Below are 72,089 nucleotides of genomic sequence, written 5' to 3' on the forward strand. Positions count from 1 at the left end.
TAGACTGTTATGTTATGGTTGATTAACAATTGAGATTTTACTGTAGGCTCAAGAAACAGATTTGCAATATTAATAGGTAGGTAACAGGTTGGTGTGCAGATACACACCTAAATATTTTCTCAAATTGGTTCATGGTCAGGGAAGATGGGAAAAAGACTTTAAAAATTATGCCATTTCTTCACCACCATAGATGATGTAATGAGATATGCTAATGAGATAAGGGTTTACATCACCATCTTTTATGTAAACTCTTTTTTAGGGTTGGTAAGGGAGTGTTACAGTTAGGCACTTCATAAAGGAAAACAAACAGAGCTCTATTTTTAGTCTTCTGAGAATATAATGCACAAATGCCATTTTTCCAGAGGTGATTCGTTGAGTTTCCACATTTCCGCTTATGGTCAGCAAAGCTTTTAAAGGAAACACCAATATGGATTTGCATCCTAAATTCAGGTGTTGTATCTGATACCTAACATAAAATTGATAGGTAGCTTCTTTTAATATGCATCTTTGAGAACTTCATCAAAACTCAATTAATTCCAACTAAGCATTTTGAAAACTGTTACCTACCATGAGACAAGTAACCAAACAAAACTCTGTTTTCTCTACTGCCTAAGCCTAAACCATGGTGAATATACCCCTCCAGTTCCTTTCCCTCAGATTTTTAGACTTTTTACTGGACACAATATTTACTGGATCTGTTATTGCTTGGGTGGTTTGTGTGTCTGTCCAGTCACCAGCCTACTATCACAGACACTACTTGGGTATTTTCATTGTACAGTAGTAAAAACCTCAGCAACTCTATACAAGATGTACCTATACAACATGAGTGGTTTCATTTTAGCACTACAACCAAACAAAACTGATTTTGATACTTTGGGGATTGAAAGCAGCCTTACTTGCCCAGGGAACTGCTCTCTGAAGTGTTGTTCCAGAACTCTTGTGGCCCCCCATCCCCCCCAAAAAAAGGATTTTAGACACACTGAAGCCAATTCAAAGTATTTAACATATTTTGCTGTCAAGGAAGCACTAACAGATTGAATCTCTGTTCTGCCACTAAAGCCCCAGTTCTTTGAACCATTGGTGTTACACATTCAAAGAAACTGTAAATGTAAGCGTAGGCTTGTGGGAGGATTTTCAAAACAAATCATTGTGGTCATTGTTGATGTTAACTTTTTCAAGGAAACATGAGAATAAGAATCACTATAATATTCTTTTTTTTTTTTTTTTTAAATGAAAGAGGTCATAACTATATACCGTGCAATGAAGGGTAGTAAGAATACCATCATGTACAAAATTAATTTGGTATTGAAAATAGTAACATCAGTCAGAAGGAACCACACTTCTGTCCCATAAAGATCCCATAAACTGGCCGCCGGTCACTAGGTACAGCACCTCATGCAACAGTTTGGGGTTTTTTTTGTACCTCCCGCGATTTGCTTGCTGGTAGTGGCTGCAGAACAGCTGTACAGACTCCCTGAGGAATGTGTTACCAACCTGTTTTGGCTGGTACTTTTGCAGGTTTTCACTTTGTGTGTGTCAACACAAGGTGTACCGGTTGTCATTTCTTGATACCAAAAGTTATACACCCATGTTTGGAGACAGGTATCGTGCTCCACCTGTATACAGGAAAGGTATTCTGCTGCGTGAGTAGACTGATGTGGTGACTTTAAAATACACTGCCAATTCACTGGGTGATTTTGGTAAAATGCAATCCAATTCACTGGATGAATTTGGCTAAAGGAGATGCAAAAGGCACATGCTGAAGGCAACCACTGCGGGCACAGCTTCGTGCTACCAGAGACACCCAGCAGCAAGCGTCCCAGTCCCAGGAGCGTGATGACTTTGCAGGTGCTCAGAGTCTGTAAGGAGCTCTCCGGTGCGAGCAAAGGGCCAGCTCAGCCGGCCAGGTCACAAAAGCAGAAGGGATAGGTTTAGTAAAAGCACAGTTCCTTGCTGCATTAGCAAGCACATTGATGTATTGTGAACGGCCTACAACTCACTCACTGCCCTTGAAAGGGTAGCAGGTCCAGTTGCAACTGTTGCCGCTTTCATCTTTCACGCTCAGTGTACAAAGAAATGAAGTTCGAAGCTTACGTTTTTTCTCCCTTATTTCCTCTGTCCCTAGAGGGGTATTACTCAAGACTTTGATTTCCTCCAAAGCACCTAAAGTAAAATCGAGTGAATTTGGTGGTAGCAGCTTGCCACGAAACTGCCGTCAGGTTTTGCTGGTCTTGGCTAAAAGCAGCATTGCATAAAATTCCTCTGCTAATAAGCATTTCCCATCCTACCTGGAAGTTACGGACCTGAAGCTGACTTACCAATCTCACTAATTAGGGTGCTATACCTCTGAGATGAGAGACATGGTGGCTGAATTTTACAGCGATCTTGCAGCCAGCAGTATTGTGGAGCCATGGGGCGGCTGTTTCAGGATGGTGGGGGGAGGCAGCGAAGCTGGGGGCACCCCGAGTTCGCTCCTGCACTGGAGGGTGTCATGGTGCTTCCCAGCTCAGCAGCAAGGGCAAGCACTGGCCCCAGTTTTCTGGGAAACAGCTGGTGCTGGGGGCCTTGCAAAGGACAGCACGATGGAACCACCTGGTAGGGCTTTTGCTCGCTCCCCTTGACAGTCCTCCCTCACTTCTGCTATGGCACACCATCGGGGAGGGTCACCGAGCAAGCTGATGAGCTGTGAGCCCATCTCTGTAGCACAAATGCCAAGGCTAAAGGTGGGGGGACCCCCCCCCCCAAACAAACCCAAACCACGTTTCTGATCTGCCTTTTTGGTGGTATCACTGGGTTTCGCTCAGCTTCTGTATCCTGAGAAGGAACCTGAGATTAGATAGCTACAAGTGTTGGGCAACATCTGCCTGCTACAAAATGTGGTGGTTTGCACCCAAACTGGGAAGCACAGGATGTATGCACAGACCCTGACAAGCAGGTTGGCAGGAAGAGCAGAGCCCAGGTCTCCTGAGTGGTAATCCTGCCTGTTGGGCATATTCCCTTCCCCATAGCCTCTGGGCCATGCAGAACTCATGTTAAAGCTTGCACAGGTTATATTTTTCATGTTCAGTAAAATTTGACTCAATTTGTGCCAAAAACTTTCAGGATTCTCCCTCCCCTGTCCCCCATGAGTTATGTTTCCTTGAAAAACCACAACCCTCTCTAAGTACCTTAGAAATGCACCATAAGCATTAAGCCAATGCTAGACAATAATAAATGAGGCAAAATTATATGCCAGGATGTGCTGGTGATAATGTTTTCCACTGAAGACAGGAGCAGTGAAATTTTCCAGCATAACAACAGAGGCACTGTTCCCCTCGCCCCGCGCAATACGCAAGTGAACTCTACCTTACCACCCCGCTCCTGTGCAGCCCTGCAAACCTTCACCCATCTGATAATGTCCCATAGGTGACACATGAAGCTGCCTGCATAGTGCACCGAGGTTGGCCAGCTCAGTGATGGCTGACCTTTAAATCCATCTTGTCTTGTCTGCGTGCCCAAGAGGAAATCACATGTGTGGCACGAGCCTGACCCAGAAATATTGCAGGGAGTAGGATATTTTGTGCGAATAAGGAAGGGCAGGGTCTGCAAGATGAATCACCGAAACAATAATTATCCTGAGGAAAAACCTTGGAGGGTGGATTAACTGTGATAACTGCCCTTTCAAGGTAACAACAATGTGAGCCGTCAGCTCTTCTCAACTGTGAGGAACAGAAAATGCTTTAGCACAAACCATAAAAATAAAAATTATGGAAGTTCGTAAGAAGAGATTGGCCAAGGAGGCATCCTTCACTTCCCAACTGCTCTGACTTCAGCCTGCAATTGTTATACAATCTGCCACAAGAATTGCTCCAAAAATTATTTTTAGCATACCAGTAGCTTTCAGTGAAAATAAATAAAGGGACAGACAGTTGCTATAAAGACAGGAAATAAACTTTAGAAACTCTTTAGCTTTTGGCTAAGCAGGGCAACTGAATTACACAGTTCCTGAGCATGATAGTCTCAGATAAGATGAACTCCAAATGATAGTTTCTTTTCTTTCCTCTGATCAGCTCAGTTATAACGTAACGGTCAGCGCTTTGTGATTGCTCCACACCTGGAGTGAACACCAAAGCCAGGAATCTCGGGGTGCTGCAGTCTCTGGTACACACTTCCCATGGTCTTATCAAATATGACCGTGATGTGCAGACATAGGGTTCGCAGCCGGCAGCTCCCTTAACAGTCTCTGTATGGCTATGCCTATTCCCTGTCCCCGGAGGCAGCCCCTCCTGGCCATAGCAGGTCCCCAGAGCCGTGTCCCCCTCCTTCCCCACCCAGGCCTGCTGGTGTGCCCACCCTGCTGCTTGGCTCAGGCATAGGAGCATCAGTGCCTCCTGAAGGAGTCGGATACTCGGCTTGCATGGCACTTAAACTGCTCAGAGGAGCTTCAAGCATCCCAGATACAGTCGGAGCCGTGATGGCAGCGAGGGAGACAGGACACGACCTTCCACCGGAGATGGGGAGAGGCTGCAGCACCTCCAGCCGCCGCAGAGCCACAGTGCGGGCAGCAGGGGCAGGCAGATAATGCCTGCCCAGGCAAACCATTGGTAATAACGATCTGCTGCTAATCAAACATTCGCTGCACTGAAGGAGGAAAAAGTAAAGCCTAATTTTGTCTCCCGAGTGAAACAATATTCAGATTTTTGTTAATGAGCCAACCTTGTGTTCAGCCTTGGCTACCTGAGCTAAAAGTTCCTAGCTACCATGTTGTCAAACAGAGCTGATCTCCCAGAGGAGAAAATATTTTGCTGCCTTTCAGTTTTTCAACCAGTTATCCCCCTCAAGTCTGCCTTGAATCAGAGCTGCCACAGCCCTTGTCTGTGCTTCGCCCTCATCCACCTCCTGGGCTGGCGAAAGCAGTGGCATTACTTCTGCAAACATTGCCCGGCAGGCACGTCTCGGGGCGAGGGCTGGCGCAAAAAACCCATCTGGGGTCACTCAAGCTCTGCACTGCACCTGAACAGAAAAGCTCATTGCAGTGACACCATTTGGGGTAAATAAACCAGAATTTGGAAGGCGAAACCACAGGCAATCTGTACTCTGCTTCAGAGGCAAAGGTTGCTGTATACGGAGCACGAGGCCTCATCTGCCCGTGCACGTTCCTCACCAGACACAGCAGAGGTTCTACCTTGCACGCAATCTGTGCTTACGAGGAATGCGCTGTCAAACTCACACCAGCCTACGCTGAGGAAAGGCTCTTCCTGCTCTTCTCTGAGACCAGCTGAATGGCTGCCAGCAGCAAACGAGGAGAGCCACGGAAAGCGAAACCGCACCGCCGAGGAGGAGAGAAAACCTGGAGAAGGTGCTTCTCAGGCACTGCTCTTCCACTCAGGTATTAAGGGCTCAGGCTTACAGTTACCACAAAATTCTTGCGCCGTTTGCAACAGAAAGCAAATTTGTGGAATAATTTTAATAATAAAATAAATAAAAGCATTTCCCTGTTCCAGTGTTATGTGGATGCCTTTCCATCTCACTGCTCCTGAACTATGAGAAAGAGTAAATACGGTGGTTGCAACTTACCATTACTAAAACTGTTAACAGTTTTATATACTTCTGCCACAACTTCCTTCTGAACTAGACAGCCAGCATCCTCTCATTGCTCCCCACAAGCCTTCCCTGAACATCTTGGATGTCTGTTGTCTGGACATGGGTCCATCAGCACTTAAAGGGTGGTCTGGGGGTAAGGTGAGGTCAAATTACTTAAACATCCTACTACTTTATTTGCTTGTTTAGCTGTACATGGAGTTCCCTTCTGACCACAGTAACATCCCTCCCCTCTGTTTTTAATTTAAGGTTTAACAAAATGATTTTCATATTTTTATGTCCCCGAAGCATAAAAAAACCCATCTTCAGCCACAGCCCTTCAGCTTGGACTCAGTCATTCCTCACTTAGTGACAGAATGAGAGTAAAACACGTTATCAATCTGAACAGATCAGTTTCCTTTCTGGTGGAGTTGTTTTCGGTGCACTGTGATGTGTATTACAAAAGCCACAGATATAAATGATCAACTGGAAGCTTGAATTAATTTTTCCTCATGTCTAAATTAGGAGAGTGAGTAATTGCTGCAGTAATCGCAAGCAGCCTGTTTATCAATGCCAGTGAATAATTGGCTATTAAACAATAGTGCACTTTGCCTTTGAAAATTCACAACACTCTAACAGGAAGCACACTGCCAGTTTTATATTAGCTTGATGATTGATGAGAGGAGTGGCAGGATTACAAACGCAGTTTGGGGAAAAGCTTTCTGACATGTCCCCCCCAAAAGCATCCCTATGCCTAAAGAGTTATCCTTGCTGCAAGGATAAGCACACAGTGGTCTTAGATTACAGCATCTGAAGTCACAGGGCCAAAATAGCACAAGCCTAATTCTGTAATCAATCACTTCTGATTGCAGGCAGCCAAAGAGTGTACCTAGAAACCACAGGCAGGAGCTGCCTGTTGTTTTCTGTTTTTGTACATGTGTCCGTCTGCCACCCGGCCATTGCTCTGACCTCACCCTTTGTTCATAGCTGCATCTGGCCCTGTTATCTTCCTTATGCCCTCCCATTTTCCATGCCAAGCCTATCCTCTTCCCACCATGCTCCTCATCCCTTCCTTTAACAGCTCTGGATCGAGTCCCTGTCCTCCCAGCATACCACCCTCTCCACCCAGCTGCACTGACCCCTCACCTCCACCTGCTTTTCAGTGCCACCACTGCATTTCTTTCCCCCCCCGGCTGTTGCGGGGCTAGGCGTGCTCATCCCAGGCACCCACAGCTCCTCCAGCTCTCAGGACCTCACCTGTGCTCTCTTCCTCTTCTGGGCATCTTCCTTTCTCTGAGCTTCCTGGATCAGGAGCAGACATGGTGCAAATGGTTGGGGATCCTGCCTGTTCATGCTGCTTCCAAAGCTCTTTCTCCTCCTCCCAGATTCCCACATCCACTCTTGGTTGTGTCAGGTTCTGACGTGACAACCCAACCAGTTTCTTGCATTGGCATCTCTGTATCCTTGTGCCTTCAGTTGATCTCCAGCTCTTGTTTGACTCTCTCAGTCACTCTGAAATAGTTAATCTGCTATGTTTTTCACCTAGCACTGCTCTTCCTCACCTCTCCAGTGTGCAAATTCCCCCTCTGGTCACTGCTCATCCAGATAATTCAATTAGTTTTTCTTTCCTCCTCTGTTTGCAGACCTCTCCTCCCTGTCCTTTTCTCAATTTGAAAATTGCTCATTTGCTTTCAAGCTTCATTTCAGTCCAGTCTAGACTGCCTTCCCAGAGTCTGGCCTACTGACTTCATTTCACTCCCCGCCTCCCCCCCCCCCAAAGCTATTAACACAGCAGCAAATTCATTCTCTCTACCTCTTCGTACCAACTAAGCAGCTGTAAGATCCAGCTGAACCTGAAGAAGTGTATCTGCAACTCTGGCTGATGCAACTTCTCACTTCTCAACCACTTTCTTCTCCTGGCTTCCCTGTTCTCCCAGGAAATATGAGCTGGCTGGTTTTCCTCATCTCTGTGGTAGGGCACTGGTCTGTTCTCCCTTCCAACAGCATGTCCATGCCATCTCAGTTTCTTTCATCACTTTTAATTCTAATTATCCTTAAGTCTCCCCATTTAACCTTGAATTCTGCAATTTCCTCTTCACTAACATCCTTCAGCATCCCCTTTCTTTAAGATGTACCAGAAGGTCCTTGATTTCCCTCTTGTCCTTCCAGACACTATTCCATCCTATAACTCATTAGTGTTTATAGTATCCTCCAACAGTTTCTGCGCCTCACATCTTACTAAAACTTCTCTGGTTGAGGTCTCTCGTATCTTCTTCTTACCAAGATTTCAGTCAGACTCTTCCTCTTTATCTTTCTTCATTTACTTTTAGCACTGTCGATGACAGTCTTCTTGAGATCTTGTTCTCTGGATTCAGCACCCCTCATTCTCTGCCTTCCTTCACTCATTCAGCATGTTTGCCAAGTAGTCGTCTTCACCAGCCTTGAACAGGTCTTGGTTTCTTTTCTCCTACCATCTCATTTCCAGGAGAAAAACACCCACAAACCAAAACAAAATACCCAGACTCATCTCCATGCACAAACTCAGTGACCACCTCTGCAGAGATACCTCCTGTTTTACTGCTCAGCTCCAGACCTGTCCCTTCTCTCCAAATATAAAGTAAATAATAAAAATAAAAGATCTTTCTGTAAGGTGATCTCTTATTTAGATATACTTTTAACTCAGGTTCTTCCTGGCTAAAGCAAAGCTCCTGCCCGTGCCTCCATATAACCCCACTTTCCTTCATTACTGACAGTATGACTACGTGTGTCAGTCACCCAGCAACTCATCATGGCCTCTGATCTCTCTCCTAATGCCCAGTTTATGAATCCTCTCCTCCAAATGAGGTTTAATTCTCTTGATGTTTTCCTGCATTGGTTTCTAAGAACTGACAGCCTTTCCCAATGATCCCCTCATTTGAACACTCACCATCTGACATCGTGATTAGACTGCCAGTTTTACTCTTGCCTTGCTCACAGCAATCCAGCACTCTGCTGCAGAGTTAGTTTGTCATTGGCATTTTGACATATACTTCTCCTTTTGCATCCCTCTTCTGACACCTCCTCTTTAGCATCAGGCATAAGTCACTTGACTTTGCTTTCAAGGCCCTTCACAACATACTGTCGTTCACTAATAAGAAGCCGCTTTATGGCTGGTCCACTGCAATGGTCTTTATCCCTCACTATTGTATTTCTAAGGAAGCATCTTTCTTCTTCCTGGGTGCTGAATTCCTGCTTAGATCTCCCTATGAATACTTGCAAAAGCACTTCACTCTTCTCCTACAGCCACAGCAGCCGCTCAGCAGGCTGATGAGCATGGTTTCCTTTTCACTCTCGTGTCTTCCACCCTCATCTTCTACATACATAATAATGTTTTTTGGAGATGGGAACCTTTTTCTTCTGCATTTGTAGATGATCCTGCAGAAGGGCAACCTACTGAATAGATAGGTCTATATCACTATCAAGAAGCCCTGGCTTGCAAAGCACAACAATTGGTGGATGATGGAATTATCAGTGTCTTCTCCTACCACACCTGCATTATCAAACATACAAATCCTCCCAGGGATCCTTTCAGTCTGTGCCCTCTGCTCAGTTCGAGTACAATGCTGACACCTTTCAAATGGCCCTTACTCTCTGGTCAACAAGAAAATAATTGCACAGGAGCACAGACTTCCGAGATGTCTAAAGGGTTTGTGTGTGCACTTACATACCCCATGGCCATGGCTCCCAATGCTTCCCAGGAATACTCCAGGAAAGGCTGAATTTCTTGCTGTCTTTCCCTTCTGGTGAGCGGCACAGCAAACTCCCTTACTGACAAGAGCACTCAGTGAAACCAGACCAGCTAGAACATGGCTGGAAAGCCATTTTAACCTGAACCACACGTTAAAGTTCATGTCTGAAAGTCCCTCCTGGCTCAGAGAGCAGACACCACGTATCTATCTCGCTTATCCTCTGTGACTATATGACAGTCTTGGACCAACACATGAAGCTTATTAGAAAAATTAACAATTTTGGCAGATGGACACTGGAACCAATAATTAAACCGCTGAGTGTCCTCACCTGGCCGTCAGAGCTATGACCTCACCTCTAGTTCCAGCCTCGGTGACATCGGAGTGGCCGCACAGGAGCTGCGGCAGGAGGGCAGGGCAGCGTTGCTAATGCAGCGTAAAGAAACTTTAGTTTCCTAATGCCGAGTCTGTTCATCTGGCTTAAGCCAGCAAACTCTGCTGAAGCCAGTGAGGCCAGAACACCCCACGACCACCAAAACCCTGGCCCAGACCCCCCCCAGACAATCCCTAGACCTTGTGGCCTGGTACTGATTTGCCTCCATGTTACATCTTCTCAACTGTACAAAGTACATGCTAGGACTCGATCACATCGTCTTCTGTATTGCTAGACCCCCAACAGTTTACAACTATATGTTTAATACCTTTAATTTATTAACTCCACAACTGCTGCTTGGAAATGTATGACTGGAGGGCTGTGTGGCTCACTCTGAAGACATTACCAGGCCCATGGTAAACAGATGTGCTTTAAGTGTCTGTACAAGCAACCTTTCCAAAAACATGAATTATCTTAGTCAAGCGTTTTCCATGAACGCATTTTTGACAGATCAGTTAATATTGTTTACATAATTTTAAACTAAATATTGACTGCAAGCCTATTTTGCCTTACATCTTGACATAAAATATATCTCTGTGTAGGTAGATAGGGAAAAGTTCCTGGCTTTGCAAGCAGATAGGAAATTATTTATAAGAGCCCTGATATCTGCAATCCAATACCCTTTCCTAGGGTTCACAGAATTCCCCCAAAGCTCTCCTATTAGCAAAGGCTGTTTGAACAAACTTGGCTGGAAACCAAAATCTAGTTCAGTACTTTTCCTTTTTTTTTTTTTTTTTTTTTTTTTTTTTACCTGCTGTGCTATTTTAAGACCAGTTTTATGGTTACAGTTTAGGCAATGGCTAAAATGGAAGGGAAAAAAAAGACAATATTTCATAAAGTCTATGTGCCTTGCTCATAACTCTCACACCATGGCATTACTGTGGCCTTATGCATTTCTAGTGACACCACGACATCAGCCTTGTAAAAGTGTGTCTCAAATCTTTGTATAGAGGAAAAAAGGGAAGCTTCATTTTGGAAAAAGGCAGGTTTGGAGTTCTATCCTTTTAACTCTAGCTGTAATTTTAGTGATATTAATCTTATCAATAGTAGTAATAGTCTCAAAATGACTTCTGCTGATTGTCATATTTGTAAATATGTGTTAGTCCAAGGTCAATCTTCATCAGAACAAAAAGTAGACCTGTGTCTTCCTGTGCCTTCCTCCCCATCATTCCACTTTCTCCACCCTTTCTCTCCTTCCTGCCATGAACATGAGTTTGCTTCCCCTGATCTCCACATGATTTCCTCATGCTATTTGTTACCCCTTCCCATACACAATTTTGTGACTCCGCCCTGCACACATTCAGGGAATAGACAACACCCTTGTTGTCCACGCTGCTGCTCTCCACCCAGCCACACAAGCTATCTGCTTTGCACATCACCACGCTCACAGTCAGTTTGTCCAACAAAGAGCTCGTGTTGCAGCGACCAGTGTCAAGCACAGCTCCGCTTCATCCTTCCCACTCACTGCCCCCGTGCTGCGAGCAACCGTCAAGAGTTCAGCATGTTCTGTGGCAAATCACTGGTACCCAGAATGTTGGTCACCAGAAGATACACCAGCAGGACTTCTGTATTCAAGACCAGCCGGCCACGGCTAGCGAAGACGCACGTTTCACATCCCGTTTTGCAACGCAGCTCTCTTTCCTCCATGCGTGCTATTGCCTACTCCATCTCTCTGTCGGTATGGGGAGAATCTGATGGCTTTGGAAATACCTTCTTTTAACAGCATCTCTAGCGCTCTGGTTCTTACACTGCCTGGAAGACTGTGTCATATTTGCTGGATCAGATCCATGGTGTTTAAGACCTTTCTTTGGCAACAAATAATCTGCTTTGACAGTTCATCTTTTCACCTCTGTGTCCATTAATAAATGCATAAAGGAAATGTCAGGGCTTGTTTTTTTGGTGTGGTTTTTTTTTTCCCCCCAAAAAAAGGCAAAAATAGTATTTGCCGAAGTGCATGTTGTGATAACTAAGGAATATTATTTTTTTCAAATGCAATGTATTCCCCAGTGTGTTTGTAACGAGTAACTTGTTATGGGGAAGAATCAGAAAAGTCTCCCAAAGAAACTCTGCAGGAAAAAAAAAAAGAAAAAAAAAACCTGGATGAGCAGCATCCCTGTGAACAAGTAGCTGTGTTTATACCAGTCAGAGGACAAAAGGTGAAAAGAGAAAAAAATGAGCCATTGTAGAACTGGAGGTCTCTATGTGATGTGCAGCGGGCACCTGGTGACACTTGCACATTGCTTGAGGGCATAGGAGATGCAGACTAGCGGGAATTCATGTACTTGGCTCAGAATGACTGACAAAAAGAGGTCTGTCTCTCCAAATCACCCAAACAGAGCAACTCTTTCCTTTCCCCAAATCCTCTACCAATTTCTGGTCATCCATCTCCCTCCTCATCTAGCTCCTATAACACTGAGCCCATCAGTTACTAATGAGATGAAGTTGCAGGTAATTACCTCCCCGATACTTGTGCTTGCCTAAACTACTTCTGCCTGCTGGCTTGCACTAATTGCTGAGGTCACCACCTGCCTGGCTTGGATGGGGCCCACCTGGAGCAGACCTCAGCGGGACCTGGGGGTCTGAGCTTCCCTCTCAAAGGGTGTAAAACCTCCTCGGGGTTCCTCAGACCCCTGCCCTGAGCTTGCCAGATACCTGTTCGCATCACCAAGCCATTTGATCACAAGGCGATTGACCACAACAAGGCACGTGTCGCCTTTTTATTGCCGCAAGGGTGCAAAACCAGGCCAGACTTGCTCTGGAGAGCTGCCGCGGTCCGGCGGCGCGGCCAGCCCCGTCAGGCAGGGAAGGCGGCTCTCGCCCTTCCTGAGCTCTGACCCACCGCAGCTCCTTACGTAATTCACTCCTTGCAGAGAGAAACCCTGCAGAGGGCTATTTATTGCTCGTTTCGCAGTCCCATGAATACATCTGTAAACTGAGAAGTTACTGTGGTTGCTGATGATATGCTGTATTGCAGGAGTGGGCCAAGAAGAGCCCAGGAAATTAACTGGCTTTGCGAATGTTGTTTGTTTATTTATTGTATTTTTTTAAGCACCCTTTTAGGAGGTAGGAGATTCTTAATACAGGGAGCATCGGTATATTAACCTCACATTTTTTGCTGCTGAAAGGGCTCTCTAGTCTGACTTCTACCAGGAGATGTTTTGACAACAAAACAGTGCGGCTATGATTAGTCTGATAAAAGGGAGCCAGAGTTGGAGTATTGATGGTATGTGCATCTAGGATCTAGTTACAAAATGGGCTTTTAACCACTCTCTCCCTTGTGAATTCATGTTATCAGAGGCCATCTTAAAAAAAAAAACCAACAAAAAAGACAGACAACCTTTCTTTTTCATCTTACGTGGGTACATTCTTGTATTTCTTTATGCTTATGAAAAATGAGACATTAATAACCTTGACCATCACCACACACTGAGCAGACAGGCACTGTGCAAACTTCCTTACTTAGCTTCACTAACCCATGCCAGTGCAGAAACCAGCAGTTTCGTAGGAGTGAATCTCCTACGAAAAGGAGAAGCAGCAGTGAATCTCTTGAACTGGAGGGAACTATTGGATCCAGTTGTGGTTTTGTGAGGGGAGTGCAGAAGGATTGTATTGAGACCAACAGACTTCTCAAGCTTCTTTTTTTGATCCAATTTATTTTGAGAGTACATTTTCAGAGCTGATTAGCCAGCGTACTAAATCATTGCACTGCCTAACCCCCAAAAGCAACCCTGACAAACAATTAACAATAGAAACACCATTGTGGCAACAAGTGATGGATGGCTCAAGGGTGTAGCTTGGGCCTACTCTTTGTTCAGAAGAAAGCTGCTGCTGCTAAATAAAGACATGGGTAGTAAAAGGTGAGAGCGAACAGATCATATCTGGAATAAAACTATTCGCTCTGCTTGAGGGTAAGTTTCCTCATAGCAGTGAGCATCTCAGGAGAGACAGGCAAGCGCCGTGGCTCAGAGCGGGCTACAAGTCAGAAACTGCCATGCACCAACCCTCCTTCTGCCATAGCCTGGGATGAAACAGTCTCTCAAGGGTTCTCCTCTTCCACTGTGGGCAAAATACGGCGTCTGCTGGCCTGCAGGCTGGGCGGTGGGGTGGGCTGACTGTTCTCTCCCAGGATACACACACGAGACTCGTACATAGGACCCTGTAATTTCAGGCCGGCGGAGACCCTCTGCCTCGCTCTGGCCTCCCACATTCTCCGGAGCTCCGCTGTGAATGCCCGGTGGGGTATCCCGGTCTGTCTGCCAGCCCGCGCCAAGCAAGAGCTGCATCCCGGTCCGGCCAGGCTGCCTGACGTCTGCTCGAAGGGCTGCTGACCACACACCGGGTGCGTTCCCCAGGAGCAGGGTGAGCCTGACTCTCCCAGCTGCCTCGGACTCTCTCTTGCAGAGTCAGACCAACGTGCCTGCCGCTTTCGGACGGTGCGGACCACTGCGCTTCACGAAGTAGCAAGACCTGCCTCGTAAGTTCCTGCAAAGAGACCGCAGAGTTCTTCCAAGTGAAGAATCCAGAGAGCTGTATTTCTACCTGCAGACATCTTCTTATGAACCAGGAGCTCTGGGATTTCTCTTTAACCCTTTTAAGACCATGGTTTCGAGTTCATTTCTATTGCCACGGGCAACCTCCCGATTCCTACTTTTCTGTCATTAATTTCTAATCGTTGTTCCACGTTTTGTGTTAATTTGCCAATTTGCCTAAAACTGATTGCTGTACTCTGTTAAGAGAAACAGAATAATTTATCATAATGCCTCATATTGATTTTATTATGCAGCAGATTAGAAAGTAATAAATACGTAGCGTAAAAAAGGAAGCTGGATATATATGCACTGTAAAACAGGTGGTAGGTAAAGATTACTTACTATAGACCACTGGAAAGACCACATGGTTGGAAGGACCATTTAAGGTCTACAACATTATTTTAAACGGTGATTAAAATGTTTGAGAAACTTTGCCAAACAAGACAAACCGCCCTTCTGTAATCTGCACAGGAATGTTATTTTATGTATGCTTCACATGCGCACGCACACATGCACACAGGCTCACATGTATCTAGGTCACAATTTTTTTAGGAACAGGGTAAGAGAAAGTCATTGATTGGTCCAGTAAATTATTTATCTTCATTTTCTGAGGAGGCTTTGCCATTTTCCGCTCTTACTGAACCCTGAGAAAACAATTTGCTCAGCCTTGACCTATCCCACCCCCCTGTGCTGTGTTTAAACGGATGACTTGCTGAGGTTGAATTAGGCAAAATATCTCTAGCTTCAGCATCAGAAATAAAAAAAAAAAGCACAAATGAAGCCTAAAGAGCTCCTAGACCATGCTTATGTGCCAGATCACCATAGCGGGCAACACGGACCGAAACTCTGAAGCAAATTTAAAATGCCCTCCCCATTATTTTAGTGTTCAGAGGTTCACTTTGGGGGTAGATTTGTTCTTTGGAAAGCGGGTTTAGTTTCAGGATGAGACTCCTGAGACTTTTTGCGCCCATTTCTTCTCAAGGGCTATTGAACCAGCGTGACCAATTGTACTAAGAGGAGCAAAAAAAGCAACAACCCCCACCTCCACCGTGTGTCCCCGAGTCCTCTTCAGCAGCAGCACTATTGCTCATCTGCAGTATTTTGGTGGCTGTTTTGGATGGCCCTAGCCCTTAGAAGCCCACGTGGTGGATCAGGACATCATTGTGCTGAGCTATATACAGACCAAAAAATAAAAACCTTCATTCACAAATCCGCACAGGCAAAATACATGCTTTAGTGACTGGCTGCAATGACAGGGCACGTTCTGACACTTGGAAAAATTCTGCTTGATGTGCGAAGAGGGCAGTGCGCTGAGCACATCCACATTTCCTCACAGAACTGATAAAACTTATGTTACACTACTGCTTCATGCAGGACCACGCCACCTTGCCTAAACCACTGGCCTGTATACCTCACAGGAGCTAGGTGAGCAGCTCTGTACGTGTTGCTGTAGGAGCGCGTTGTGTGCAGGGTACGCCAGTTCTCCAAAACCCTCTGGTGTCACACTCCTGTGCCCATCGCCGCCTCGCACACGCAGCCGGCACCGGTGCCGGTGCACAGCGCAAGGTGCCTGTCCCAGCAGGATAGCTGGGGCTGGGCTCACTTCTAGCATCAACACAGTACGTTTCTTGCCGATCTAAGGCGATGATAGACGAACACAAATTGGAATAATGCCTTTCTGCCTATCTCTTACTAGCGCTTTCCTTTTCTGGGGGGGTTTCCCTCCCTCCGAAAGAGGACGTGCGCTAAGCCTTGAACTTACTTCCCATTAAAATACGCTGCCTTATATTCGTACGGGCAGGCTGTGCGCTCTGGCCTGGGCGCGCTCCAAGGGCTAGGCGCCCGCTTTATTGCACTCGAGGCCGCAAAAACCTTGGGGCAGCAGCTCCCACCGCCCCAAAACGCCCCGCAGGTGCCGGGGCTGCCCGCCCTGCCCGCTCTGCCCGCCCCGCCCGCCCTGCCCGCTCTGCCCGCCCTGCCCGCTCTGCCCGCCCGCGCCGGGTTGCGTCTGCTGCCCCCGCCGCGGCCGCCAGGGGGCGCTCTGACAAAGAGTTTGCGGGCCGGGCCGGGCTCTGCCCGCGGGGCTCGGGGCGCCGATTCACCCCCCCCCCCCCGGCCCCGGCCCCCCCCCCAAATTTCGTGTCGTTCTCCACGCAGGGGCCTGGGCCCGGCCGGCCGGTCGCTGGCTCCGGCTGCCCGTGGGAAGGACGGCCCGGCCCGCCGTGGGAGGCTGCCGGGCGTAAAGGTGATGCGAAAGCATCCGCTGGACCGGGAAACACTGAGCGACGGAGAGGGTGGGGGGGCGGCGGGGGAGCCCCCTCCCTGCCCCGGGCACTCAGCAGGGACAGCCTTGGCGGGGCTGCCGCCCACCCGCGCTCGGACCCCCCCCCCCCCCCCCTTCTGGAGCGGTTCGGGGGAGCGGCGGGGCCGTGCGGGCGAGCCGGCGGGGTCGGGCCGCCGCTCCGCTGGCTGCCCCGCCGGAGGGGCTTCAAAACGGCTTCCAGGAGGGGTCCTGAGGTCCCGCCGCCGTTGTTTTGTTTGCAGAAGAACCCTATCAGCAGAACAATTCCCGCACCACACCCCTGTTATCATTTAGGTAACCTCCCTGTTTGAAATATTTTAAGTGGACAATAAAATAGTCACCATATCCGTGTAAATTCCCGCAACGAGAAGCCGGGATACTCCTCTCGGCCGGGCCGGCCCCCCCCCCGCCCCCCCCGCGGCAGGAAGGCGGCTCTGCGGAGCGCCCCGGCAGCCGCGGCTTCCCCCGTGGGCTCGGACCCGGCGCGACCAAGTCCCGCAGACACCTGATGTGAGCCCGCTGCCACGCAGGGGGCCCGGCGGGCCAGCCGGCTGCGAGTGGCTAAGCGTCCCTCTTTTTGTCGTTACAAGGATCAATCAAAAAAAAAAAAAAAGCGGAGAGGGCACTGCGGGTACACGGGCGGGGCGTTCGGGCTACACGGGGCTTTCTCTTTGCCCGCGGGTGGGTGGGGGGCGGCCACCCCTCCGTACCTGCCGGTACCGCCTAACCCGCCCCGGTGCGGGGCAGAGCGGCGCTCCCGGCCGCGCCGCCGGGGATGCTTTTGGGCTGCCCGGGGCTCGCCCCGCCGCGCCGGTTCATCTCGGCTCGGAAACCGGGAGGGAGAGTAGCAGCACGTTACACGCGGGGAGGCAGAGCGAGGGGAGGAGCGTCGGGGGGCCGGGGCGAACGCATAAAACCAGCCCCAGGTGCTCGGCAGCCCCGGCGAACGGGCGGCGATCGCGGAGTAAAAACTTCAGCCCCCCCCCCCCCCCGCCCCCGCCCCGACTCCCCGGTGCCGGCCGGCGCGGAGCAGCGCGGGGTGCGGGCCGAGCGCGGCGGCCCCATGCCGCCCGGCGGGCCGGGGCCAGCCCCGGGGGCGCCCCCCGGTGAGACCCCCCGGAGCCCCTGCCGCTTTCCCCCGGGCCGTGCCCGCAGGAGGAGCCGCGCTCTCCGCCCCAGGAGGATCGCTGTGAGCCTCCTTGCAGGCAGGTGATCCGTCTGCCATTTCTGGTTACCCTTCTTCCCACCTCCCCCGCCTTTCTTCCCCCCCCGGCTGGACAACTCCCTCCTTTGGAGAACACGCCCAAGTAGCTGAAGAAGAGAGAAAGGGAGGAAAAAAAAAAAAAGGAAAAAAAAAAAACAACCAACAAACGGGGGAGAGAGAGGGAGATAGCGAACATTGAACCTGGGGGGAGCGCCCGGAGCCTCTGGCGCTCAGGAGGATCCCGCAGCCCATACATTGCCGGCAATAAAGCGCTACGTGTGACAGGCATACAAATCCGGGATAGAGGGAAAAGAGAGCGAGAGGGGCAGACGGACAGCCAGAGCGGAGAGCCCCGGGAGAGGGACATGGTGAGTGCCTGCGGGGGCTCGCCAGCGCGCAGCGGCGGGCGGCGCGGGGCGCGGCGGGGGCTGCCCCTCTCGGCCGCGCTGCCGTGACCCGCGGCTGCTCCGCCAGAAACGGCCCCGGGCCGGGAGCGTGGCAGGCATCGTTTCGCACGTTGGGCTGAGACACGGCAAGCCAGGAATATGAACAGGAAAACAAGGCGCTGGATCTTCCACATCTTCCTGAGCCTGGGGATCGTGTATATCAAGATCGGGTAAGTAACTTTTTTTTTTTTTTTTTTTTTTTTGTGTCTTTCTTTTATAACAATTGCGCTCTCTCTCGCTCTCAGCCGAACCTGCCCAGACCTGTTACTATTTAACTCGGGAAGGCTCAAAAAAAAAGAAAAAAAAAAAAAGAAGATGATGGTGGTGGGTGATCACGATTATTTCTTAAGGGACAGGTAGAGCTGTCCCCACACCGTGGAGCGACCCTCGGGGGCGCAGCCTCCAGCGGGGCGAGGTGGCGGCCCCGGCGATGTCCGGAGCCGCGAAGGGCCGGGCGGCGGCCCCTGCCGCCGGGGGGCACCCGGGGGATCACCACCACCACCACCACCACCCCCCCCCCCCCCCGGGCAGCCGGCCCTTCTCCGCCCCCGGACCTGCGGTGCCCCGCCGGCAGTGCTCGCCCCCGCCCGGCTCCCGCAGCTACCTGCCGCCGCCTGCAGCTCGGGGCGGGCCTCCGCCTCCCCGCACGGCAATCCCTCGGCGGCTGCAGCCGGAGGAGACGCCGCCGCCCGCACCGAGCGGGGAAGAGGGCGGCGGGCGGCTCTCCGCTCCCGCAGCATCCCCGGCCCGGCCCGAGCCGCCGCGGCGCTGCCCGTCCAGGTGCGCCGGGCTGCGGGGGTGGGGGGGAGGCGGCGCAGCCCCGGGGCAGAGAGCTCGGGTTATCCCCCTTGCCTCCCTCCGAGTCTTCAACGGGAGAGGGAAAACCCTCCCGGGCCGCTGCCGTGCGTGGCCCGGACACGCAACGCCGCTGCATGCGCTTTAATTTACGAACGAGGAAGTCGGGTCCCGTTTCGGCAGGAGCCCACGTGTTCCTTATCTCTGCTTTGGCTCTGGAGAGAGGGAGAGGGAAGCGACGGGGGGAAAAGGCGTGTGTTTTCCGGGGGCACCTGCCAAAGCCGGGTCCCGCAGCGCGGGAAGGCGGCGGGGTGCTGCGTCCGCCCGCGGGACCAGCCTCCCCCCAGCCGCCCCGGTGTCTTGTCGTTGCAGGGGTTTTTCCTCTGTGGTGGCCCTGGGAGCCAGCATCATCTGCAACAAGATCCCGGGTCTCGCCCCCCGGCAGCGGGCGATCTGCCAGAGCAGGCCCGACGCTATTATCGTCATCGGGGAAGGGTCCCAGATGGGCATCAACGAGTGCCAGTTCCAGTTTCGCAACGGGCGCTGGAACTGCTCAGCCCTGGGAGAGAGGACCGTCTTCGGGAAGGAGCTGAAAGTGGGTACGTTGCCTCTCTGCTCGCTACTGACCGGCCCCCACCCGCACGACACCAAAGGGGGGGCACACGGGGAGTCTCACGGGGCAACCGCTGTTGGCGCTGAGAAAGACTGGCTAGCTTGCATAGCTTGTGCCGGCCAGGGCAGGACCGTCGCCTTCAGCGAGTTCACCTGGACGCTGTGGCTGCTGTAACCAACATGACTGGCATCCGTGCTTCCTCCTCGCAGGGTACCTGCCGTGGTCCTTGCCGCGTTCAGGAAAGCACTTCCCCGTGCGTTAGCTTCCACCGCAGTCCTGCTCCCACAAATCCTTTCTGAAAGGTTTTCCGTTTGTGTGCTCCGGACAGCAGACTTATTGGTGTACTTAAGGATGTGAAAAAGGTGTTTGGTTCTGGTTACAGGTAGTGATCAGAGACTGAATGCTGAGTGGGCTTAGAATGACGCTTCTGGGGTGCAGGCACCTAGTGATACTGGCCTGATGTTCGTACCCCTTGGGACTAAGATCCAGCAATCAGTCTCATTATTAGAGATTTCCACCACATAGAACAGTTAGTTATTCTAGAGCAACTACACCTAGTGCCCTCTCTCTCACCAGCAAGAATGGCTGTGTTCTGGTTTGAGATGTCAGAGCATTTACAAAAACCGTTCCCGTCAACAGGCAGAAGATCCCATTTCCAGTTTCCTTTTTTTTTCAGTTATCGCAACAGTACAAAACACATCAAAATTCTTAACTAAAGCAGCATTTATAATGACAAACACAAATACCTGGGGAAACAGAGCTGAGGTTAACCCTGTGCTGCAAAACACATTGTAGTGGAGCTTATTCAGTGTTTGTTGATTCCACAGCACTTAAGATACAAAGACTGAGGAAAAGTGTTTTCCAAATACAGGTATAGCCATTTTTAGAGCCATTACTGAAAGCTAATCACTCGCAGTACGGCAGTCCGCATCCAGAAGTTGAAGTTGGGATCTATGGTTTCCAGCCTTGAGGCCTTTGTGCCTCCTCCCCACCCAAAATGTAGATGCAAAAACTGAAAACCCATCAAACAATGCTTAGCGTGACAGAAAACATGGATATTTAATGAGAATGGAAGAAGTGACTGAGAACAGAAGCTAGAAGAGCCCCAAGCAGTCATACAGGAGCTGTGCCCTGGCTTCTAGCTTGCTGGGAAACCCTCTGGACTGGACTGGCTCCAGGCACCGTTTAGTCATATACGGACAGGATACGTCCCTAGTACCTCATTCCTTGCATTCTCATGAAACGCAGAGATACAGCCTTGCCACTCTGCTGTGGAACTCCTGAGAACGCCTGGCATTAACTGAACATATATTTTATCACATGTGTGCACGTCAATGTGCGTATTTTCCAAAACTTAGAGATATTTAAGGAAAGAACAGAAAGAGAACAAGACGACTAAATTTGAAAGCCCCGTGTGAGTTACCAATCCTTCAACACCTTTGATAATCAGAGTGAGTCAAGTAGGGAATGTAAAAATCATCCTGCACGACATTGTGAAACATCTGAAAATGGACCATTTATTCAGATTAGCTCATTGTTTCTATTCCTTGAGCTGAGCTGTTCCTGTCAGTGATCCATGCAAGTGTTTGCCACTTATGTCAGTGAAGAGTCCATTTGGATGGCTGACAGGTTTGGGCTCATTTAGTCTAAGAGTAACATTTCCTTAAACAGAAAATGTGAGAAGGATTTCTTCTTCTCCAACAAATCATAAAACTGCAGAGTTATTGTGGTCTATTGTATAAACATGCACTCAGTTCCTCCCCCCCTCCCAAAATTGAATTATTTAGCTAGCGGGTTATATTTAGGTCCTTTTAAAGAAAGTCAATATTAAAGGAAGTAGACTTTGATCTGTCTTTGAGGTGATAACTCTTAATACGTTCTATCTATCCATTACGAGGCTAAGATGGATAGGGCAAATTCATCGTTGGTTTCGGAACACAGTCAAGTGTTGAATGGCATCCAAATTATAAAACTCATTTAAAGAATAACCAAAAACTTCAAATTTAAACAGGTTATACATTTATAGTTGAAAATTAATTTGGATAAAAATTATGCAGGTTTGAAACCTGCAATGTTGAATTTTACTTGCACACAAGACATGCACGGTGTCTCAAGGATAAAAATACTTAGGCTCTCAAACACCATGAAATATTATAACGTAACCACTCCTGCTCAGGTTGTCTCCTTGTTCTTCCGCTTTTTCCCTATCAGCATGTATAGAAACCTAGAATATCTGACACAGCTCATCTTTCTACGGCTGTAAGGAAAAAGTATCTCTTCCCTACATTTCTCTCTCTTTCCCTAATATCTCTGTGTTGGGGTGTGCTCTAGGTTACCATTCAGAGAAATAAAGGCTAATATTTCGCTCTGGTTAAAAAGGGTAAAACCTTTTGCCATAAAGCCCTAAGTCAAATTTGGTGCCCACAGACAGGAGGAGATCAGGCCTGTGTGCCTTACCCTAAACAGGGAGGAGAGAGAGATGTGTGACACAAAGGACTGTATACCCTATAGGACGTTTTTTAAGGTTACTGTGCACAGGAACAATCCAGGTTAACATTAGGGCAAAGATACTGCACCCTTGTAGCTTTTTTAATTAGCAGCAACAGCTCTAGATTCTCAGTTCTTTGACATGGGGTGTATTACAAAATACTATTCCAACAGCGACTAGTACATTAGTACCTTTTATAGTATTCAAAGGCTGATTATATTTCTCGGCCAATTGCATCCTTAAAGTTATTACCTCAGAAGTACACGGGGCACCTTTGTCTTGCCGCTTGCAATAAAGTCAGTGGGCCACACATGACCTCATTCTGCTTTCTCGATTAGAGGCTTCGCTCTGCCTCTGGAGTGGCACTGATGTACTTGCTCTATGATTAGGATATGACTTCAGAATGACAGTAATGTGGCTCGCCTTGCCACTGCACTGCCGAACGTGTGCAGCGAGTGAAGTCTAATATCAATTTGGGAGGATGTGCTTAAGTAACTCTTATGCTAATAGGATTTGCGTGTGTTAGTCCATACAAATAAGTTCCCTTGGATACCACAGATTCTTGTGAACTATTTCCCAACCCATGGTTTTGATGGCACACCGAGCTAAATCTCTTCAAAACCAGGTTTCATTACTTTCACCTTTGCTGGGTAATCTGTTTTATGAATGTTATGCAAATGTACCCAGATTATTTAAATTCTTTTGTTGACACTGCAGGGTGATGCAGGAGGCCTAAGTTCTCCTCGTGGCTGTGCCGTTGTGTGGCTGAGGGACCGTGGCACTCTCCTCTGTGCTTCTCCTTTCCTATTTTTAAAATGGCAACAGGGATACTAGCCTTGGTGAAACACTTTGAAGTCAGTAGAAGGAAAGCATCAAACAAAATTTTCCTGTTCTGATCTGTAGCACGTGTGTACCTGTATTTTAACAAACTCGCATATAATCCGCCTTCTAGTGATAATTTAGTTGTAGAGTTATAGTAAGCAACCATTTAAATTCATCCATGCTTCATACGGTGTATTTGTGATCACAGGCTTGAGCTTCCAGCTTGTTATAGCGAGCTTCCAGCCAGTGCACAGCATATACTCGCCGTTTCTTGTGTCATTTTACCTAGTTTGTCCTTCAAAAGTGAGATTCTTCCCTACTGACATACTGTGGATATCTTTCCATGAGAGCTGGTGACAATAGTGCCAGTAACATGAAGCAAAATAACAGAGTACAAGTGACATCAGTTTACTCCAGCTGAGGACTTAGTCCACTTAAGACAGGAAATGATAAAGTCACAATCAAGATCAACACAAGGATTTTTTTCTAGACAATTCTGTAGACACTTTATTAATAATGTAAAGTCACAAAGAGAATTTTTAAAATAACCGTGGAGATGACGCAATGCTGCAATTATGGACACTTTTAAAAACAAACATACTTGTTTACAGTGGTCAGCAGTTCTGTTCCTGAAGACAGCCACAATCAAAACCAAGGTTTTAAAGCAGGATAGGCCAAAAAATTCCTGCCTCCCTCTCTTCAGGTGAAATGTGTCTCAGGCCTAAACATCTGAGCAGCCAGACATGTCTTTGATAGAATCTGAAAATCAGATTTGGGCTCTGATGGATCACAGAAAGAGCAAGTGCTATGGTGAAGGCTTTTCAACAGGTGCCCTAGTAGCCCATTTTGCAGTGTGCAACCTGACGAACAGGTAGTCAACAGTAACTTTGCTGTTTGTGATAATCACAAGCCAAGGAGTAACTAACTCCAATAACTGCCGTAGGATATGCGTACATTTCATGGTATCTGGAGGACAGCGCTATATTGGCATCGTAGGGCAAAAGCAAAAACCTTTGTCCTTTTGTCATAACTGAGCAGCATTGCCACTATTCAATGGGACTTGCCAAGTAAAAATCATACAAGCTGTTTGACTGCATCTCTACAAAGTGACACAGCAAAGTGGAAAACTCATTTCAGTGCAGATCTATGAAAAGAAAGGCACTACAACCTTGCAGAAGCTGTCATGGACCCTGCATGGGAGAGGATAGAGGGAATCAGCTGAGGGCTATGAAGACATGTAGTGGGTCTCCGAAGAGCATTACAGCAAAACTGGTTTCAACCAATTTTTCATCCTGGTCTTTCTAAAATGCATCAATTCTTTGGTTTCTTTTACACTGAAAAATATTTCAGTATAATCACGCCAATACCTTCATCCATCTGACATTACTTAAGTGAATAAGGAAAGCTGAAATCAAAACAAGAATCCACATGGACAAACCGGTCTTAAAACTTTTGAGCGTAGCGGGCCAACTCAGTACCTATGTACATTGTGCACAATGCCTTTGACTCAGGGATCATTACAGACGTACCTAGATGTACACATTAAAACAGGAGAGGCTGTTAGCTTTCCTTTATACAGTACACTGTTAGCTCTACACTGCCCATTGGACTGAATTTAGCAGTAATTTAGCTTCCATATATTAAAATACACTTTTCTTCTACAGCTTCAACAATGTAAAGGAAGAGGGGACATTCCCACTCTTGCCTATTGAAACAAATGACAACTATCTTACAAGCCAAACTCTTAACTTGCTTGTTCAGTAGCTATCAGGAACTATCTCTTTTGCTAGTATGCAAAAGAGAACAAGATCTAGCTCATTCTCCTAACTGGTCTGGTAGAGTTAAAAGAAAAATAATAGAGTAAAACTTGATTCTTGAATTACAAAATAACAGACCAAGTAAATAACCACTGGTAGATCATCATGAAAATGCTTGCTGTTTTTATATTGCATGGAAGATTACCTGCACAAGTCTGTGGGGAAACTAGGTTCTAAGTGCTGCTGCACTATTCAGTGTGGTCAATACTTAGAAGAAAGATTGATAAATACTCTGTTTTCTGAACCAGTGGTGTTGTGAACCCCCCGAGATATACAGAAAAGAAATATTGTAATTAACAGGAGTCTTGCTATCTACTCAAGCAAGGTCAGAATTTGCATTTCTGTGCTAAGTTTCCAGCCCTTACAACCAGTTTTTAATGTCAGTATCTTGCACGAGAACAGTTATTTGCAGGCAAAACGGAGGCCAGGCTGAAATATGGCCTGAACATCCAAAACCCAGCATGCTGTTTTATGCCAAAAAGTCAATCTTTCTCAGCAGGGACTGTCACAGTAAGATAAAACATTGCCCCAAGGTCACTGCAGTTGGAATTCCCATCAGAAGGTTTTCATACCTGCCTTCAGATGTGTCTTGTGAGTACATGTCTCAGAGAAACGAAAAGATTACATTTCATTAGAAAGGTAGAAGAGCTATCTTCTATCGCAGGGTCAGTACGTGGCATTTTCTAAAGGCAGTGGTGTGGAGGGATCAGAGTCATCTGAAAAGGGGAGACTGTTGTTTGAACTCCAAAATACCAGCTGTGGTTTTGGTAATGCACATGCTTTGAGTAGTAACTTTCTAAATTTCAAGAGGGTATTTTCAAAAATAATCACTGTACCTGGAGTGTTTCGTCTCCAAGAATTTCACGTGTTGATGAAACAAACTTTAGCTTGTGAAAGTGGGCAGTGAGTAAACCCCCCAAAGTCTCAAATGCTTCTTAGAGCAACTCTACTTATTTTATTTATTGGCACTAATCTTCACAAAGAACACAATGCTGACTTATAGGGAACTGCCTTTTTCATTTCAAGTCAGTACAATATTTTAAGGCACCAAACCCCTCAAAACTTTGAACCATTACAGAAGGGGGAAGAAAAATAGGAGGGGGATACTTAAATGATTTTTTTTTAGCTACCATTTTTATTAATCACACATGCTAGGCTAAAGAAAGATAAAAATAAAGAAACCTACAAGACCATACAAACAAAGTCTACCAAGGAAGGAGGAGGCACACCCCTAAGTAGGCAGAGGATGAGTTCTGTTCTTCATTTTTCCTAGCTATAAGTTATGACCTCTATAGAGAGATGTGAAGTAATGTTAGCTATGGCACATAATTGGCAAGGTACGTTGTATTTTCCATCTTTATATTTTCACAATCATATTTCAGCTCATGTCACTGCAGATAACTCCCTCTCTGACCCTTTGGCTTTAAATAGCAGAAAATACAACCCATGTTTTCCAGTGAGATAAATAGAAATTTGTCTTTTTTATTTCACAGCTTAGTCAATTTATGAGGTGGACTGGTAGGGCGGGCCAAGCTATTTAGAAACATACTTAGATCCTGAGAGGTACTGAACTGCTGAGCACCTACCGACTTCCTGCAAGTAAATCCACTCTGTATCTTGCAGGCTTAGGTCCTGTTTCCCATGCAACATCAAGGTATTGTGCTTCTTTTTAAAACCAAGTTCTCATTTCTAATCAGTGTGAACGAAGCTTTTTACAAACTGTTCAAATTTTAAGATTAAACTTCAGTTAGCTAAATTAAAACCAGAATGCAGACCACTCTTTGCAGCTGATACACAGGCAGGCTACTTGCTGATCAGCCATAGCCCAGTCTCAGGAATATTTATACACAAAAGCAAAGACATGCATGTGAGCGTTTGCAGGATTAATGCTCCAAGATGTGCATGAGTTGTATATAATTATGCTCAGTGTTAGGACAGCCACCCGTGCTGGTAATATTTATGTTTGCTCTTACCTGTGATAATCTTAGTGCTTCCCTTTATGACATCTGACACTCTGTGGTGGTGGTTGACTCTGCAGAGCTCAGAGACAAAGCTAAAGGCAGCTTGGGATTGTCACGTGCTACCCAGTGAAGGGTCTAAAGACAGGACTCCAGTGCTTTGGAGGACGATTTGCATCAGCAGACCGGAGCTGCAGAAAGCTTGGAAGCCATGGGTGCCAAGCTATCTGCCATCAAAGCAAATGGAGCTGCAACACACTGCATGCCTTATTGAATTCTGGAAAAAACAGAAAGAGCAGGGAGATACTTACATCCGACACATGAGGAAAAACCCCTGTGTTCATACAGCACTGAAGCGCTTGTTGAGACCGAGGACAGCCCCAGGTCTGGATGGGGGGAGCAGAACCAGGCAGACATCGATGCCCACACCCCACTTCCAGGCCGAGTGCTGGTGGATGGCACTGGTGGGGTCGGGAGCAGGGCTGCCTCCCCTCTCCCCACCAGCCTCAGCGCATCCGCACTGAGCTTGAACGTCACTTACGGTATTACAGCGGTTATACCTGGAAATGCTGCCACGGATAGAAAGCCCTGTCGGATCACCGGCCTTGTAAATGACCAGAGCAACCTCTGAAAGACTGCCAGATCCTTTTCTGAAGTTTCTAATGCTCGGAGTTCAGCTCTGGTGTGTGTTTAGCCTTCGCTTATTCGAGACAATTAGAAGAACGTGTCATTCGGGAGCTGAAAGGACGGCTTACAATTCTTGTACACATATAGCTAACTCTCCACCTTTCTCCACAACTCCTGTAGGTCTCAGGAGGCAGCTGTCATGCTTTTTTTTGCCAGTTTACTCATCACAAGTGGTTTTATGTGCACCCTTGCAAGTCACTGGCTGGAAAAGCCTCTATAAAAACCTCTTAAGTTGACCCAGCATCTGGGATCACAATTTGCACCAATCCTCCCACAAAGATCAACTGATTTGTTCATTATATGCATTTTTTAAATTAAATTTTTACTTTTTTTTTCAAATATTAAAAAAAAATTAAAAAATCATAGATTTGAGTCCAGTTGCAGTTTAAGGATGGATTCAGTGGGAATTGACTGCAAGAAGATTTAATTCCTGGGTCTCCACCCAACGTGTCTAGCAAATGGGTCAGAAAATTGTTCAAGAGACAGTTTGAGTAGGTTATGCCAATGAGTTAATTTTATTTAAACTCCCTCCAAAAGGTCTTTTCTGATCTCACTGCTGAAAACATACTAGTTTACTCTTCCAGCTACCGTCTGATCTTTCTAGCCATCTAGAGAAGGTAATGACTGCAGATTAGGATTTTCCTCACTCTGTTCGGTTATATGGAAGAGTGAAACCCTTGATGTTACTATCAGCCTACTGATTAACTATCTATTTTTGCTAGGAAAGAAGTGTTTTGCTTATTCTGGTCATTAGCCGAAGTGGGCTCTGTGTCTCACATGGTGTGATGCATTGCTGCCAGTTCTGTTCTTTCCTTACCCTGTATTTTGTACCTGCTTTGCTGACTTTCTTTGTTCTCCTGAACCAGAAGTGCTGTTCCTACCTATGAAATATTTTGTGATGCTACAGTCACCATCACCTACAGCTTAAATATGAGAGGGTCTCAATATTGTGTTGATATCAAAGGCTGACCTTTTTCTAATGCTAAGATCCTGAATTTCTTACTACTAAATTTTCAGAGGGAAAGTAAGGCACAGGTATAAGTTGGCCATCAGATGCACATAAAAAGCATAGGCTGAAACGTAGACAAGAGAGAATATAAAGGAGGATCGTATCAGGTCATTTTCCAAATTGTTCATCTTTGGAAATCCAGAAGTGATGGGGTTGTGCCTTTCAACCTAACCCGTATTTTGAGATTAGACTGAATATGGAGCAGTACGTACTTGGTCAGCCTGCTCTAGAGCATCAGCAGAAGCACAGAGGAAACCAACCGTTGCCTGCAAGGAGCAGCTGCCTGAGCGTACCTTGTTAAAGCAGTGTTTCCCTCTGAGATCCTCCAGGCATTTCAACTGTCTGCTGAAATCAGAAGTAGAGGAGTAGTATTCGCTATTTAAAAGTGGCAGGAAAATACATGTACTCATGTTATCCCATTTGGTTACAACCCCCCTATTACACTGTTTTAGTATCTAAAGCACTGCCACAGAAGAGGCTCAAAATGAACTAAGCTTACCCCTACCCTGTAGTCTGACATTTCTATGAGCTGGACAAGGGTAATGAAGCTTTAAAAAGTGAATCATTTATGGAAAACAGGAACAGTGTGATGCAGACGTGACAAGCCTGTGCCATTTTATCAATACTGCACAAGTACCGAGGGACATCATACGTGGATCAATTCCTCCAGACGCTTGCTTTGTTTACCTTGTAATCTCCTAACTTTTAGTTTTAAAAAGCTGCTAAACTTTTCTCCCAAACAAGACAAACTTATAAAATAACTTAATTTGTGTAACATATTTTATGATCAAGCTTGACATTGGATTCTGATTCTGCTTGTGCTAGTTTTATACTCTCTGCGTTGCATTTTTCTCCCCTCTAAGAAGCAAAAGAACTGCTTAGTCTTTACAATGTTGAGTGTGTCAGATAAAAATGATCTCCCAGTGTTTTTTATTCTAGATCTTGAAAACCACTTGTGCTAGATCAGAAATCATCCAACCAAAGGAAAAAACAGAACTACATGCAAATTTCAACTCAAAATATTTTTTTGATGATGTCTCTTTTGCTGCTTCATGAAACAGAAATCTGGTGTAATGCATTGCTCCCCTCTGAGTGGAGAAATCGGGACTTCTTACTGTACCTTCTCCTGTTTATCAGTGCATTTTTCATAGTGTCGTACTTAAAATAGTGAGGATATTATTGAGGATAAACTGGAGAAGGAATTAGAAAGATGCCCTGGCTGGTCCTCGTGGATTCACTCTGGAGTGGGACCCCACTTCCACCTGCCTCCCCATGTGGCCGCACAGAGGCACTGAGAGCACAACTCCAGAAACACCTAAAGCCTGGGATTTCTGTCCAACATTCAGATTTTCATAAAAAGCCACTAGTTCTAGAAAGCATCATCTGCCAAGTCCACAGACATAACGATTCAACATTTTATGATTTTTCTTTTTTTAAATAAGGGAAAACAAGAAATCCTTTGAGGAAGTCTGATACTTGACTACAAGTTCCTCAATAAACACAGTGCATAGCAGTATCAATGGGAATATTGCCTATGCTAATAAAAGGGCACAAAGTTGCCTATTAACAGATTTTGATTATGTTATCTTGTTTTCCGTTTTACTTCCTTGCCATAAGGAAGTGAGTATTTTTCATTAAAAGAACCATTTAGTGACAAGTACAGAAATCTAGATCATATATGTGAAAGGGATGTAGCCGACAATGAAGTGCTTGTAAGATTTCTTTCCCTAGTGATTATTTTTTTGTGAAATCCAATAAACAGCAGAAATGTGCTTGTTTCATGTATAATAAACTACTGCCAGCAGTTGAGGTCTGCCAGAACTTCACTGGCAGGTGTTTGGACAAGGGAAGCTGATCTTCCCATCTGCCCTCTCCTAATGAAGAGCCTGATTCTGATCCTATTGATGCAAGGGTACATTTTGTCATTGGAGAAGTAAGAGTAGGGGTAAGTTCTTAGTTTGGGAGATCCAAGAATTTTTAAAGGGCTGTTTGATATAGATGGGCAACCTCTGCAAACCTCCTTATGTGTTCACGGGGCCCTCTCTCAGCAGAACTGGTTCCAAAAGCCTTGCAGATCCCATATGATCCACACATGGGAAATCCACACACCAGAGTGCAAGAAAGCTTCCAGAAGATAAATTAAATCATAGTTTTAAAGTGAGAACACCCCAGACAAAGAGAAGCCTGTCATTATAGCCACACTGCACAAAATAATACTGGCTTAACCTCTCCCTCACAGCCCTCTGGTGAGGCTGTTACTTTGCCTTGCTTTTGTCATGGTACCTACAACAGGCCAGGATTTTTTTCCATCCTGTGAGAAATTTTGAAATTAAAACCAAACCTTATTTCATTGAGTTTGCACAAATGTCCATGTTAAAAAACTTTGTGACACCTACAATCTGAAAAAAATGTTCCAGTTCAGCCAAAATATTTTCAGAACAAGATTTCTAGCAGAGGTGGTTTTCCTGTAAAAATACCTTTTAGTGTAGAATTAAGTTTCTGATTTTTTAGTAAGTTGAATATGGATGTTTTAGCAATCTCACCCCCAATTCCACCTATTTTTTTTTCTTTCTTTTTGAGCTAGAGCATTTGCCACCCCACCTTTTTGCTATTAAAAGTTTAGTTTCACTACTTCTGATACTATCTGGAAATATATATATAGGAAGTTGCCTAAATAATACTTTATCTCCTACTACCTCATGGAGAGCTATCATTTTAGAGAGTGAACATCCACAAAAATCAATACTTAGAAGAGTAGAGACCTGCTTATGCCTGCAGATTTACAGCACTTCTAATAATAGCCTTCTGATGTTTGCACCGCAGGAACTTGCCTATCTTTTTCTAACTAATGTCACCATGTTGTATAATGTATTTACGGCACTGTTTTAATTTCAGGTAGCAGAGAAGCAGCGTTCACATATGCCATCATTGCTGCTGGAGTAGCACATGCAATTACAGCTGCCTGTACACAGGGCAACCTGAGTGACTGTGGTTGTGACAAAGAAAAACAAGGACAGTACCATAAAGAGGAAGGATGGAAATGGGGAGGCTGCTCTGCTGACATCAGATACGGAATAGGATTCGCCAAAGTGTTTGTGGATGCCCGGGAGATTAAGCAAAATGCAAGGACGCTCATGAACCTGCACAACAACGAGGCCGGGCGGAAGGTAAGTACCTCTGCCCTCCGCCAGATGCGGCCATCTCCGGCCGAGGATCGGAGGTGGGCTTAGATCACGTACAGTGCATGAGAGCTACAGCGCGCCTTAATGCTAACCTCATTTTACAGTAGACAAGTAGGCACCTTTGCAAGTTATACAAGCTTGTTGGACCATCTGTCCATCAAACATTTGTCTAAATGTTACTCTTTACAGCTGTAAAAAGAAAAAAGCAAACAAACATTTTATCTGGAAAGTCAAATGGTACTTATGATAAAAAGCTTGCCTGCTACTGTGTGGGTAAATGGGATTCTCGTCAGGTTCAGACATGAACTTCGCACTCATTTGAAAAGGGATCATTTTCAACCCAACGGTTTAAACCTTGCTCTTTGTGCGAGGACTACCTCTACAAGGAGAAAAATACTTTAGCAAAAAGACCACAGGCTGACTCACTGTTACACCATTATACGGATTTGGTTTCTCATTTTGCACAGCAAGATTCCCGCCCCCTTCCCATTCTTTGGGACTGGGTAGCTGAAAGCAGCTACTGCAGAACCAGCGCTCGGGAAGACAGGAGCTCAGCAGCTTCCACCATGCATGTTCCCTGGGGATCCTGGGCACCGAATGCCCTGGGTTCTGCCTTTGCCGTTTGCTGCACTCGGCCAGTTTTCCGATTGTCAGTGGGAGCCGTTGCAGATGCAAGACCCAATCTGATCTGTGCTCCTCGGATCCCTGCAGGCCAGGCGTTCCCCAGAGTACCTCAGAGCGGTCTCAGCGGTGGAGGGGCTCTGATTTACACCAGCTAGGAACAGCCAGGGGATGTCCGTGTGCTCCCCATACCAGCGCTGCTTTCCATATGGGAGTTACGTTTTGCTGATCACATCTTACAGAATGAATGTAAATCTTCTTGCTTTCTTAGCTCTCTATTTTACCTTCTCCACTGTTTGCACTCCTGTGCATTAGTACTGATTTTAGCATTATGTTAGTGTGACTTAGAAGCAAATGGGAGAAGGAAGTTAGGAACAGCAGTTAATTTGTGGATACTATTTTTGTTCTGGTAATTACCTGTAGGCTCTGAGACATCTCCACTTATGCTGGAGCCAAGCAGATTGTATTGAAGAGAAGTCATTTCCACCCCAAACAAAAGCCTAACCCTTCTTTTATTTATTGCTACTGTAGTAGTTTTATAGGTGAGATTATGGTTTTACTCTGTCTAGTATCCCGATGCCTGCGTCCGGCTGTCTAGTGCAAACATGGTACTTCAAAATACTAGCAAAATGAACACTGAATTCTGAGAATAACTTAAGGACTAACCGTTAATATTTGCTAAACAAATGATCTGAGATCTTTATTACTTGGCTTCTGGTAGCATGAAGGCACATACTGAAAAGCCTGGTAAAAAAGACCAAGGCCCACAGTCTGCTCTGTTACACGAGCACAAATCCACTGAAATAAAAAATAGCAGAGGAGTTTCACCTTTGTGGGAAAGCTACTTCCTTGAGAGGTCTGCTTTTATTTGATAGGTGCTGGCAGTAAAAGAGTCCCAAGAAATAACATACCAGCCTACAGAGGACTGCAAACATAGATGGAACTGGCTACTGCCTCGAAATTTTTTTCCAAGGCAAAGCTCAAAGACATAGACAAAAAAAGAAGTTGCATTTTTTGTCTCCATTATCACCCAGGTATGGACCTAGGGTAGAGGAGGAGAGCTATTGGTCCTGGAGCTGGCCTGTGGGAGCAGCCTCCCCTTGAGGACATGAGGTCTTTGTGCATCTCACCTGTATGTGCACAATTTGCTGTCCTAAAAGATTATGCCTGGAAGATTCAGCTCTACGCATTGTTATCTGGGAGAACAGTGGTGTGTGCTATCTCTGGCGATCTGCCATTCCTCCAGCAGGCTCAGGAACTGTTCTGATCTAGAGATATTTCTACACTTCTTCCTGCATCTCTTACAGAGCAAAATTACTGATCTTTGTTCGAACAAATCTCTGTTTGAAATCTTCAGGGGAAAGAAAGAGTAACATTACTGAGAAGAGGCATGTTACTCCACCATCCTGTAGAGAATGAATAAATGATGTTTTTGCTAGAGAGATTCCTTTCAGGCTTTGCTCTTATGTGAAAGATCACAGTATTTAAAGACAATTGGCAGAGGGAGGCCATTACGGGTATTTGGCAAGCTAGGTCTCTCACAACCTAACCCTTTCACAACAAAGACTGTCTTGTTTTGAGGTGGTACTCTCCCTTTTGGAGCTATATGGATCTTATCAGCCTCCACACAATCTATTCTTGGTGGCTTTCCTCTGGGCTACAAATTCTTGTCTAGTTTTACTTGCCTATGGCTAGGTTTTTGATGATACTTATGCACCTAGGAGACAGACTGGCACCTACCGGGCTTCCAAAAATAAAGAAGATGTTCAATTCTTATTGATTCGTTATCTTCACCTGTAGGCACTGCTATGCTGTTCAAAAGCCAGTCCCCTCTACTTCTTTGGTCTTGCAATGTGAAACTGCACTGTGTGCTGTCCCCACTTGCCTGGGCGCTCATGAATGACCTGTGAGAAGGTCCTTCTTTAGGATGACACCAGCTGCAGGTGATTCAGGGTACACTCTAGTAAATCATACATACATTATTATCTAGTTGTCTTCTTAAGAATCACTGGTAAATTCATCTGTTCCGTCTTGGTGAGCGGGAGATGACAGACTGCACTGCAGTAGGCAGGCCTGCTCGGCTGACCAGGGAAACTGAGAATAGGTAGGACTGCATGGTATAAACCAACAGAGAACCACCAGGAAAAGCCTGATCCAGACTTTTTGGAGATCTCAGTTCAAGACTTTCCACCTTCTCATAGTCTTGTTTTACCTAGGCAGCCGTCTCTCTGCTTCCTGCGGTGCCAACAACGGTCTTTCTGAACCTGCTGAATACATGACTCTGTCAGAGCAATAGTACGATTATCTGTTGGCTCTTTCTAGAAGTAAGCGAAAACTGACTGTGTCAAATGTGGAGGGCATAGGTGAAGAACACCCATGTTCCTTTTCCTCAACAGCCTTGGTAGTGCAATGCTTGAAAAACACTCGTGTGCACACGCAGGATGCAGCGAGAAGCACTCCCACCTGAGACGAGCCTCTGTGAAACGTCTCCATTTCCAGCTGCTCCCACACTGCAGACCAACGCCAGCGATGCCAGTGGTTCCTGCAGAATGAGCACCCATGATACCTCCGCTGCTGGGGTGGAGCAAGCAACAGTTTTCCTTACTGTTAAAGGACAGGGCTCTAACCCTGTTTCTCTCTTTGTCTTGGCGACAAACCACCAGGACTCAGTTTTGTAGCACATAGGCACAGCTTCAAAGTTCCCAGGCTACTTGGAAGGGAAGGGGCAGAGTTCAAACCAGGGGTTGCATACACCCTACAAAACTGGCCCCAAGCAGCCTGAGAAGCCTCACATCATTTGTCAAACCTATGGGAGAGCAGCTATTTCTGACCTCCAGAAACAGAGTTTAGGGTGTCTTTCCTCTTTGAATTAGTATTTCCTGAAATGCTGATTCACTGCAGGAAGAAGCAAGCAGTACAGGGAGAACAGGAGGAGAATTCATAACAGCTGGGTCAGAAAAGAGAGATAAAGCTTGAATTAATTTAAAGGCATAATCCTGATTTGCCCTGCAAACTTCTATGTGAGGGGTTATAATTGCAAGACTGAATTATCTGTTAGAAAATTTGTCTTCTCAAGTACAAAGTTAATTAAATTACTGTAAGTAACACAATAACGTATGTCTGAGAGATATTTATGCTCCAGGAAATAAAAATGTTATTTTCCAAGTTATCCTGCTAAAAAATAGCAAAGTAGGTACTGAAAGGCTCTACATATTTTGGCTGTAAACTTTTCATTTTGACAGCATGGCAAGGTACATGACCAGATTGCTCTCCCCTCTTTTTTTCTGTGACATTGAAATTCCACGAATGGCATCTTGCATCAGCGTTACATCATATTAAGTATAATGCAATATTATGAGTCATTGTTATAAATCATGGGCACAGGCTGCATTAGAAGGCTTTTGCAATTCAAGAGCACACCAAGGTGGATTTTTATTCAGCGTTTCTCTTTGGAGGCATACCTAGGTGCACTAACTTTGCAATGTATCTTCATCCTCTGAATCAGTAGTGTTTCAGTTTTCCCTTTCAGCTCTAAGGCTCATAGGAGAAGTGCAGTACGTGCCTAACAGAGTTGCTGCAAATATCAGACAAAGCTATGAGAAACCAGAAGGTGTTTCTGAAGTGGATCATGCAATGTTCATAACAGACTGAAGTGCTTAGTATTTTATCCTTTAGGGAAAACTGTAATAACGTTGACATGAAACACCAGCATTTGGAAAGCATGGAGTTCAGGAGTTGTCCCAAGCTATTCTGTAAAGCCTACACTTACGACACTCACCCCTTTACTTGTTAGCATCTCTGACCTCAGTTCTTCCAGTTCTAGTATAGTGTGCAATCACCACACCACTGCAAGAATTTAACTACCCTCTAGAGGAGACAGCTCTTTCTACTTCATTCAAGATACTTTTTACTTTAACTAGCCTATGAGCCTGACTACAAGCAGCAGCACAGAACACAAGCTCTTGCAGATGAACCACTTGAAAGGTTGTAAGCATCTAGTGCTTTGTTAGAAAAGACACAAGACTAATAAAAGAGGCTGCCGAACAATTTAACGTTTATAGTTTTTCTGAATAGGCATGAAATTCTGGAGATTTACTAGTTCTGTCTGAACTAAGTCTTAAAGCATGGGAAAATGTGGCACTATTCCTGCTTGCACCCTTGTCTCAGTTTGGCTGCCTGCAGTGGAGAGGGAGTGCAGCTTGTGGGCTTGCAGCCCCACTGGGGTGGCCCTGCCCAAGGAAGACCACAACCTTCCCGGGGGACCCCAGCAGTCCAGCGGCTCCTGGTAGGAGCTCCATTTCCAGAAGATGGTCAGAGATGCATACTGCCTGGCAAGTGCAGTGCTAGCAGGGTACAGTCGGTGTGCCAGAAGGACACGGGGCCCATAGATTCCTTCCCACATATATGCACCAGCTGTAATCTGGCCCTAAGCAACCTCTGCACACAGCGCAATTGGCTAATAGTAACCAAAGACATGTACTTCTGTATTCAGCTGTCTCTCAGCTCCATCAGAAGGAACGTCTCTAATGGCACACGCACACCAGAATGAAGTTTGCCTGTGTCTGGAGCTGCTGAAAATTACCATAGACTCCAGAGAGTCTAGGAGACCAGCTTCGAGCAGAGCAGAACTGGGTGAGGGTGCCCTGATACTCCTGGCACCAGCCATCAAGTGATTTTATAGTATCATCAGCACAGCCACCTGTTTCTTGGAGTTCAGAACTTAACAGTGCCCTTGCAATTGCACTTAACATTTTCCAATGGTTTTTCACCTTTTTTTTTTTGGCACGGGCACAGAAATGTTCCTGATTTTTGTATTCAGAAGCTTCTAGTTCTTAATGTTAGGGATGGTCCTTAAATACAAAGCTGATGAATTATTTTCCTCTTTACTGGTAGATACTAACTACTTGTGAAACAATCAAAGCTGTGGTACATTCCTGATTTAGAGTGGCTTGAAGTTGGAAAACATTTTTCAGGAGTAACTTTCTACTTCTAGTTACAAGTTCCTGTGAGGGATCCTGAAGAGAGAAGCATACCCAGGACTAGTTGTGACGCCCACTTGCTCAAGAGCTTGTTCATTTACATCCAGTTCCCCTTACTAATCCTTCACTTGGCCCTCCATCGTCAACAGATGTGTTGAGCACGTAAGAGCGACGAGCACAACGCTCAGCCCTGTGCTGCAGCTGCAACACACAACTGACTGAGCCCTTTCCGAGGTTTCTTGCCTGGCTGATAAGAGACCAGAAAAAGGCCTCCTATGTGTCCATTCCCATAGGAAGATGGGGAGCTTGGTCTGTTGGCAGGGAGGTGCCCCTTGTTGATAGTGGCCATAGCAATTCTGAGAGACTTCAACTGTAGCTGTTTAGACCCCTGACAGATGAGGTTGGCAGACATGTTAACACGGAGCCTGGCAGTGGAGAATGAGGCAGAGCAGTGGCACAACTGTAATGGAGATAAACATGCCTAAAACACCACACAGACAATCTTCAGCCAGAGCAACACACAGCACTTCCACTCACAAAGCAATGGTAGTCTTAACAAATAAAGAATGTGTCTCCACTGCTAAAATGTCACGTAACATCTAGAAAATCTGATGTTAGGTGCACAAAGTATGCCTGTGTAGAATGTTCTGGTAGCTGGCTTGCTTAATTAAGCTGTACAATATTTTGCCTAGATTAAACTGGGCAGATGAAGAAGGTTTAGGAGAAGGTTTACACATGACTTGTGCCTCGCTGTGACAAGATGGAATATGTAAAAAAACACTTCTGACAAATCTCACTGACATGGCTGTAAGGTACAGGCAAAGAGGAGTGTCCACCCACAGACCTGGGTCCAGTAATAGCACGTTATCCAAGGTAAACCCAGTCCTGTCCCCCCCTACAGTTCCTGTGCTTCACGGCCCTCCCGCTCGGAGTACCTCCCTTGTCTCCCAGCACTCCAGCCTGAAGGCCTTGCACCACAGCTGTAGTTCAATGCAATTAGAAAAGGAGTATTAGATGCAACAAAGTCTTTCCTGGCAACTTCATCACCACATGTTTGCTGGGGGGCAACAGGATTTCCAGAAAGACCAAGCACTGAATTTGGAGGAAGTCCAAGTCACTGAATGGGAAGACTCCCACTGAGGTTGGTGGGACCACAGAACACAGCTGAGTGCTCCCCAAAACCCCATCCCTACTGAGTGTTTGCAGTGCACAACAAGACTCTGCTGGGCAATTTCCTAGGTGTGAAAAAAAATATACATTCTGTGCACTCTTACAGTATTTTGTTTGTATTTGAAAGGATCAAAGTTCTATTTTATGGCTTTCCTACTTTTTTTAGATAATAGTCTTAAAACAAGTCCAAACTTGACAGACAAGCTCTGCATCTTCTCAACAGCCCAGGGTAAAGATAAAGGGAACATTAATGTTAGTCTAAATTATGAGAGGGAATGGGACTGCACAAGTAACTGTAATCCACAAGAATGAATTTTCATTCCACTTGTCCTCCACTTTCAGCTAATCAGAAATTGTGATACATGGTCCTACTTGTATTTTGGCTTTCAACTCCCTCCTATATCTTATGTGGTTGAAAACTGAATTCCTGATTTACGCTGAAGATTAGGGAATGATAAATGCTATCACTTACCTGCAGTTGCAATTTTAGAGGATTCTGGCATTATGAGCAAAACATGCATTTCATGTATAGCATAACTAGAGCTGACAATCTGTCATATTGCTGACAAAGATAGCTGAGGCTGAGGGCCAGGGTCTGTTAATAAATAACAAAGATCCCAAATTCCATATTTAATATCATGCACCTTTTATAACTGAAATAATCAGATGCTTGCTATAATGATTAATTTGCTCAGCAAAGCTACTGGCTGGGTCACACATTTTTGGACATTTTCTAATTTAATTCGGTCTTTCTCTTTGGACAGTTAGCAACATTTCCCACACGGCATACACTTGTCAGTCAGTACTCAGGGGGGAACATCATCTAGATGAAAATAGTTGCTGTATAGATTATTCAGTTCTCCCAGTGTTTTCATCACATTTGCATGGGACCCTTGGTAGAGTCTTCAGCGTCTCATGTTGCAGAAAAAAAGCCCTCATTTCTAAACAAACATTACTGATTTGAAACAAATGCAGCTGTCACAAAGCATAATCCCTTCAAAGCAAATACGTGCTATGTTTGGGTATTGTAAATCTTATGCTGATCATGTAATAAAAGTTGTAAGAAAGAGAAAACATAGCACCTATTAGCTTTAACTCTGACCTATGAGCATGGCTGGTTTGCCTTGTATTATTTCTATTAACCTGTGCTTTTTGATGTTTTATTGAGAAATTCAATCAGAATCCAAAATTTTTGAGCTTCATACCTAAATTTACGCCTAAGTTGTTGCAAAATTTTCAGAAATAGCTGATGAGCACAGTTCTGCTTCTCCTGTATTCCCCAGATGACATTTATCACACTTCAAATGTAGTTTTCCAAACTTAAGACTGATTTCCTTGCATAAAACTAGACACTTACGTCTGCATATTTCAGCAATTTTAGCAAAACCCAACAGAAGACAGGTAGGTATTGGCCAAATTAGCAGGAAACTAACAGTTAGGCCAGGCTACTCACTGAGAACATTTTTAATACACAAACAGGCAGTGTTTATACCACACATAAAGTTTACACTCAATTATGCTGGAGATCCCCACTGCGCAGTCTCATTCATTGCATCTCTGACAAAGTATACCCATTCATCACATAATTTGAGGTTTGTGTGGTTGAATCTCCTCTACCATGCTGTGTCAACAGGGACAGAAACTGGAATCTTCTACAGTTACAGCCTAAACCTCTAGAGTCTGAGCTGAAAGTATCTCCAGGAACATTTGAAGAGCCTTGCAATGATGAGTCAGTAACATGAACTGAGTTGCCTGGGTTAAGCAGAGACATTTGGAACAATACATAACAGAGGTTTTGGTAAAGATGAAAGTTAAACCAAGGTTTGGTTCAAATGCTTTATTAGACACTTGGTGGCAGAAAACTCTGAAGTCATGAAGCCCTGAACACTCACCAAAAGCAATAATTGCTAGCATTTGCTGTACAAATGGAACAGACTCTTGCTTTAATGGAAAGAATTTCCAGGTATTTTTGAAGTAAACAATTAAAAAATCAATTAAATGGAGAACAACCTTTTAGTCCAAGGACACAAACAAGGCATGTTTTGGTACTGGAAGAATGCAGAATGGACCTATTAAAGGATAAGGGTTTCAGGTAATTGCCAAGAGAATGTTTGGCTCTGCATGGCCAATTAGGGCCAAAAGGCACTAGTATTAATTTGCATTACAACTGGTTATTGAAATGACCCTGAGCCTTCTGGTATGTAAAAGTGAGATGTACCTAATGGACTACATTTGGTCCTCTGGGACAAACAGAAGGAAAGTGTCAGTATTCACAGACTCTAAATCAGATCTAAGCCAATATCTATTGCTAGTGCTCTGGCAATGGGTTCTCTTGGTAGTGTCAGCTGGTGGCCTACACTAAGGAAACTAGCCATGCCTTAAGCATACTAGATCTTAAACTAAATGTAAGACCACACACTATTATGAGTACAAACCATGTATTCCCTTACAGGGCTATTCCCACATGAGATTTTGATTGAGTCATAGCACATACTGTTATCTTTGGGTACATAAATCCTGCAGTCATAAAACAATTAACTATTGAGATGGTACAATAGTTAGCATGTAAATAAAGAAGTTCAATAAGGAGTCAAGAATATGTGTCCAAAAGGCTTGGATTAAGACCTTGGTTAAAAAAGAAAAGCTCCAGGAAACGTAAACAATGAAACAGTGGAGATGCTCTGCTGCAAAAGCATGTCTTACAGGCAATGACAAACTCTTTGTTTGTGAATTGCCTGGGATCTAACAACACTAGCATTCACACTGCCACCTGGAGTATTTAGAGGATCTGTATCCTCCCTGTGGTCTTTTATTTCACAGAAGTTTCTTCAAGATGTCTACCCTTTGTCATCTTTGGTTGAAATTACTAAAAAGGTGCAGCAGTTACCAATGGGACATGAGAAGATAGGAAGGCAGAAGGGAGCCAGAGACCAAGTGAGCACTTACTTAGACTTTTTTTCCTCAGGAAATCAACCTGAGAAGTCTGCCTTGCTATAGTTGGAGCAAATTTAGGCTAAAAGGTGCAAACAAAGTCTTAAAATATTTTCCAGGACATTATAAATTTAAATAACTATGCTAAGGAATACCTTTGCATTAAGATTTTTTTGTAATTCTATTTAACAGAATTATACTTTATATTAAGGTTCCTCTTAAAGAGAGATTTATAAAATTAATATCTGATTAATACATTAAATGTGTGCTGCAGACATGCGTGGTTTCTTTTATTGATGGGTTTATGTACTGGTGAAACTGGTGGTTAGAAGCTATTGTTACAGGCATCCTATGACCTTCTGAACTAAAGACCTAGAGCAGTTGGGTAACCCTTTGTTAAAAACATCAATCTTGATAGCAAGACTCATTTATACATGGCTTATAAAGAGGAACTATTAATGGTATTGTTGGATGTTGCTACTTAACTCACCTATAAGTAGTAAACAGGTAGATCGATTAACAAAAAGCAACAGCTATGTCTGGTCTGGAGGGTGAGCTGGCTGAGGGGAATTACATGCATCAATACAGTAAACCTCAAAAGCAAATTCCTGTTAATATGTGATTGCTCACCTGTAAGACAAAAGCTTCAACTGTTGCTTAAAATACCTGTTAGAATGAAAAGAAGAAAATCTAATAAGCCGGGTAAGCAAGACAGAAAGCCAAAGAGGTTTGCTTAGACTGCACTAGGCATTATGCATAAAATTAGGAAATTCCACTTTCTTCTGTATAGGAGGAAATTTTCATTGACAACAGGCCAGAAGATCCTTGTTAAAATTCTTGGCCTGAATACGGGCATGCTGATCTTGGCAGCTGCTAGGCTACAGAGATAGGCTCTGCTGGTAGGATCTTATCTCTGATAAGTGGAAGCTATTTGAAAACATGGAAGTGTGGATCTATTGTCCCAACTGCAACTGGAGGGGGAAAACTCTAATGTATAAAACTTAATTTGAAAATCATCTTTGTGGAACAATTATTCTCACAAGCATATTACAATTAACACCAAAATCATGTTACTTTATGATAATGTGAATATTTTGAATTGTAAACACAAAGTGTGTGGAAATATGTTCACAAAACACAATGTGTTATTGTGATCAAGTTTCTGCCTTATGATAACTAAAATAATTGCCTGTTGATTAGCTGGAGGATTAATGGGAAATTTCTCTTAAAATGACAAGAATAGCTATCACTTTCCTGAGCAGCTCTTGCTTGATGTGCCAGCATGGTGATATCCCACCCAGGGTACAACCATCCTTGGCAGTGGGCTTGTAGTCTCTGCCACGGTCTAGGTCATGTTATCTCTGCAAAATAGCATGACTGAAGGGAATGGAAGTGAGTTTGAGATAGCTCAGGTGCTCTTTCCTGCTGAATAAAGGGTATGTAGGCAGAGCGGGCAATGGGTACACCTTCAGGGTCATTTACCAAGTTGTGAACAGTATGTTAAGTATTAGGATTGAATCTTAAAGATGTCTCTCTGTGAATCAAACGTGAAGATACCTTGTGCTTCTTTCTAGACCAAAGGAGTTAATGAAGAAGTTAAGCTAAGAAATACTGCATTTTTATAAAGGCAGTACTGAAAAATGAATGCAGAAGTACTTTGAAATCACCTGAAAAGCTTGATAGAAAGGAAAAACATCCCTTGTTTACTAGAACTACTGGCCTGGAGAACCAAAATTTATATAAGTTTTTCAGCATGAGAAATACACCTTGCATCGTATTATCTGCTGAGTACCTAAGGGTTAACTCTCATAGTTTGGTATGCAACTAAATGAACCTATAATTAACTGTGTGTGGCTATTGGTTAAAAATGTTTGGAAGCAATATGAAGTGATATTATTTTGCAACTAGTACTCTTGCCAGTACCTGGCTTTATTAGTTTAGCACAAGAGGTGTTTTCTGATTAGTTGTCTGGAACAAGTAAGACGGTTCTTTTGGTTTCTATCACTCTTTGGAAACTTTTCTCTTGACAGCTTAAGCATTTGTCAAAATTCTCTACCTGGTTGCTCCCAGTTCTTTACTATACAATGCCAGCACCACTTCATTTGAGTGCTTCACTACCAGTGGGGAGAGTTACACGGAAGATGAAGTTTAGTGAGAATGAGTCAACCCTGTACCATTCCTCTCTGTGTACATTAGCCGTGACAAGGGTGAATTCCAGTTGTGTCATTTCCTGTTTTCCTTACAGTTTTTTACATGAAGAATGACTCAGGCTCCATGACATAGCCCTAAGTGACAGGCAGCAATGACATACCTGCCTGAATAACCCCCAAGACTTTAACTCACTGTGCTCCCAAACTGAGGAGCATAAATAAGTTTAGTTCATCTTATCTGGGAGTACTTCCAATTTCTTCAGAAATTCAGCATGCTAAAATATAAACTATAAGCACAATTACTTTCTTTCTTTTTACAAAAACCAAACCACTCCATCCTATATTTTAATGGCAGCTTGATGCATTGACATTTAGAAGCCCAGAGTATGGATGAAGATCACTGTCCCAAGATCAAAACTAAAAACAGACACACTGGACATAGGATGCTGGAAGAATTATATTGACTTCGAAGAGGTCGAGGTCGGCAGACATCACTCAGTTAAGATTTCATTGACTTCATTACTCTGATCCATACATTGACTGCAGCACTGGGCTCCTAGACTGAAGTAGGGATTAGGGAAAATGGCGTTTTAAACAATGGACATTCGTCATCTTTTTAATACATGGCAAAATACAGCACAGATCACTATTTTAGAGAGGCCTGTTTTAGAAGAATCAGAATTTTGGAGGGATTTTTAGTTTGTGACCAGAATGTAAGGAAGGTAGATATGATCTAAGAAGAAATGTTATGTTGGTAACATGTCCAAATCCAGAAAAATTGCTGTCTCATTTTCTTTGTAAACTCTCTTAGTGTCAGTGAACACCATGTTGTTTCTTTATTTTCAAAACTCCTTGATCATCATCTTTTATTCACTTCTGGCATGAATATGCTATTCAGTATCTTTTTGGAGAGGAAGATATGTACTGTAGAAAACTTACATAGTGATAGGAAGGTGAACTAGATACTCTGTCCATAACTCTTTAACACCACCCCCCTTTCCAGTCTATTTTAGCTTCATTGTACAAAGTGCCCAAGTAGGCCAGACAACCAGACTATTCAGTATTTCACAAGCTAAAATCCATCATATCCACAGTATCAGTTTTGCTTGGACAGCAGCAAATAATGATTCTAGATAAATTTTCCCTTAATCTTACAATCCCTTTTCAGTAAGGGGCTAGGAAATCACACTTTCACTTAAACAAATATAGAATATAAAATAACATGTTGAATGTCTTTAAGACAATTCAGCTATATTCCTATAATAGTGGGTGAAAGCACATTAAAAGAAACCAGATTTTTTTCAGAACTATTTTTTCCAAGTTCCTTTTTATGACTGATCTTTAAACTTCCTACATGATGACACTTACTTGGCACTGCATTGATCCAGTCTAATCTAGGTGATAATGGGTCTCCCAAGAGTTATTTTTTAAAAACAAGTAGTTTATCAAACACATTGACAGTTATGTTTTCAAATTATTTCCATTTTTTCTGTTAAAATATTTGCCTTGCTTTTAAATAGAAAAATCCACAACACCAAAATGCAAGTCAGACCGGTCTTGCAGACAGATGTACCAAGAAGCCATCATGGCAGTAACCCCTCAATAAACTGTCAACCCAGCTTTCAAATACTGAGCTTTTGTCATTAGCAACTCAGAAAACAGAAGGTCCCACACCAGGAAGCCCCCATCTCACAGCCTATTTGCCAATAGACAGTAGGAACATGCTGCTTTCAGTCTATTCCCTGATATAAAACTTGCCTAAGCATTAGTCTGGTAATTTGTAGTTGAGAAAAACTTTTACAAGAGGACTTCCTGCTAACAGGAGCAAGGGTGGGTAAGAAGGTTTTGTATTTGATATTACACAGAAAACTTTGTCACCAACCACGTCCCTTAAGGGTATGCGAAACTCAACCTGAAGCTCACAGTTCCAGCTTGTGAATTAATGGTTTCGATTTACATTTTGATGACCAGAGAGAGACAAGGGTGCAGGTACTTTCTCTCTGGGGAAAACTGGAATGTGTTCATGAGAGATGTAAAAAGGCAAGGAACCCCACAGACTAACTTGCAGCTGTTATCAGATATGATGGAAAAGGGAGGGGGTGAGGGAGAAGAGAATACCTGGCATGAGACCTGCTCCGAGGAGGGACTGTCTGATGTGGCAGTGTGGATTTCTGCATGTATCATTCCTCTCAAATCCATATCAGATTTTGCTGAGCTATTAACATCAGGTGTTGCCACATCATGCCCACTATCTCTGCAAGCAGTATCTTGATGAAGATAAATAAAAACTTAAGAACCTTATTTGACTTTCACAGGCCATGATTAGATTTGCAGAGCTGTCAGAGAAAAAATATTGAGGAATGAGCAAGCTAGATACAGACTCTAAGCCACATACATGAAATCCACTTTCATAGTTACTTTTGCAAAACAGAGGGTTTTGGCAGAAGTTTATCCTAGGAGCAGCTATGGTGGGATATAAGGTGTTCTCTTAGAAGGACTCCTCACTGACAGAAAGCTAAAGTATTATGACACCTTGTTTTGTTTCTCATAGCAGTTCCTACAGTTTGAAAAAAGGCAAGGGCCATGCCTTAAGGTTTAATTTAAGAGCATTATTAGGTTGTGTGAGAATCTGTTGCATTAAATCTCTCCTTTTAAAAACAGCTATGTCCAACTATTCTTCAAAAATAACAATTATGAAAGCATCCCATGACATTTATTTTCTACTGCTCTTTGTTTTCTGGTCCCAGAAGTGGTGATAAATTGATTTAGTACATGGCAAGTCATGAAGGTTATCAGAAGTATAAGAAAAATATGCAGGAGAAAATATTTTTTGCTGCATTCCTCTCATCTTTTACTGCCCTTGCTCTCAGACTTCTGTGTTCATTTGCTATTCTGCACAGTGCCAGTCATTGAATGAAGGGTATTAGGTCTTCTGTCCTCTAATTTAAAGAATACAACTTACCTAGGGAAAGAGAAGAACATCTCATTCAGTTTGTGTGTGCTGACAACAGTGCATGAGTACTGTGTCCATACAGAAAGACTAACCAATATTTTTTTCTTTACTTGTTTGATATATTGTGGAAATAGAAGCTGCATTTAAAAATAACATCTGCATACAGTCAACTTTTCTATAAAGCCGAAGTAAAGGGCAACTAATATTCCAGGACAGAATGTAGAAAAATAATTATGAAACTCTATAAAGTGCATATAAGAAATGTAAGGAACTTCCTGCTTTGTGGCGGCATAGAGAAAAGTCAGAAATAGTACACAAAAGGTTAAACTTATGAGAGCGCAACATTTCTGAAGTCTTCATTTTTAAGGGTATAATGAGTTACAATCTGGAAAAAGCGTTTCTGCTCTTTAAAATAGGATATCCATTATTGAAGGTAGATGGTGATATAGGGAAATACCACCCATCTGTGATGTTTCTAGCTTTATGTCATTTATCAGCATTCTCTTGGCTGTCTTCATAATTAGTCCTCAGACCAGCATGTTGCCTGATTTTCTTTAGAACACCTATTCATAGGAGGATGCAATGGTGATTTGATTGATGTAGGTCACATGCTGTGGTGATTTCCCAGCCATTTTTTATTTGAAACAAAAAATTTCTTGTTATCAGAAAAATGGTTCAACCTGCCAGGGGTCGTAGTATTTCTGGGATAGTCATGGCTCACAGTCTTCAGTGTATCGAATTTGTTTGATACTGACATCAGATATTATTCTTTTGCACAGATTTACTAATCAAAAACATGAAAAAAAAATCTTTTGGCTGTGCTTAATAAGGTCTTCATAATATGTTCAACTGAAATATGAAAGACTGTCTGGAATGAGTCACTCTTAATATGGGACACAATCGGTTCCAAATTCATCCACAGTTAGTTTGCCATAGGATATCAATGCAAAATATTTTATGTTTCTACAGAACAGGTTTTACAACAGCTATATTAATATAGTTAGTGAACATCCACTGATGGGAAATAATATTTTCTGTTTAAATATGCCTTTGCTAACTTTAAGCTTGCATTTGGGTACTTTTTTATTATGCTGTTTCTCTCATATATTAAAGATTTCATAGGGTTTGTCTTCAACAGCAGTGTTTCTTCTTTTATACTCTTTCATGCTGATTTTTGTTTTCCATTCAAAAAGCACCAAGTATTATTTCTACTTTCCTCAAGTTTCAGACCTCTGGTGTTAAGACAGGCCTACAAGTTACTTAAACAGTAACATCCTTTTGAGATTACTGTCACACTTGAATAAAACAAGTGGCAGAGTAATTTCCTAGTCATTTTAATTAGACATAGTCCTTTTACTGCTTGTCAAATCAATCTTACATATACATCCACTGCCCTTTCAATGCCTAGTCTCACTCTAAACCTCACTGCCTGTTGCTCTAGAATGATTTGGTTCTCAAGTAAGTTCATTTGTTGAAAGACTAAATGTGAGATGACTTTATTGTATTAGTTTAAAACAATATCTTTACTCAATGAATCCTTCTTCCAAAGCAAAAAAAGTATCTCTAACATCATTCCTGAAGTTTGAGGAGCTTTGTCTTACAGCTACAATTGCCTCTGAAAGTTATATAAATCATAAATCCTCATCTGCCACAAGCTGAAAAGGGCAGGGTTGCATCTGTCCATTGGCCTTCCCAGCCCACAGAAATGTTGTGACCACTCTCCAGGCCTTGCCACGTTCTCTGGAGTGAAAAATTCACTCTTGTTTTGCCAATAGTTGTGTTTTCTTTGACCTATAGTAAAGGTATGTGTGCAGGCACTTGTAGAAGACAGGTATTTCCTGACCCAGATGATCTGATGTGATTATGGCCTCGGTGGGATAGGAATCAGTGTCTGTTGTCTCACTAATTACATCTGCTTCACATGTAGTCTGGAGACCGAGTTATTTCTGATGAAGCAGTAAAGGGTCCCTGGCCTCAGGCACTACGGTATTGGCAGCGTATTGACTGTGAGGCAGGATTTAGTTTCCACCGGAATCCTGCTGGTGAAGGAGAATGCACCGGAGGTGCAATGGTCACGGTTTCATGCTGTAAGTCCTTCAGGACAGCTTTGGCATCGAGTGCTTTAGAGTTCTGGTGACCGAACCCAGGGCTGTGCAGTACCTGGACCCCACGTGAGCGGGCACGTGGGGTCCCAGACTGCCCTGGCAGATGCATTTGGAAAGTCAGCCGACTTTAGATGCTGGAAACGCAGGGCGGTACACACCGCCGAGTAACTCGGGTAACAGAGATGCTGAGCTGAGAAGACCCACGGCACGAGGGTGACCAGTGTTTCTGAGCACGCCGGCCGCGTATAAGCAGCCCTCTGTGTGCCCAGACCCGAGCACCCACAGCACCTGTCCCGGCACCCGGAGGGCACGCTTCCCGCACGGCTGCAGGGCGGCGGCGGCAGCACTCGTAAGCGAGTGCCACCCCGGCACCGAGTCGCACCAGGCAGCGCTTTCCGCTGGTTTCACTGGAAACCAGGACCGTTGGCCTAGCCAGCTCCCAGCCAGGGCGCCACGACCAGACACCCTGCCCGCTGCAGGACCACGGTGCTGGTACCAGCCCATGCAGCTCCTGGGCTGCGGGGTTCTCCAGAGCTACGGCTTGCCACCCTTCCGTGACGCACCCTACGCATTCTCTGCAAAACTGAAGGTGAAGAAAAAACATGTTAAGTTCCTAATGGCAGTGCCCAAAGGTACTGTATCTGAAGATAACATCAATAGAGAGAGCCAGCGCAAGTTCTCTTCACACAAACTATTTCCCAGAGGCTAATGGCAAGGGGGAGAGAGAGAGAGAAAAACAAGTACTGACAGTTTACTGTAGGAGCTCAAAGAAAAAGTGGACAAAGCTAAAAGAACTCCAGCTCTTTGTTCGCATTTAATCCAGTTCAGAGCATTCACTGGTGCATACAGATTTACTTTCCATGGCTGACGGAGCTGGATATGGTCATTTGGTAAGAAACAGAGGAACTAGGATTTAAAGTTTGTGCCCTTCAGGCTCTTACATTTTAGGAAAAGTCAGTCTGTAACATATGTAAAGTTTTGATCTGATGCAAAAAGTGTGAGCTGCTGGCTTATACCTTCAAAGAAACAAATCCTGATCTTGAGAGGTCAAGAACGCTTTCTGGTTTTAACACAGACCAAGTTTTTAAGGGGTAGAGCACTTCTTTTGGCTCACGGAAACCAAGGGAAAGACTGAGGCCTCCTGTCCCTACCCAAAAAAATCCCCTATTTTATTTTCTTCCTTCTCTTTTCAACTCTCATCTTGAATTTATAAAGGCACCGATTTATCAGAGGCTACTAGAATAATCTAACGGTATTAAAATACCACCATCCACATATTTTAATGCAAAACAAATAGTTCAATCACCTGATATCACAGTACAATAAAACTATCAAATCACCGTTGCAGGCTTTTGCTTTTGCTGAGGATAGATGGTTCAAGTTACATGTAGCCTATTTTCTAAAGGCTATAGAGTCAATTCATCTCTGGCTGAATTTGCAAAACACCGCATTGAAAGACAGCACGAGCAAGGAGGATATATATACAAGAAGAGAACCAACAAAAGGGTTTGTGAGCAAAAGGTAGAGAGGCTGGGTTAGAAAAGGCAGAACTGGAAGGGGAAGTTCAATTGCAGACTACGGTGGACCCAGATTAGGCAGATGTATTGGAGCGATTTTAGCACAGCATATTGGAAGCGCACCCCCAACAAGTGCGTAGAGAAAAGGGAGGGTTAGCCAGTAACGCTTAGGAAGTGCTACCTTCAAAAAAAAAAAAAAAAAAGAGAACAATAAATGTGGCACAGCATTAAAAGACAAAACTCCTTCTCATCCCTCTGCCCCCTCCCATCCCCCTCCAAGCATTTTTGGTCATCTGAGAAGGACCCCTCGCACTTGGGCTCAACTAGTATTGTTCAAACTTCTCATGTTCAGACAAAACCAGACCTTTTTAGCCTAACTGCTTGTGCCCAGCCTTGGCTGAGACCAGAAAAGCAGAAGCTCGTTCTGGTTGGCATCGTGTCACCCAGAGCAGGACACCAACATGTGACACGAGGCTGCCCGTTGCTGAACTGCTCCAGCCGCTTGCTCAGCTCTTTCCAGTGGAACTACTCCTTCTCTCAGAGATTGCTGGCTGTAGATGGGATATTAATGAAATAAACCAAAAGGCAATTTAAGCTATTTAACTACACTTCAGGAAAAAAGACCTACCTGGATAGATGACACTAAGCCATGATGTATTTTGTATTAATGTTTCAAGTCAGTTTGGCAGATCCTGATGGAAGACGAGTTAGAAATATTTTGTTGCAAGTTTGAACATCGTACCAGGATATAAGGCCAGCCACTTGAACAAGAGCAGTGATTGAATTAGGGCTGAGAAATGTATCCCTGGCTAGTTTCAAATTAAAAAAAGAGAGCTTTTAAAAAGGTACAAATGAGGCTAAAAGAATTTATGTTATTTTTCCGGTTTCTGTGCTATAACTCCTTTTCCATCTCCTCATCTATCTTCTAAGTGTACTACCTTATGAATGAGTGAGCAATAAAAGAAGTATGCAGTGGCTGAGAGAGAAACTCAAGATAACAAGATAATGCAAAATGTAAGCCAAAGCTTGAGCAGAAGTGCAAGTTAAGATGTAGATCTGAGTATAAAAGTTTCTCACATCTGAGTTTTAGGGCAGTCATTAGATAGTTTGCATGAAAAACTAATTTAAAACCAGTAGCACAAAATGTGACCTAATATATGCTAAGTTCACCTGTCAAAATCTTGGACGTGTACTTTCTAGGGGTTTTAATCCAGTCTTCAGACCACAAGTGCTGACACTTCACTTATAGACTAAAATAAATATAAAGCTACTTTAATGCCATTTAAATCCCAATCTTCATTGAAAAGGGGCAGAGGAAGAACAATGAGTGAAGAAGCAGCTACAAACTATCCTAAGGTTAGGCAATAGCAATTACTGTGCCTCGGTGACACGGGAACAGCCTCAAGACCAAAAGGTACAAGAATAATAAGCTGCTAAGTGTAGTCTTTAGATTACTTGTTTTAAGGCTGCCAAGAACAGGACTGAGCTATGTTCACCAGTGTTAGTGCACGACTTACGATCTGCTGGCTGCACAACCTAAGATGTGCTCTTTCTCCTTGCCACCCCTAGTTTATGCTGAGATTTTAGACCTGAAGTCCCAGCACACGTGTCTAGCGTTCGAGCTGGACTTGGCTCCTTCGGTGCAGGCTGCCATTTTCAGCAGCCGCTGGTGGAAAGGCAAATGGTGTCTGCATGGCAAGTTTTCCAAAAGTCCAAAACTGAAGTGGGGGGGTTATAGCAAAGGTTTAGTTCAATTTCCAAGTCACTGACCTCCCTCGAGCCTTCTAAGCTGCCTAGGTTTGGGGCTGCACAGATCAGCTGGGGTTTCTCAGGGGAAAAATTATGTGGCCACTCCCTGAACCCAAATAATCCCTCTGGCTGGGCTTTCCACTGCTGGTATCTGGCAGGTTAGGCAGAATTTAGTCATCAAAATTATTATGTTCTCTTTCAAGCAAAGACCAGCAGGAGATTAATTGCTGGAATTAGGTATGTTTTCTAGCATTAACCCAATGTAGCTGCTAAGGGGGTCAGTTATAGGGCTCAGGACAGACAGCAGGGACTAAGTTTGTCTCCAGTTTTATTTGGCAAAGACTGGGTTGGTAAACAAACAGCAAGAGGGAGAAGATACAGGGATAAAGTTTCAAGGGATGTGAAGGTTGAAGGGAAGATGAAGCTTGTTACCTTCAAAAGGAAAGTAGTGACAACTCAGGCATAAGCATGAGAGACCCCTACAAAGAAGAGAACATGAGACAGGGTGGAGCAAGCCTTGATGTTTAGCTGTTTGAGATGCTTTTACAGTATTAAGGAGGTAGAAAATTTTTAACAAGAACTGATGATAAAACATGAAACCAATTCCTCATCTTTACTCTTACCCTTTATGCTCTAAGACAGACCTGGTTTTCTTGCAAAGTAGCTGGGGCATTTTTTATGCTCCATTATCCACGTGAGAGGAGCCAAAACACTTCAAACTCTCCGGAAAGTGCAAAGAACTTAAGACTATGGTGTATCAAAATAATACTAAGATTTCCAAATTGGAGCATTAACTTGAAACATTTAGAACAGATGATGCCTGTATGAATAAATTATCATCTGCTCTACATTGTTGATTAATGTGAGACCAACAGGAGGATAAGCATTGATAGACTTTATCAGCTTGATCACATATTGCACCAGCTTATGTCATCTTCAGGTGCAAGAACTGAAATGCAGTTTATTTTTGAACCTCTGTTTACAGAAATCAAGTTCTAGTACCTATTGTTGAACTTTCAAAGTATCCTGCACATGGCATTTCATGTAAAGGTGTGATTTTCTGCCAGTTCCTAATTTCACTGCCATGTGCCCAAAATTGCAACAACAGGCAAATCTGAAGCACTGTATGATCATATTGCAAATGAAAGTGAAGAAAAGCTGTGCTAAGGGGGGGTCCCATTTTACCTTTTGTAAAATGTCTGTGGGCTATGAAATTAGGCAAAGTTATCTTCCCCGCTTAACTTGAAGTGCAAATGGGGAATCAGCTTTGCAGGCAAGACTCATTTGACACTGGTGAGCATTTGCTACCTGGGGTAACAGTGTCACCAGGCAAGCAAAACCCACAGCTTTGGTGGGAACGTGGCTTATGTCTGGTGGCAACTCACCCTGGATTCATTCAGTATGCATCAAATAACACTGTTTTTTGGAAAAGATTCTAGATTGTATTAATGCATCATTCTTTGTTCTTCCAAATACAGATTCTGGAAGAAAACATGAAGTTAGAGTGCAAGTGCCATGGGGTGTCGGGATCCTGTACCACTAAAACGTGCTGGACAACTCTGCCTAAATTCCGGGAGCTGGGCTACATCCTTAAGGACAAATACAACGAAGCTGTTCAAGTCGAACCAGTGAGAGCAAGTCGTAACAAGCGTCCAACCTTTCTCAAAATAAAGAAGCCACTTTCCTATCGCAAACCCATGGATACAGATTTAGTGTACATAGAAAAATCTCCCAATTATTGTGAAGAAGACCCTGTCACTGGCAGTGTGGGAACGCAGGGAAGGATGTGCAACAAGACAGCCCAGCAGTCTAATGGCTGCGATCTGATGTGCTGTGGTCGAGGTTACAATACGCACCAGTACTCAAGAGTGTGGCAGTGCAACTGCAAATTTCATTGGTGCTGCTATGTTAAATGCAACACATGCAGTGAAAGAACAGAAGTATATACCTGTAAGTGAGTACGTGGCTGGGCAGGCTGACATGTCCCTGGCCATGAATACATTTGCACATGCACTCAATGTACCTACACAAGACTGTAGGAAAGACCTGCTCTCCCAGAAGAAATGCTGATGAATGGAGCCCTCTCTTTTCTTCTCATGTTTCATTGCTTATGTGGATACACATTTCAGACTCTTACGAAAGTCAGCCAAGAAACAAAAACAAACAAACCCCACCCCGAGCCACCTGACACACAAAACAGAGAGAAAAAGATCATCTCAGTTAATCTGCACCTCTAAAGCAAGAAGCATTGACTGCCTTGTGAAGAGACACCGGTCAGAGAAAAATCTCTGAGCGTGGCAACTAACTTTTGGTTTGGAAAAAAGATGGTCAAAAAACTTCAGTGTATAAGGAGCAGGGAGGGGTAGGGGAGAAATCCTCAAAAAAGGGCTCTGCACAGGATGGGATGGACAGTGCCCCATCGTGAATTGCCCATGTGAGTGTGTGGATGACACAGATTTAGGCTTCCACACTTGCGAAAAGCTTCTGCTGGTCTTGCCCGTCTTTCCACTTCATACCATTTGCTACAGCGAGTAGAACTGTTGACATTTTCTGTAGACACTGCTTTATCTGCCTTTTTCGTGTGTGTGTGCTGCAGATTTTAGCACAGGGATTTGGGACACTTGGGCATAATAATAGCAATATTTAACAATTTATTCAGATAAAACTAATATTAATTTATTTAATTAAAAAGAACTCTGCCAACGTTTTTGGAACTATTCTGCAATTAAAGTAGATAGCTGGCTTTCTTTGTGGAATAATTTTTTAGAAACAGCAAGGAAAAATGGAGCTGTATATATTATTCTTAACTAGGATATTTCTATTAGTTGGACTTGCAGGATATGTTCTACAATACTAGATGTTTAAGTACAAAAGCTGGCATCTTTATATATATGTACATACACAGACACACACTGTTGTTTTTGGGGTTTTTTTGTTCGTTTGTTTGTTTTCTCCTGTTTGCTGCTAGTTGTCTGGAACAAAAGTCAAGTGGTAGGGGTTACAAATCTTTACCAGTTTTGGTGGTGTTTTGTTTTTTTTTTTTTCAATTAAAGAAAGAAGCATTAATAAAATCCTGTTTGGAATATGTCTAAAAATAAGAAAATCCAGACAAACTTCCTTCTTTTGGAAAAATCAACCATAGGATAAAAGAGTATATTTTGTAAGAGACTATTTTTATATAAATATTTTATTTATACTACGTCTGCTTGTTCAACCTGTACTTTTTCTCAAAACAGGCATACAATTTGTAATTCGTACGCTATTTAACAGAGAAAGGGTAATTAGTTTGTGGACACAACAGCAGCAAGCTGGATACATTCAGCTGCAATTGGTGGATGTGTCAGAAAGCAGAATGAACTTTCTCTCCGGATGTGTGTACAAACTGGCTCTTTTCCTGCAGCTCAATTTGCAGAATATGCAAAACAAGAACAGGGTATGTAGCATCAATTTTGTCACATGGCTTGAATTCATGATTGGTATTAACTGGATGCTCATTTATCCCATTCAAGAAAAAAAAATCTGAATTAGCTTCCCACATGCATCAGTCATTAAACTGTGGCGTTATGACTAGCAAATGTGCTGTGTATGCTGTCAGTTAAACCTCTATATTGTGTTACTGTCAAATTTGATTTTAATCAGTGGAAGACTGTAGACTATGACTGTAAAAACTAGCATGACACACATCGTCTGATTCTCATAGATAGGATACAAAGCTTACTTTTTGTCCAACTCTTTTTGGCATTTACATTATTCTTTGCCCCCAGCAGGCCAGAGCTCAAAAATCCAGAAAAACTTCTAGGCAAATTTAAATACTACTCACTTGTTTTTCAGAGCCCAGCTAAGGCATTTTGCGTTCCCTTTATGGTATTTCCTTTTTATCACTGCTAATTTCTTCAGATATTTGAGTGGTAAATATTTCTCTGTTGTTAGAATCATTCTGCTCCTCCTGCTTGACTCATTTATGACTGATAAAAAAATAATCTAATTTTAATGTTGTTTTTCATTGGGTAAGAAAAATGGCCCAGCGCTACTGATGATACTGCATGTTTTCTGTCTGGGACAGACCAGAATCTTCCCTGCTTCCAGGCTACAGGATCTCACGCCTTTAGTGAGGCTAAGAGGGGCATCGCTAAAGGAAAGAAACCACCATCCAGCATGCAGTGCATTTCACTGACTCCTGTCGATAACAGCAAGCATTACAAGGAGCAGATGATACATCTTGTGTCCATTGATCTTTCTGAGGCAATGCTCCCACCTAAGACTGCGAAAACAGGGAAAGTTTTCTGAGAAAGTAAACAGAAGTATCACAAAAGATATTGCAAAGTTTCACTATAACAACCTAACCTTTTAGAACTTGTCTGAATGTGGCATGGTGGTTTTTTTTAACTCACTTCTTGTATATATGTTATTTATGTAAGAACACAAGCCCATGCAGTACCTGATCCTAGCAATGTATAATTAGGGTTAAATATACAGTTTCTTTGCAGACCTGCCACTTAACACAAAATAGAATTTTTATGCAATTCAGACACCAGCATGGGATATCAAAATAAAATGATTAACGTAATTTACTTTCAAACTTATGACTTGTCAATATAAAGCAATATAAAAGCAATTTTTGGGGGTAATTGAGTCACTGCTTTTAGTTCTTCTAAATTCTGCGCATCAAGAGTTGATAAGACATAAAATGCAATGAAGTACATACAGTATGGATGTTAATTACAACACTATATTATGGTTAAATAATTCAGATCTAACATTTAATATTGGAATTCCCCCCCCAGTTTGTACTGGATTTTTACTTAGTGGATACCATATAATAGTCAAAAGTGTGTTTTCTTCACTGATTAGAATTATTTTTAAAATTATTACTTTTGCAGCATGTTTTTACCATAGAAAAGTAATCTGTGAAACTCCTGCTTCCTGTATATTTCAGTATGCAGTGATGTGCAATGTACAGCTAGCAGATTAATTATTGAAGGACAAATATCTTTAAACAGTTTTACTCACAATAATAAAGAACTGGATGCACAATGAAATGAATTTGGTACACATTTTCCCTATATTTTACAATATTGCTGATGATCAGTTCATTAATTAGAGAAAATGTCAATTTGTTTGATAATTGGAATAACAGTTTGGGAACTATGAATTAAAGAGGAAGGAAAACCAAACACTGCATTCAACTAGAACGTATTTGGAAATTTGGCTGTGTCATCTTAGATAGGAGAAATCTGGCCCATCAGAATCTGCCATGAGTCTGGAGTTAATTGGTCATTCGCTAAATGGGCTTGAATGGCATGAAGAATAAACAGGGCAAGGAGAAAGATTTATGATTTTGTAGATATTCCTCTCCCGACAACAGTTTGTTCTTTGTCCTCAGGGATAGAAGAGCTCTGTTTTTACTTGGTGAAGAACCACACAATGGGAGTGAAATGCACACAACTGCAGAACAATACAGCTCTCAAAAGAAAATACATCTTTTCATCTCTGCTAACCAAGGGAAGCACTGGATTGCTGTCCACATTAATAACCTAGCTGAGGCTTTTAAAGAAAACATGCATTCAAGAAGCAGGAAGAGTAAGACGAGTAGGAAGCATAAGAGAACAAGCATAATTGCAAGTTGGGAAGCTATTATTTATGAAATCTCACTTCCTCATTTGATAGCAGAACCCTGATTCATGGAAATGAAGCAGTTCTGCCTTGGGATTCCAAAGCAAGTTTTAAGGATTTTATCTCCTGGCCTTTTTAAAAGGACAACTAACCTGAATACAGTTAGCTTGAATACTCGAAGTACCTACATAAAACATGAATCAGTCAATGATTAAGTTTTCTTTGCCATGTATGCACAAATCTAATGGAGATATGTCTTTCAACAGTGATAATTAAACTGAAAACATCCTTAAAATGTACTCTTAAGTGGCTCATTTGGTAAATTTATTGTAAGGGTACATAGTTACTTAGAAAAGGAAAATAATGGACACATACCATACTACACAAGGCTTTTAATGGACTGTCCTGTGGATTACAAAACTGTTTTTAACTGACCACACTTCAAAATAAATTTGTTGAATACAGAAACATTGCAGACTACAGTCAGGGCGCACATATGCAAATTAAGATTCAGCATAAGTATTGCTGACATTTTATATTTATCAATATAATAGATATCAGGAAATATGCACTCTGAACATCAAAATGAGTGTATTAACTAATACAGCCCCCTGCCCCCAACTTGTAACCCCAAGAAGTCAACTGAACAAGAAGCTTTCCAACTCCGTTGTTGGTAGAAGGACTAAACTGCAGACTCAGTGACTGACAGGCCTAGACAGGGCTGGCCAAATGTGGCAGATACTGTTGCTGTCAACCAACAGTGGTGCAGTCTGAGTCAGGCTCGAATGTTCCAAAACTGTCCAAAACTGAACCAGGTACAGGAATTTTATCACACAGCAGAACTTCAGATGATGAAGCTCATCTAGATTCCAAAACATTCTCTCTTAATTCATGGTTATTTTGGATAGTTGTCATGATGGCAAGTGACCTAACGTAATTGCTAACGTAATTGATGTTCTTCTGGTCAAAATCATACCAATAATTCCTCAAAGGCAGGCTTTTTAATCTTGAACAAAAATTAAGGGAATCCTACCTATGGAAACAAACAATTAATAACATATGATTAAGTCAAAATGATGAAGAGATGTACTTGGATCTAAAGGACTCCAGGTGTTTGAAGAAGGATACCAGAACTTTGTGATTCTCTTATCCAGAGGTGGTGCTGTAAAACCCTAAAGGCTCCTTTTGATGCTTTGGAGTCTTATGAAATCACTGATTTTTCCATTTTGTTGTTATTACATATTCATAGATTCATCAATAGCACATATGTAATTTGCAATTGGGAGGTCAGAAACAAGTCGCAGAGAAATCTCACTTCTAAGTGTAGCACAATATATTTACTACTGGTGCTCTCAGGTTCATATAATTCCTTGCTTGTATTTTTGTTAGCAAAGTCACTGCATCATGCTCTTGTTAGGAAAGATGCCTGCTTTGTAAAGAGGTTTGATATCCCTGCGAGAAGAAGAGATTATATTTACCTTAGAGAAATGTTTTGAGGATTTTATGTGAACAACCCTCCCCCCCAAAAATGTGGTAAAGAGGATGGTATCAAAATCGCACCACTTACCTTACATAGCCAAACTCTCTCAGCACAGAAAACTTAACCCTAGCTTTTGCGTTTCCTATGCTAGCTCGCATCCTTTCCCTATATCCCCCAAATACATGTGGCATATATCATACCAGATCCACAGTTGATTTTGTGGTTGCCAATAGAAACAATTCACTAGCAGTACATCAGAAACCCAATACTACCAGTGTAGAAAACCCTGTGCACCTCTAATTTATAAGAATGCACAGAAGCTTTTCTTGGGAACAGCACATTATGCACAACTTTCTGTTACTGCAGTGCTTCACTTTCTGATTTTCACAAGCATGCCTGCCTGCAACATGCTTGTGCTTCTTATTTTAGTCTCTCCAAGCACTTGGAGTTTTAGCTCTCTATAGAGTATTTATAAGCTCTCCGATCCATTCCCAGTCACTGATGGCTTGTGTGCCTTGATTTTTGGTCTGTATGTGGGGCTACAATACAACAGAGGAGGAGGACACTCAACACAAAAAAACATTCATCCTCTCACAGTGTACCTTTAATTTTTCAGACCAATACAAGAAATACGGAATTGCTCCAGTCCTCTAATACACCATGTCCTCCTAACTCACCTTTTCAATATTATTGAGAAAGCTGCACTGATGTTTTTTTAAAACAAAGTTAAAGAGAGTGGACTGGAAGAGGTGTTCTCTAATAGGCTAAACTTGTGTAAGAAATTGTAGCAAAAACCTGTAAAGAGGCAGTGCTGAGTTTTGTTCTTCATCAGGCAGACTTACCAATTTAAGTGGGACTTCACATGAACAGTCCTATAGATAGTGCTTAATATTATCCATTAATCATATTTACTCATTGTTCACAACCCTTTTCCAGTTACTAATTTTTCTTATTCTCTCAATGTTATTGAGCTTGCTTCACTCACATGATATCAGCAAACACTGCTTTACCTATTAATATTTTACAAATTAGTTTGGCAGATTCTCTCCTGGATCCTTTATGCCATTTCTCCTTTTTTCCTGAAATCCTTTTATTATTTACACAATAAGAGGCCATAATGCCTCAATTACAAAAAAACCCCCAAACTTATTTTTGGGCCCCATAGTTTAGAAAATTAAACCAAAATCCATTAGAGAGGTTTCTGGTATTGTCCCAAGGGTTGCATTTTACTGCCACATACTTTGACTCATTATCAGCTGGGGAGCATAGAGATCCTCCAAGTGATGGCAACAGTATCTTGAAGAAAAATAATTTCTACCAAACTCCATCAGACTGCTTTTTAGTATGGTCAGAGAAAAGCAGTTCATTAGACAAGAACTAGTCTAACCAGGAGACAGATAAAGAAACTTGAAAGGTAAAGAAACTAATGGCCTATTACAGATAGGGTGCTGCCCAGAAATGCTTTGGAAAACAGAGGAAAAAACACACAAGGAGGAAAACCCCTGAAAAACTCAGTGCATGGAAGGCACACTACTGAGTCTACCAGGGAACACAGAAAGGGCTTGGCTAAATGGACAGATTTTAGCCAAAGCTAAGCCTGCCTAGTTGTTATACAGCTCATAGAGCAATTTCATTTGGCTCAAGCCAAATCCAAACGTCTACTCCATTGAATCAACAAGAAACCTGTTTTATGAGTTGTTTCTTGCACTTAATTTCTTTCCAAGAACTTTTCTTTTGCATGTGGGGCCATGGAAATGTGCGCTAGGGGCATCACATCTGTCCACATACAGCTTATTTTTGAAATGATTGAAATTTATCTGAACTGTTTTAAACTACAGAGGATATTAAATACCTGGCACCTTGAGAAACAAGTTAACGAAGAGGGACAGAGAAGATACAGTACAGGTAGTAGTGTTAGACCATAATGCCATCACTCAGGAAGATATACAATTTATCACAAAAAAAAGTTTTTTCATATATTTAAAAAAAAAAACAAAACAGGATAATTCCGTTTGGCCTTCTATAATGCTGTGGTGTCAAGTTGTACAAATGTTCTGCACTGAGCTTGGCCTCCGTCAGCCAGTATTATCCCCATAAACAGACAGGAAATCAGGAGACACAAAGCACAAGAGAGTTGGCCAGTGGGCACAAAGGAAGTCTGTGAAAGAATTAGGACTACGGCCCAGATTTCTCAGCTTTTGCCATCCTATTTTAAGGAACTCAAGCAATGACTGATTTGCCTCCTTTTATAAAATACATATCCAGATTTTAGTGTTTTGGAAATATATTCACTGCATGTAGTAGGTTCACTGCGTGTTCTGTGTAGCTGAAGTGAGGAGACTCCTTCTCAACCTCATTAAATGCTAAGCACACAGTAACTAATATAGGCTCCACATTAAGTATGAGTCATGCACCAGGGAAATCGTAGAAACCTGGTCTCATGTTTTGTTTCCTTAAGTCAAATGATTAACAAAGATGTGAGGCAAAGGAGGTAGCAGAGAGTAGGCTTTTAAAGTCAGAAGATGTGGACAGCAGTTCCACAGAGGGAACTAATAGCCTCTGGCAAGCTGAAACTCAGTGCAAAGTCTGAGGGTCTCCATAAAGCAGGGGCAAGTTGCTGTGTTGCTTCATCACTGAAAGCATACAAAAAAGTTAGCAAAAATTCTAATGGAAGGTGTTTAATAGGACAGTGCTAAACCGCATCGTATTTTCTGCCACCAAAAGAGGGAGATGTGAGGTGACTCACTTGGGTCAATGAGTTGTACCAAATAAGTATAAATTGTGAGATTTAGAATAGAAGCTAAAAAAAATAATAAAAGGATTAAAGCCTTTTTGAGAAGTTAGAAAGGCAATTTATCTGCTTCTGTCTCTGCTTTTGTACTCAGCTGGGGTACCAGTCAGAATATTTTGACGCTTGCCCATCTTTAGTTGCAAGACACATGAGCTGAATTCAGATTAAACGGTAAAGAAAAAAAACTTCCCAGAATATATATTGTGTTTATTTAGGCCAGACCAGCTTGGACAAAAGTGCAAAATCAATCAAAGTCTAAAAGGAAGCTGGCAAACTGTCAGTGCCTCAGCACATCCTAGCTGCGCTTCCTCCATGAGAAAGACGACAGTGAGGGACTAAGAAAGTCTTAGCGTTTATAACATAACATTGGTTTATATAATAACAAGATGAGATAAGGTAATACACAGACATTAATTAGTGACTACACACCAAAGTTGTCATTTTGATGACTTGTTTGGGCAGGAGTGGTAGTGGCCGAATGATAGATTATTCTCCCTTTATCCTGCCACAATGACATCTGCTTTATTCACAGATCAGCCACCAGTTGCTACAACAACGCCAGTGTGCTTTAGAAAATGTTGTTGAGCTGCTGAGAGAATCTTGGCTACCCATTAGCAAAATGTTAACTATGCAAAACCAAATAGCGTTTGGTTTTGTTGTAGGAAAGAAGTCAATGCTCCGCAATAAGTAAGAATGTCAAAAAGAATTTACATTCAAAAAGTAGAGAAGGGGTTTAACCCATGATATCACCATGATTCAAAAATCCCCCTGGAATTCATTAGTGAGACATTAGACCTGAAGAATAGAGAAAATAAATAACGAGTTTTAAAAAGAAAGAACTAATACACTTTCCTCTGAGCAGCTTGTTGTCTGCAGCATTTTAACATGTCCGTTGCCCCTTCACTTTTCCTGTTCATTGTCTTAGATTTTTACACAGTAATCCTTTGCTAATAGGGTTGCATTTATTTTTATTTATTTATTTTCTTCCCACTTAGCACTGTGAGGAGACACTAGGTGCTGTTAAACCATGCTAGGAAACTGATTTGGCTGCCAGTAAAGTCCCTTGCTCCCACTTCAGTAGAAAGTGAGAGAACCTCACGCTCCAACATATTCCTTAGAAAGCCAATTATAGGAAAGCATTTGCAGGCATTTGTAGGAGGAATAGCTTTGTCCTCCAGCCAAAGAATGCAACATCATGTTTGAGAGCCAAACAGGGCATGCCATGCCTGAGGGAACAGGAGCAACGCTGGGAGCAGGTGAACGTCCCCCTAATAAGTTAACTGTGGATGGCATAGTGAAGACATATGGTCAAAAGCACTGAAATCTCCAGCTGCTAAAGTAGCTACTTTGTAGAAGAGGCTTCCGAGCTGCAATGTTTAGAGTGAAATTCCTCCAATTTCTAGGAAAGCGCTGCTTGTCATCTCCCAAGTGATTCATGTCAGGCTGCCTGCCACTGATGGTGGTGTTAATATATGTTGGACGCATCTAACACAGAGAGAGGTTTCCGCTGCTCCCGATCCCTGCTTTCCTTTGAAATAGAATGGGTCTATCTGTCTTGGTCATAATTTTTCATCCACCTCAAAGTTAAGTGAATATAATTCTTAATTTGTTTTCCAAATGACTGAAACAATTTTCTTCCCTTTGTCTCCCCAGCAAGATCAGATCGATTTTATAATGTGTTGTACTTCAAATTTAACTTCATTAAATGTTTATAACATTAAGAGATTAATGACATAAGCCCTGTCTGTGGTATTTATAGGCTTTATCAAGAGACTGAAGACTTGAAAGGACTGAAGTTCAGGTTAATTCTTTGAGAACTAATTTCAACACCTAGTCTCATCTGTAAAAGACAAAATACTACTAGTATTTCAGGGCTATCACGTTAATTTAGCTGCAGTTTATCAACCGCATTTACCACTGAAGTTCAAAATCTAAAACCAGCCCACAATAGGTCATAGGTGTATTGTTTTTCTGTAAAGGGGTCCTGAATATTAATCTGATGATCTGGTTACATAACCAAGCTCCAGAAATTTTAAGCTACTGATTACTGGAAGAATATATGTGGAAAATCATCAGTAACCATTTTTGCTACATTCTAAACACTCGTTATAGTTGCCTCCCCAAAGTGGCTTACTGGGTTGTATATGCTCCCAGTTTGATTATTTTCAATAGGCATTTTCACATTAAGATTGCAAAACCATATTTTTAAATGAAGAATGCACCTATATTGTGCTGCTCACCACCATACTGTCCCATTACCATATATCTGTTTTCCCTCCTCAGTCTCGAGCGTTCTGCTTCTTCCAGAGATCCTTTCTAGAACTGCTAATCTTCAGTCCGTGGGAATGAAAGGGAGATCATGAATACTAGTGCTAGTGCTGAATTAGCACCAGTTGAATTATATTCGAATGCAATATTAATTTTCAAGGGAGTACAACTGGGAAGTGGTTTGGGGCTTTTTTTTAGTTGGGTTTTTTTTTTGGTTTTTTTTTTTTGTTTAGTCCATAGTATAATCAGAGCTTCTGAAGTGCCAGTGGAAAACTGTGTTCAGAAACTCATGGCTGCAGGAAGCCATACCTGCTGTGCACATCTGAGCCTGCTTCTCTGAGCACTGCCTATCCTGATTGCCCAGGGAAGGCACTTCTGAAGCACGAGAGGAGACATACCTCTAGCTCTGCTGCTATAAGTGCTCAAGAGAGTAAATATAAAACAGGGAAACAGGTGTGTAACAGGTGACTAATGGGTTGCTTGAAGCTTTTTAACATGTTGGATCATACCTTCCCAACTTTATCCAGGAATACCAGCAGACATTCTAGTGTAGCCGAGCAGTTGATTAAATTCAGATTTCAGTTGGTCTCACGTATATCTGGAATGAGCATATGGGACTCGGTGCTGTTCTTTTGGACTTAATGCAGTTCAAGACTAAGTTCAGCAGCTCAGCACCCCTGCCCAATGCACCAGTGATTCACTCGGGGTTTCATCTTTCCAGAGGCTAAAGTTCACTCTCAACTTTAAAGAAAGAGTACAGCACAAAAGGTAATTTTTAAAAGGACTCTGTGTATCACAGTTACAGCAAGCAAAGAGAAAAGCAGTATCGGCCAGTGTCGTTGTCATGACTACAAATTGAAATCTCTATCTTCCACATGTACGGTATGTAATCTGGGAAAAGTCCAAAGAGCATCCTTAAAAAGCCACTAACATCTGATCACAGTCCAGAGCCCGGAGTGAGAAGCAGAGACGGTCAAGCCGGCTCAGCCCCGGAGCCAATCTGCTCAGCAAAGCAGTGCCGGCGGGTGCCACGCTCACCCGGCCACCGCCGGCCCACACCAACAGCCCTTCTTTCGGCTGTCCCCCATGTGTATGTGCAGGATTGGCAGAGAGGGCAGTTTCTTTCACAGCTATCCAGTTAAAAACCAGCACATATCCCTACTGCCCCATGGACTGCCAATTTCAGCTAATTGTATACTAGGAACTTTATTTCCTAGAAAATGTATATTGCCTTACCAAGAGGTATGGATAACATCTTCATCTGCCAGAAACAGGATTAGTTTTGACAGAGTTATGTTTACAAACATAAAATTTATCACTTTTTTTTTTTTTTTAAATAGCACCTGTGTACACCTGGAACAAGACAGTAGCTAATGATTTATGTCGGACAGTAACAACGGCTGTTTTTGCTGGAACTATGCCATAACTTAGTGTCTGTTACTCTGCCCTATTGGGTCAAGACAACACATCAGTCAAGTAAATCACTTAAGTAAATTATTGAGAACTTAAATTGACTTTTTCTACATAATATGTAATTACTTCCTTGAACCAACATTCCCTTACCTCACTGATCTAAAAAGCTTTCTATTTATTTTTTAACTGAATATTGATTGAATTTAAATTACAGCCAGCATGTACTATTTATCTGAAGTTCAGATTCTAGGGAACAAACTTTCCAACAACTTTGCCAGCCTTTGCTTACAGTTCCTTGCCACCCACATGCCCACATCACTCAGCACAGCGAGCCTCAGAGCTGCAGATTTGCCCATCACATTCACAACACAAAAATGGGCCTGATGCATCTGCCGAAACCTATGGTGCCAAGGCACTTGAAATTAAATTTCTGGGAGGCATGGAGGTGCTGAAGGTAGTGCAGCAGTACAGAAGAAGATGAAAGACAAGTTTGCAACATCAAGTTCTCACCAAGATGCTGTGAAGCAATGAGGATTTTTGCTGTAGCCAGCAAGACAGTTAAAGCCCAGAACTGAGAATTACAAGTGTAAAATCTCCATGGGGACTACAGAGATGTGGAGTTCCACAAGGCTGTGTCTGTTACTGACTACGCCTATACTCCTATCACAAGCCTAGAAGAAAAACTAAATATGCAGAGATTTCTCATGTCCTTACAGAAAGACAGCAAGAGAGATTTTGGCAGATCGCATTCTGCTCCTGAGCTCTTGCCCTTACTTCAAACACAGGGTGCACATACATGGCATTGCAACAGTGTCAGAGCTCAGCAGCCCTGAGTCAGAGAAAGCTGGCCAGGTCAGCCTCTCTGCACAGATTTTTGACCCGTGATCTATAGTGCGAAGGCAATTCAGTTAATAGGATGTGGGCCTGTATCACTGGAATAATTTCAGACATTAGGAAAAAAACCCTCTGAGCGCAAATATCCTTCCTGTCACATAGTTGTGTCGTGTCCTCAATCATCCTCCCCAAAACTACCCTTCAGAAACCTATAAAAAAAAAAAATCAGTCTGTAAAGTATTTTTCCTGCTTTAGGAGTTGATCAATTGGAAACAAATACCAATCATTTTCAAAAGTGTCTGCATGCAAGTTTGGTGGAGTGGAGGAGAGGCAGGAAGGAGGCTCTGGACTCGAAGAAGGAAGTTTTCAACTTGGAGGAGTCTCACAATAAAACCTCTCACACAGACAGAGACCACGTACTCTGTGCTGCTTTGGGCACAAATAAAAACTCCTTAAATTTAAGTTTGAAATTATGGTCAAGAGACCCTGGGCTGCAAAATATGTCTGGCTTTAAGAAAAGGCCAAGGAGGTGGCTGCCAATCCTAACAACAGCTAGGAGGAGATCAAATTTGTCAATGTGCACCATTTAATATTCTTTAGTCAGAATTGTTTCCGGTTAAAATTGGCAGAAGTAGTGAATATAATTCTCTTAGTATTTTATTAGCGAGATAGGAAGTTAATGGGAAAGGGCAGCTAAAAGTACTTCTGCTAAGGCTAGAAAATACATTAAAGTCAGCACTGTCATGGATTACACCCAAGGTCACAGGATTCAGTCACAGGAATTGATTAGTGATATTTACAACTCAACAAATTGCTTTAAGCAAGTGTGACATCGTGCCCCACACTGTTTACCAGAGGAACTACATACAGTGAGGCTATAAAATAGCTCATCAGTCCATGAGTAGGTTAATGTAGTTGGTGTGATCTTCAGCTAGAATAATTCTACTCTCCCAATCTAATGTTCTGTATGAAGTTGCAACTGTGTGAACCTAGGAAAGCAAGAAGTGTGGTGTTAGTCGAGCTTACACATTCCTGAACACTCTGCTGACTAATTTCTATAGCAATCCCTTTTATTCAAATATGAGATTAGAGAAAGCCGCTTTCTATTTAAAGCATTTAATTGAATTTTAATTAAGAATAATTTCAAAAAGCAAGGTCCTACTTGTATCTGTTGCAACAGCATAAAGTGAACCCTCTCAGCGCATCAGCAGACAAAATAGCATGCTGTGGCCAAGTCAGCTCGTGCCTGTATCCTGAGAAGTTCTCGTTACCAGACAGTTATGGACACTTGGACTGAATCTTTGTTTCTTAGTTTTACTCTGGGTTAGTTGAACATGTCAGTGCAGACAGACCCAGGGAATCCTAAACCGAGTCGTTTCATAGGTTGCCTAAGGTCTGTGAACACAAGCAGCTGGAGGAGAAAATTCCCAACCTGCCCTGATGGGGGGATGTAATGGCACAGTTCCTCCACGCACGCCCCAGAAGAAGTCTGGAGATAGGAACTCTCCCAAACCCCGCAGACAACAGTGGATGGAGCTAGCTTTGGTGGCCCAGGGAACCTGTCCTGTCATGCTGATGTGTGCTCCATCTCACGCTCTGCAACCTGCCCCGCTGCCGTGCAGCTCCTCTGCAGGCCGTGGGCTCTGCCCCACGCCCCCCACGGAGCTGCCCCCGGGGGAAGTGCCTCCTCGAGCCCTGACCTTCTTGCTCAACAGTGCACAGTTTTTCACTATAAAGAGGACCTTTTTTTTCAATTGCCAAAGGAGGCAAATCCCCTTTCGTGTAATTGCATGTGCTTCAAGGGGCTTGTGGACTTTCACCTGCTGGTTTGTACAATCAGACTTTTTCTCCTCCCTGTTGGAATCTGTCATTTTCTAAGGTATTACACTACATAGCAAATTGAATGTGGGTTTCTTGGGTTTTTTTACTAACCTTTATGAATCCTCTTGAGTGATCTGTGGATGGGATCAGCAAACAAATTTTGTTCTAGCTCTCCGAATCCTGACACATGAATTGATTTCAGCAGGACACATTAAGTGAATGATGGATCTCTGCCAAAAGGGCATGTAGGATTTTGCAAGGGGGAGGGGAAGAAGAAGGAGACTTTGCTTTCTTCCTTTTTTCTCCTTCTTAGCCAGTCTTGTTAAGAAAGGGCAAAAGCACTTAAATTCATTGCTCTCAAAGTAAATTGGTTTTCTTTTCTACCCTCTCAGAAGTCCTTTTTCTTCCGGGCTTATGCCATTGTTGCCTTCCTCATCCTTAAAGCAAAAAGAGGTGAGATGTCTGCTCACCCCCAGCGCTGCGTCCGCTCCGCAAGCGGCCGTGGCGCTGCTCCTCCGAGATGCGCGCTTCGTGTGGGTTCAGTTTCTCCCTGGCCGCCTTGGCATTGTCATCTCTGCCATTTGCTTCCTAAGGCTCAGCTGACAGTTTCTCAAGCACATTAAGGCTGGCAACAAGAGCGGGGCTGTTGTAATAAATGACAGTAAGATCACAAGCTTGAGGGAGCTTGTTCCTCTCCATTCGCAGCTCTCTTGAGAAGTTTTCAGAGGCTGCAGTTATTGCCCTGTTCTGTATGCTGAGCCAGAGCTTTTGATGCTAATTTGTTGGCACTGCAAACTCCCACTGCAAACGATAGATCCCATGACCTTCTTCAGTTACAGATAACACAAACTACAGTTATATTTAAGTGGCATATTGGTTAACCTCAGTGGCTTGCAATACTTTCCTTTGACTCAATTTCTATCATTAATAAAGGGTTACATTACAAAGGCACCTTGGAGTTTCTTGTGGGGAAATCTAGCCAACAAGCTCTTTCTTGTGAGCAGTTTTCTGCACTGAGCTTCTGTTTTAGCCAGGCCATGCATTACAAATGCTCTGAAACACCAGCAGCAATGAAGACATTAACACTGCATTAGTACAGGTATTCTGGCAAAATGCTTTCAAAATTAGATGCACTCTGTACTAACTATTAGTGCTGCTATCACTTTCAAATCCTCTGAAAGGATTTGTGGACAGAATCACCACATAAAATGTGGTCTGGCTCACCACATCCAGTGGGACTATTGGATAAATAAAGGCCACTAACAAGAGAATGGGACTGGGGCATGATTTTTGTCTTCAAAAACATGAGACCCAGCTACCTCACTGTCTTGGTTTAACCCAGCCAGCAGCTAAGCACCAAGCAGCCGCTCACTCACTCCCCCCCCCCCCCCCCCGCAGTGGGATGGGGTGAGAATTGGAAAAAAAAAGTAAAACTCATGGGTTGAGATAAGAACAGTTTAACAGAACAGAAAGGAAGAAACTAATAATGATAATAATAACAATAATAAAATGACAACAACAATAATAACGGTATTGGAATATACAAAACAAGTGATGCACAATGCAATTGCTCACCACCTGCCGACTGATGCCCAGTTAGTTCCCGAGCAGCAATCCCCCCCAGGCCAGCTCCCCCCAGTTTATATACTGGGCATGACATCACATGGTACGGAATACCCCGTTGGCCAGTTTGGGTCAGCTGCCCTGGCTGTGTCCCCTCCCAACTTCTTGTGCCCCTCCAGCCTTCTTGCTGGCTGGGCATCAGAAGCTAAAAAATCCTTGACTTAGTCTAAACACTGCCCAGGAACAACAGAAAACATCAGTGTGTTACCAACATTCTTCTCATACTGAACCCAAACCACAACACCATACCAGCTACTAGATAGAAAATTAACTCTATCCCAGCTGAAACCAGGACACTCACTAAGAAAATCTGTGAAACCCAGCTCTTCTTGTATTTTGGGGGAGTTGAGTAGTGTTGCATTTTGTACACACACATTTCAACATCCAGTACCTGACACCAAGAAATCTTTGCCACAACCCTTGAAAACTCATTCATATCAATCATTAGCAAAGAACACGCTAGCTGCTCCTAGCTGCATTGGTGGAACATGCAGTAGCTCTCTGCAGTAACACCCGTAGGAACCCATCCATCATGGAGCAGTAACCAGCAACCATGTGTCAGGAAGCACATTATATATGCATTACTTCTGTGTTGGTTTGAGGGGAGAATGAATGCCTAGTGGTGACAATGCCTCCCTGAGACCTGACACAAGGTGGTGACAGTCAGCATTTCAGCTCCTGGGGAAAGCTGCAGACCAAACTGCCTGAGAGTCTAGAAGCAGCAATAGAGTCAACAAGGAAATAAAACTCCTAACTTTTCTGGAAAGACTTGGACAGGGTCCTTGGGTAGCTCTTCCACTCTTAAAGCCAACACACTTCCCTCCACTGAGGAATATAATTTTCTTTCTTATTGAATAAAACTTGATTTTTTTATATTAATCTAATCAAATAATAAGCAAGCAATGAGGGTGCAGGGTTTGGGTTACTAGAAAGAAAGCCATGTCCCATTAGTGTATTTTAATAAGCTGCAGAACCAAATATACCACACTTTCTTCTGGATACTGGACACGTGGATGACCAAACCACAACTTGCAATACTTTCCACTGTAAAAGCCTAGGACACACCATTCCTCGGTACTACTCCCAAAAGCCTATTTCCTGTTATCTCAAGGAGATCTACAATACATTGTTTTCACAAGAAAAACAAATCATAATTTCTTCATCTCCTCTCCTTCCCAGCAACAGAGACTTCCTTCCCAGACTTCCTTTCGCTAATGGAGCAAGGCAGCCACCATAGGCTGTATATACTGCTTCTGCTTCAGCCCTAGATGTGAAACTGGATGAAGGGGTTAATCCGTGTGAGTTCTTGCTGCTGTTCACATTTCAGTCAACTTTTTCTATGGATATTGCCTCAAAAATGGTACTCTTAAGAACAAACCTTGTAGAGTCCGCAAAGTGTACTTCTGACCAGACCTTTATACCTGCATGGGCTTTTAGTCACCTTTGCAGGAGGGTTAGTTTCAACCAAAAGCAAAAGTTCAAAGTGTTATACAGATTTTTCTGCTTCTCCGAAGGACATTCAAGACCAGAACAAAATATTCAGTAACTCTTAAATTTTACTTCATATGGCTATATCATATCTATAGCTACTTTTACCTACAACTGTCTAAAAATCTGCGCAGGATTTCAGCAGACAATGAAAATTTTGTCTTACTACTAGAGGTGGTGTACAGCCGTAGTAAATTTAGCCCTGTATGTTGTACACCCTTTAGCTTGTACATTAAGAATGGTATCATCTTCATCACAGAAACCCTATTCCACATCAGAGTTGAATCCGTGGCTCTAGATCGCAGGAAGTTATCATTCTTCTGAGATATAGCACAGCAGGACCTGCAGTATGTAGTGATAAAGTTTACATCAAATGCACGCACTGTTGTATGCACAGTTGTCAGGTTACAACAGTGTTTCAGGATACCATCAATCTGTGCAAACACATATATACAGGCAATGTCAGAAGTCCAAAAATGGAAAAGTATGGAAAAACTAGGGGGTTCCAAACTTCAACAATTTTTTTTTTTTTTTTAAACAAGGTTTTTCTTTTACAGTTCAGTCAACATGGCACATAATTTAGAGCTGCCCTTCACTCTGGTCTGCTGCTACCGAAGGGAAAGAAGGTGCAGACAGCTTCTCACTCCTTCTCAAGATAAACAAGTTCTAGATCATTTACCTTGTTTAAAGACACATAGAAGAGTCTAACAAGCAAAAGAGCTACTGAAAGGAAGGTTCTCCCTCTGAAAAACAGAGAACAAAATGAATGGGCACCAATCTATGCAGACAGATTTCATTTACATCTGTGATTCTTATCCATTCCTTTCTACCTCCCATCCCAGTACCTCCATCTTTCGTGCACCAGTTCCTGTCTCCTTACTCTTATTTCTTTATTCTCACTGGTATCATCTCCCCATTCACTGCTTGATTATACAGAACCAGGTAAATTCAGTCTAGTAAGGCCAATCTGCTCCTTGTTTCCCATATATTGCATCTGAGTCAATTATATGCCAA

At 43.3% G+C, this 72,089-nt stretch overlaps 1 protein-coding gene and 1 long non-coding RNA gene across 3 annotated transcripts; one reads left to right on the forward strand and one right to left on the reverse strand.

Moving 5' to 3' along the window:
* Positions 1-17,523: 17,523 nt before the first annotated feature.
* On the forward strand, positions 17,524-57,652 carry WNT7A (Wnt family member 7A). Of its 2 annotated transcripts, XR_003920771.2 has the most exons (5): positions 17,524-18,368; positions 19,366-19,592; positions 31,283-31,554; positions 53,223-55,177; positions 57,128-57,652. XR_003920771.2 is itself a non-coding variant. In XM_029996288.2 (4 exons), exons 1-4 carry the CDS (start codon positions 18,298-18,300, stop codon positions 53,700-53,702), a joined length of 1,050 nt encoding a protein of 349 aa, XP_029852148.1. In that variant the 5' UTR covers positions 17,524-18,297; the 3' UTR covers positions 53,703-56,783. The 2 variants fall into 2 exon arrangements, 1 of the variants encoding a protein (XP_029852148.1); XM_029996288.2 differs by lacking the exon at positions 57,128-57,652 and having other exon boundaries at positions 53,223-56,783.
* On the reverse strand, positions 23,456-28,732 carry LOC121232476. Its single transcript, XR_005930970.1, has 3 exons — positions 28,681-28,732; positions 26,707-26,968; positions 23,456-25,449 (listed from the first exon to the last, which is right to left on the reverse strand). It is a non-coding gene; the product is annotated as an uncharacterized LOC121232476 (long non-coding RNA).
* Positions 57,653-72,089: the final 14,437 nt, after the last annotated feature.

This window comes from Aquila chrysaetos, chromosome 20, assembly GCF_900496995.4.
Source record: "Aquila chrysaetos chrysaetos chromosome 20, bAquChr1.4, whole genome shotgun sequence".
In the NCBI taxonomy this organism is placed as follows: Eukaryota; Metazoa; Chordata; class Aves; order Accipitriformes; family Accipitridae; genus Aquila; species Aquila chrysaetos.

Excerpts from the sequence above, each read along its gene's own strand:
- WNT7A (XM_029996288.2), top strand. The coding sequence starts at position 18,298 with ATGAACAGGAAAACAAGGCGCTGGATCTTCCACATCTTCCTGAGCCTG. Across the intron at positions 19,593-31,282 it reads CGGGAAGGAGCTGAAAGTGG|GTAGCAGAGAAGCAGCGTTC; the intron begins GTACGTTGCCTC and ends TTTTAATTTCAG. Across the intron at positions 31,555-53,222 it reads ACAACGAGGCCGGGCGGAAG|ATTCTGGAAGAAAACATGAA; the intron begins GTAAGTACCTCT and ends TTCCAAATACAG.